Raw genomic sequence first — 57,024 nt, 5'->3', positions numbered from 1 at the left:
CCCAGGAGACCCAAGAAAAAAGCCTCATGACTGGGACTGTCACAAAAATAAAATTGATGTATATTAACAGTTGCTACAAGAGTAGATATTCATCTTGCAGTTGAAAAGCTTTATAGATTATACTTGGAAGTATGTAATTTTTTTTTTTTTTTTAGTTTATTTCTTTAGTAATCTCTATGCCCAACATGGGGCTTGAACTCATGATGAGATCAAGAGCTGCATGCTCTTCCAAAATGAGCCAGCCAGGTGCCCCAAGTATGTGATAATTCTTAGCTCCATCTTTCTATCTTATTTCTTAAATAATGAATTGAATATGGATTTTTTTTGAGGGAATGGGGAATAATTTTCCTGACAAAACTATCCAAGAACACTTCATGCCATCCTTCACTTTGATTTTTACAGAATTATAAAAGAGATCGCTTTGCAAACATTTAAGAGGGTTTTACCTATTTCCCTAGGACTTCTCTTAATTCTTTGAGAGTCAAGCTGTTATTTCTTGAGGCACCTATCATGTCAGCATCATGAATATTCTCCTCAGATGTCACCTGGTCTCACTCTGCCAGAGCCTCACTAGATGATAGCTCTGCATGAGGCTCCCCAACACCATCTTCATCAACTTCAGGAAATCTGGCAATACGTACAATTATTCCTTGTATTGGTCTTCTATGTGTGCTATACTTTCACATGTTTATAACATCCAACGGAGAGAATGGCCATTGGAGGCACTGACAAAGTTAGTGGAGGGAGAAAAGAGCTTTTGCTTTTTGTGCTATGCTGACTTGGCCTTCCCCAGCCACCTCCTAAGAGCAGGGACCTGGGGTAACAAACAAGATAATTGTCCAAAGCAGGAACAAGAAAGGTGAGTGGGGACAAGAGGGCAGCATGCTTTGACAGAACCAGAATCTTCTGCACTCTGCTTTTCTTGGCCACCTAGGGAAAGCGTAGGTGTGAAAGCTCTTTCACACCATGCCATGGCCCCCAACTGCCCATCCAGACTGCAAACCTGCCTCCCTCCATCCCAGGGAACCACAAGACAAAGTCTACTTGGTTAAGTGACACTTTAATAGGCTAGAAATAAAAAAATCTGTCTTTGGAGAATATCAAGAGCCACCTGTGGGCCAGAACAGAAAGCAGAGGCACAGCACTTAGGGCCTAGGGAGAAACAGCAGGCTGAGTGGGAGGTCAGCGATGGCTGAAGAATCCTTGAGGGTGGTTATATTTAAATGGCTTCATCCTGCTGGGACCCCTAGAGAAACAGGAGATGGGAGATCAGTTAACACCATACCCTCTGGGCTGAAAAAATAAATTATAATTCATCCACGCAAGGGAAAACTATGCAGCTGTTGGGGGGAAAAGGAACACTGTGAGAAACACAGACTGTAAAACATAAATGCTTGCAAATGCATGAACACAAACCTGGAAGGACCCACACTGACAACAGGCACAGGGCTTGAGTACCCTCACTTTTTAGTATTTTTACAGAACTACTTGTTATTGTCTGCATGTTTAACAAGAAACGTTATTTTATTTCTGTAATAAGAAAAATAAAGGAGAAAACCTTAAAATCCTCCTTTGCAAGGAGAGTCCCATGTAGGCAGGAGTCTGGGAGTGAAAAGAATCTGCACTAAGTGCCTGCAAAGAGCTATGTGCTTTATACTCACTACTCTCCGGTGCTGTTTCCACCATTTTATAGGTTTTACAGATGAAGAAACAGGCTCGGGAAGGTAAAATGCCTGAGATTTTATGGTTAGAAAGTACACAGCCCAAATTCAAAACCAGGTCTGACACCAAAGCCTACTGGCCAGAGGCCGACTGACAGCCATGGCCAAAGCCCCCAGTGCTACAAAGCTAAGGTGCTTCGGCTATAATCCTGGGCCCCCAGGCCAAACACACAGGGCCCCCAAGCTGCACAACTCCAGTGAGTGATGTCCAGCTACAGGGCCTCTTTTGTTTGTCTGCCTATGACTGACATTCACTGGTAACTAGAAAGGATCCCGGATCCCAGTCTGAAGGAGGGGTGTGTGTCTATGTGATGGTAGAGATGAGGAGAAAGAAGATTTTTATTCCAACACTAATGCAACCACTTATTTACGTGAGGGCTTACTCTGCGTACATCATATTCGGCATTTTACAAGCTACATCTGGTTTAATTTCATCCTCCCAACAATACCTGAGGTTGGTATCTCAATCATCAATCAGGTATCATCAATACCTGAGATGCTGTTTTACCGATGAGGAACCTGAAGCTCACGGGGCTACATGTAGACCTCCCCGCACAGGAAGGAGCTGCTACTTGAACCTACATCTTTCTGGCCCTGAAGCCCTTGCTCATAACCACAATGACAGATACCTCCCAACACCAGAGGGGCACAGAGTCACCTGGATGAGTCTAGGCATGTGGCTAATGGAGAACCCACAGGCTGAAAGTAGCCAGCCACAGGCAGGACCAGACCTCGGGCCCCTGCTGCCAGGCCAGCGCTTTGCAGCCCAGCCCCTTGGCCTGATCCCAGTGGTCAGCTGGACTCTAGGCCAAGAAACTCACATCTCACCAATCATGGAGTTAATTGGATCTGAGTAGCCAAAGGAATACCTTCCCAGCATGCCCTGACAGAAGAGCTCAGCCTGGGTGACACAAAAGCACTTCAGGAAACAGATCCTTTGGGAACCATTAGATAATAGAAAATAAACACTGACCGTGTGAGAGCTTCCACCCTGAAAATGTGTTACAGCAGACTGAGAAGGTGGGAAGAACTGAGTTCTCACACAGACCCACCAGGGAGAGCAAGTCCTAGAAGCCACCAACACCTAGTCACTGCTCTGCCTCCCAGCAGCCACTTGGGGGCTGGAACTGGTTATTACCAGGTAACATGAAGAACCAGGCCAGGTGGAAGTGCCAGATGGAGGCGGGAGGATGCTGGCACAGCTTCCAGGGGCTGGCACTGGCTATCTGAGAGAAGGTGACAGGCAGTTAAGGCACCTTTAGACCGACAGGGAATAGGGGGGATGTGCCCTTCCCCTCTCCCAGACACCATTTCTCCCCAGCTGCTTGCTCAAAAGGGAGAGGATACCTGAATAGTGTGGACTCTGGAGTTTTGAAACTGACTCTTTTAAGAACAAGAACATGAGTTAGGGGGATGGAAGGGAGAGAAAGGACCTGACAAAAGTGAAATGGAACATTGGCTAGAAGTGCCATGAGCACAGACAGGCTAAACACCAAGATGTCAGGACCTAACAGCATTTTGTGAGCCCCCGTCTGTGCCAGGAATCATTCTCATAGCTGACATAATTTATCTCTAATTCCTCATGAGCCAGACTGTATACTTCTACTTCAGCCTTTAGGAAATAGGCCCAGAGCTAAAGTGACTCTGCCAAGGTCACACAGCTGGTGAGGAACAAAGCAGAGATTTGCACTTATGTTTATGGTATTTCAGAGCTGGTTCCTTCCACGATGCCCGACTGCCTAAAGCTGTGGTTGTGGCAGACTTGTGAGCACCCCAGGAAGAGTAGGGCATACCCTGGGACTGCTGGGGCTATATGTAGTTTAAAAAGCTTATTTGGACAGAGAAAAGCGAACCCTGTTGTTTTCCAGAAAAAGCACAGGAAGTTCAGCTACATCTTCTTGGTCTGTGGTCTGGTGCTGCTCACTTAGTGGGTGGCCCACCTTCAGGGGGTGCTCGTGAAGAACAACTGGGCCAGGATGGTAGAAGTGGGCTGCAGGGAAAGTTTCAGGAAGGAGGGAGCAAGCTCTCTCCAGAAAATCCAGCTATGGAATTTTAATTTCCACTGTGAACACAGACAAGCACACCTGGGAACACACACACCCTCCATGCCAGGCTTTGATCTCTGCCCCAAATCCCTGAGAGAGGCAGGGCTGAAGGCACCCAGAGCCCCAGCGCTCCCACCCCTCCCCTCACCTGAAAAGCCGCAGACACATCTTCTCCTGGGGAAATTCCTTGGGCCCCTCCACGCTGTCGTCGTGGCTCTCCGTCTCCAGGTAGACGTCCAGCAGCACACATAGGCGCTGCAGCTGGTTGGTCAAGAGCTGATGGCTGGGTCGGGGGCCACAGAGCTCCTTGTAGCACACGTTGACCTCGCTCTCCATGGCCTAAGGAGTGGGAGAGCCAGGAACCTAGCACTACCTTCAGACTGAGTGGGTCTGGCAGCTCCACAACAACCACAGCCGGGCCTCTGCAGGAGCTGGGTCACACCATCTCAGGCAAGACGGGCTTGTCCTCAGGACAACAGGGTCTTCCTGATTCTGACCCATAACTTTTCCTGCCCAATACTTGCACAGCCAAAAAGATGGAGGCATGTAAAGAAGAAATCTCAAGATAAGATCTAAGTCAGAAAGTATTAGGGTTAAAAGCATGATCCACGGCCAGAAGACCACTACAGCATCAAATCAACAGAATAAATTAATAATTAATAGCTGCAATGATCTTATACACCATCTCATCCCACCACATCTGTGCTCCCGAGTTTGTTCACAATTCTACAGAAGCCCAAGACAACTACTTTTCAAAGCAAGTATTTATATTATCTCCATTTTAAAATGGGGTGACCCCAAACTAGGTAAGTTGTTAAGATGGATGGGGCGCCTGGGTGGCGCAGTCGGTTAAGCGTCCAACTTCAGCCAGGTCACGATCTCGCGGTCTGGGAGTTCGAGCCCCACGTCAGGCTCTGGGCTGATGGCTCGGAGCCTGGAGCCAGTTTCCGATTCTGTGTCTCCCTCTCTCTCTGCCCCTCCCCCGTTCATGCTCTGTCTCTCTCTGTCCCAAAAATAAATAAACGTTGAAAAAAAAAAATTAAAAAAAAAAAAAAAAAAAAAGATGGGTCTAGGCTTTTTCTTCTACTATACCACACAGACTCCAGCAAATTCTACAAATCCTGGCAGGTCCCTCTGTCCCTAGGATCACGCCAGTGGGCAAGCTTTCAGCTGCAGTAGGTTCTGCCACCTCCCATCTCACCAAGGAGGCTCTCCCCACTCCTCCCGTTACCCCCCATCAGAGCCTTACCCGAATGTTGTCATCGTTGCTATTGGTTTTCTCTCCTTTCCAGTTCAGACACAGCTGGAAAATGGGTGGGATGGAGGAGTAGCCAGGATTCAGCACCACGGCAGCTTGGAGTTTGGCTGGGAAGGGAGGGGGAAGGAGGAAAAATCAGTTCTGAGACCCAGCTTGCCAGCCACGGACCCTCCCCATTGGATCTTTGTCTTACATTAATCCGAGTACTGCACAGAACATTCTGGTCTTTTGTTTTTGTTCTATAATCTCTGAAGTAGAATTGCCAGGCTGCAGAATGTGAAGTCCTGTGACTCTGGTCCCTCTAAGGATGCAGAGGTGCGTGGACTCTCCAGGATCTGGTCCACACTGGGTCTGCCCAAGTGTTATATTTGCTCCTTTGACAGAAGTTTAACTGGCATTTCTTTCTTTGCCCACAAGTTAAGGATTTTCCCACATGAAGGCTTACTGTTTTTTTCTAACAATATTGTGTATTAGCTGTTACATCAACATATTTTCTCTATTGTTTTCTTTTTGTGTATTTCGTTATGTGAAACTTTTTAATACCCAACATTTACGGAGTACTTACTGTATTCCAAGTACTGTGCTAAGCCCTTTATATACATTTTACTTCAGGTTTATTTCAACCTACCAATGACTGTAGGAGATGGATACCATTATTATCATCTCCATTTTACCTATAAAGAAACTGAGGCTCTCATAGACACTTCTTTAAGATCAAACAGTTGCAAAGCAGCAGTGCTGAGCTCAACTACAACTGTCTGATATCAAAGCTGTGTTCATAGTCCTTACAGGAAACAGTTGTATTTTTTAACATATTCATTTTTTCTCTGGCGGCAGCCTTTGCTTTTCTCCATAGGATGACATTCACTTTTACCACGAATGCGCTAGATATGCTATTCCTTTCTCATTATTTATGGGGGGGGGAAAAGAACTATGACACACCAGTAATTCAAATAACAGAGGACAAGAGAGTGGAGGTTCAGACAATTCTTCCCTGACAGCTGCGACCACATTTATTAAAAAGTGAGTCCTTTCTCTGTTGTATTGCTTCTGTCCTAACAGTTGGCATATATTTCTGGATTTATCTCTATTCAGTTAAGTTTTGTTTTTAACCCATACTATGTAAAATTTTCAAACTGATCTGTTGTAAAATAAAGGATTATTCATGTGTCTCTGTGTGTATGTGTATATGCATATACGTGAGTGTGTATGTGTATACGTATGTATATGTATACGTATACATACACACACACACACACACACACACACACACACACACACACATATACACAGTGCATTGGTGGTAAAAGTGAACGTCATCCTATGGAGAAAATATTTTTCTATAACTGCTGTGCACTTATTTAAATTTCACTCTTAAATTTTCAAATTCTGCAATGCATCTTATGAAAATTTTAGTTATCACATTCACTCTGTTATGGATCTAGAACACTTACTACCTACATAAGCTTTCACCTGGTCAACCAGGAAGCAGAGTGATGTCTTCTAGTGACTTCCCCCTCTTGGGGCTTTATAAATTTCTTGGACTACATATTTGTGCCTTTTCAAAACAGTATTCTGTGTTATTTAGGGATGAGACAAAAGTGATTTTTGAAAGTGAAAAGGATGGGAAGCAAATGTACAAATTCCAAATAGGAGTCACCAATTGTTGAGGGAGAGAATGAAAGCATGAAGTGCCCTGGGGACCTCAATAGTATCTAAAATATTTAATTTACTCAGGATATTTTTAAAACATACAAAAGGCAAGAAACCAAGGTAGAGAAACTCTAATATCACAGAGTGCAACCTTTCCTTGTATTTCTCGCACTTAGACCCACAGACAACCAACCCTGAGCTCTGCAGCTACAGCACCGAGCCCCAGGGGTCAGATTCCGTGGGCAGCGGCAGGTTTGCCGAGGCAGGAGCTAGAAAACAGCTCCACAGGCAGCACCCAGGTGGCTCCACAGAAAGCTGTGGCCAATTAGACTCCAGGACAGCCGTGAGGAATCACAGCTTTTGATGCCTCCAAAGTGAGTACAGAACAGCAGACAGGGAAGAAGGTCCTACTACCCTGCACTTCACAAACTGAGAGTGGTTTGTTGGCCCTTCTGTGAAGAGGAGGAAGAACAGGTATCTGCTTTTAGAGAACAGTAAAGCAAAGGGCTAAGTGCTCAGGCTCAGATCGCATTTGTGACAAAGCCTCAATTTCCTCACCTATAAAATGGGAATACGGGTTTCCCCTGCTATCCAAAAGTACAGTGTTCCTATGAAACCTTCCGTAAGTCAAAATGGCATAAGGAGAGGAGCATCGCCCACTTAACTTTTCGAGCATTAATGCCACTTTACTTTTACACAAGACCTATATTAGTACAGTAATGGTTTTTCTTGCAAAGGTGAACATCCTCCTTTCTTTCAGTTAGCGAAAACAGCACTAATGTAGGGTTTGTGCAAAAGCAAAGTGGTGGAATGCAAATTTTAGGAAAGCAGGGGGTACTTGCATTACCACTCCCAGTCATGAGGATTAAATGAGATAAAACATGTATGTGGCTGTGTTATAGAACAAGTCCTCACTGAATGGTGGCTCTTACAATCATTACTACTATTTGCTAAGTCACCCCAGCAAGATTCTAGGATCTTTTGCTTTCTTTGGGCAACCTTCAGGAATGTTTTATTCTTATTAGCTCCCCGGCCTACCACTGTGATCAGAAGAGCAATTACCTGTGCCCCTTTCCACGAGTGCCAGGTAGTAAAGATTGGTGTCCTCAGCCAGTCCCGCCTCCACAATGTCCTTGGTGAAATGCAGCTCCTAGAAGTCACCACAGAGGAGGGAATTCCTGGATCCTCCAGTCAAATCCCTTGCCCTTCTAGGGGAAGGGCAGGAGCTAAAAGATGATATGGGTCTTTGGGACAGCAAGGGTGACGTGTCACTCCTCCACTTACCATGTAATCCTCATGGGCAATTGTCACCCACTTTACCAGGCGGGAGACAACCTTTGCAGGAAAGAGGTACTGGCAATCACTGGTAACTGGTACAATGCCATGTTCTAAAAGACAGCAAGTCAGGTGGTATTACAGGTAGAAATCAGATGCCACAGCTGGGTAACTAGGATCATCTGGAGGGCTCAGGTGGCCCTGCCAGCTCTCCAGATACATGAAGCATTCAGTAGGTGCCCTGGTCAACAACATGTGCTAGGAATCCAGGCACACCAACCTGACCTTCACCCCTGCTATGTGCTTGTGGCTGGACCTAGCACCAGCATTCATGGTGCTTTATCTTTAATGCACATGATGGCCAGCAAAACAAAACCCCCCTGGCAGCCAGAACCAGTGATGGTGCCTCTGCAGCAGTGACTGTTAATTAGATCAAATAGCCAAGAGGGCTGTTTTCCCACAGCTGACCTTGATGGAGAAAATGACTGAAGAGTTCTGTGTCAGTTTCTCTAAGGGAGAAGAGTTAGAGAACTGCTCCAGGGCAAATTCCTGCTGGTGTTTCAATCCACAAATATGCCAACACAGTAAATGCTGTCTAGGATGACAATCATCCAACCTTGGGACAAAACAACTTTAGCAATGGTGATGGGGAAGAAACCCACAAACAATGCTGCCCTGCAGGGATCAGGGTCCATGTGGAATACAAGAACTGCCCCAGATGGGTAAGGACTCCAGATGGGTCCTGGAAACCTAATGCCTTTCCTGAGAGTGATTCTTTTCAGTCAGAAAGATCTCAATCCTCACTTCCCCTCAAGTGCCTTATACATGGTAAGTCCTCAACAAGTATTTACTGAATGAGTAAACGAAAAGGAACACCGATATGGCCACCACCTTGGTCAATGGCTCGTTAGCTCAATGGCTCAGAATCACCTGGGAGCTTATGAATAACACTGGGGTTCATCCTCACCCTGGAGGATGTTAGCTCAGTCAGTCTCAAGGGAGGTATGAGGGGGTGGATCCCTGGATAGCTGTATCAAATAAGCTAAATGTAAGCTCTACAAAGCATGAATGGATTTCTACTAAATATCTGTTGGAATGTACACCCAAATCTGACATGCGCTAACCTACAGTAAGTTGTTCCTGACCAGTCCACTAACCTGGACCACCCAGGAGGCTTTGGGTCTCTTTTGTGAGCTGGGACAGCCCTGATAGTCCTGAGGGGAGTTAAGATCCCTGCCTGGATGGACCTGTAGCTCTCCTCAGAGGTCCTGCCAACACCTCTGCTCAGCAAGAGCCAGGCAGTGTCATCAGGATTTAAGACACCTGAGTGAAGGACTAAGTCATCTTTGTCCCTGTGTTGTCCAAATAGGCCTTAAGCCACAGCCACACATCAGCTTACCCAGGGATGCAAACTGTTTGTGGAGGGCCAGGCGGGATTGAACCCTGGTCTTCAGCAGTTTCATGGTGGTCTCCATGTGGCTGGCGCTCAGCGAGTGGTCAGCAATCACCGTGTGCTGTAGACGACAGCGAGAAGCACCCTGAGTGCCCCCTGTCCTTGTTGTCTCCAGGCATTGCCTCTCCTAGGCCCTCCTTGCCAATGGCAGCCAGGACCACACACACCCTGAGGTGGGCACCTTATGGGAATGGCAGGGTTCACCTGCTGTGACAGGCCAGATGCTGAGTTCCAGTAGGAATATAGGATGCTGGAATCTCAAGAGGCCTGGCCAGCTCCTGAGAAAGGAAGGCTTCTGCTAAGGTGCCAGATGCCAGATCCCTTGGGGTTCTGGTGATGCCTCATTTTTGGCACCTTTGTACACCAGACTGAGGGGCGGTGGAGCCTGGAGTCATGTAGCACCCAGAGCAAGGACTCAAGTTACTTTCATCTCGAGGGCTACCAGGCTCAGGGAGAACCAAAGGTACCTACACATTTGTGGGCCTCAGACATTTTTAGTATCCTGAGTGGAGGGAGGACAGACCATAGCCCCAAGGAAAAGCATTCTGATACTTCAAAGCCCTCAAAGGCCATCCAAAGCCTTTCTGGAGTCTGTCTGGGGGGTGAGGAAGTAGAGATCCTTAGCCAAGGAGACTGGATCCACAGTGTACACACCTGGGGCTGCTCTTTGGGGAAGTGGAGGCCACCTAGCTTCTGTACCCACAAATAGGGGTGACCTAGGTCAAGTACGTAGTCTCTCAAAGTCAGGATGCTGCAGAAAAGAACACAGCATAAAATGATTTTATAAGTCCTTTCTGCAGTGGTCCCAGGATACAGCCTTCCTCCCATGCCCCTGAAATGGAGGGTCTCACAGGCTAGGCCACACTCACAGCTCGGCTGCCAGCAAAGTCTCTAAACTTCATCACCTTCCTACTGTGAATTTCACCTCTCCCATGTTCCCTTTTCTCTTCCCCCCAGCTCATAAGCAAGTCTCAAGTCTCAATATAAAGTCAATGCCTTTGATTTCTTCACCAGTCCACCAATTTATAAAATATTTTTCAGGTTTTTAATCCTCAGAGAATTGAATGTTAAACCATGTTATCCTCTCATGTGTTCTTATCATGTCCTCCAAGTTTGATCCTTCCACCCTTCCTCACTATTCCATGACCTTCATTTGCCCCTTGTGTTCCCTTTTTTTGACATAGCACTCCCTCAAGCTCCAGGGTCTCCCTTGCCCCCTGATAGGCCTCTGACCCTAACAGGTCTTTAATGCTGGGCTTGAGCTGCCAGAGAAACTCCAAAGCAAAGAGACTGGGAAAGGAGGAAACACTGCTGACTCACCCAACTTTATCAAACTGATACTGATTGGCTGGATTCGGAGTCTTCTTTCCATGATCCCCTGGATACAAACAGCTCAGGACTGAGTCAGGAGACAGCAAGTCACTGGAAAAGGGATAAGACCGCAGTGAAAACACTAGCCAATGCCTTGCCTTGAGGCAGACTTGGGCATCTGGGGATAGTTTTGCCACCTATCACTAATGATCATGCTACCATTTACTGAATGCTTCCTGTGGGCCAGGACAGTGGAGGGAGGACAGACCATAACTCTTTATACTTGAGGTCACCAGATCTCACACTCTATGAGGTATGACCATTTCCATTTTACAGAGAAGAAATTCAGGCTTTGAAAGATATGGCTTGTCTAAGATCACACTACTAATAAGTGCTAGAGTAGGGATTTGCACTGTCTGATCAAAGACAGTAGTACTCCTACACACTAAATTTTTTGAAAACCCTATCCCTTTAAGAGAGGTATATGGTGACCAAGGCCTTACCTTCAGGGGAGCAAAGCTCTGTGACACTGGAGATAAAATAATCACAATTTTCATAACAGCAGAAGAGATTCCTTTCTACCCCCAAAGAGCAAGTAAACAGCTTTAATGGTGTGTCTATCTCACTTTGACCAAATCTCATGCCACTCACAGAAAAGGTCCCCTTTATGTTCCGAGGAAAAGACATTATCACATGCGCTGGACACAAGGTGACCCAGGGCTATAAGCAGAGAGACAGCATCACCGCCACCCATCTGGAATGGTTAGGGCACAGCCTGTAATTAAACGCTGACAAGTGGAGAAGGGATGGAGAGGGGAGGGGAGAGGAAGAGGATAATGGAGTAATCTGATCACAAAGGACAAGGCTCAGTCTTTCTCTCAACCAGCAGGGGTTCTCCTTCATCTTTCCAGGTCTGGCATCAGGAGCAACTCAGGCAGAATGGGCTAATCTTACTGCTCAGAGCCCAGGCATGACTTTAAGAATTTAGCAGCGGGGCGGTGGCAGCTTTGACTCTTCCTGGTTTCCTGTCTCTCCCAGAGTCTCTCTGCCCCACCTCACTGCTTTTCATGGAGAACTGGCTAGAAATAAGAATTGTCAGTCATTTGGCCAATATTATTTAGTGACTATTACTAATAAATAGAATGAATCAGGAGTCAACAAAAATAAACAGAACAGCTAAAACTCCACAATAACGGTTTCTAATTAACAAAACCTAATGAAAGAATCAAATCTTGAAAAATTTGCATCGGTAATATGTGGTTCAGGACAACCGAATTTGGTGAAGATAATGGACATAAAAGGAGAGATTATATACAGTCATAAAAACACAACACCAAAACAAAAAACTACTCAGTCAAATCTTTGTTGTAAAATAGTAATAGCTAAAAAGGGATTAAGAATTTGGTAAGTAAAAGTGGAAAATCATTAAAAATAGTTTAATGACTTAATGAAAAACTGATTAGTAGTGACTCAAAATGTCCTAATGGAGATCATTCTGTAAAATAATTTCTTGAAGAAAATTCAGCATGGCTGGTTAAATGTTAAAATGTTTGTATGAAGAACATCAATTTCCTAACGAATTAAGAGATCCTGGCAACAGTCATCAGTGCTGCTAACGCCACAAAAATAGAGACAGCCTGTGCCTCCTGATGGAAGCACTCAACATTTATACCATCCTGCTCCCTCATCCCTCCTGCAAAAAAATCAAAGTGGAATCTCACCAAGCCTCTAAACCTAACTATAATTAACATGAAATACCCAGGAAGGTAGTAACTCACTAAATTCTAATGCAAGGATGCAATCATCAAAATCCAGACTGGGGAAACCTACAAACAACCCATTCTCTTTGACAAACAGATGGCAGGGACATTCAGATGAAAAGATGCTTGAGAGAAGCTTCACCCAATTGCAACATGTGGACCTTATAAAGATCCAGATTCAAAACCCAAACTATAAAAACAACTAACAAAAAACACTAAGAGAAAATCAGTGAAATTTGAACTCTGAATGGATATTGAATGATATTAAGGAATTAGTGTGAGACTGTGATTATATCAGGGAGAAAAAAAAGTATCCTTGTATTATAGTAGATGAATAAATAGAACCATACACCAGGCTGGTATCTCCAGGGGCCAAAGCAGCCTGTACTTAAGCAAAGGCCTCTGAGCTGGCAGTTTGGAACTCTAGGCCCAGAGCTTCCACAACTGGTCAGATGCCTCCTGGACCTCAGTTTCTCCATCTGAAAAACAGGGGGATGAGCTAGACAACACCTGAAGGCCCATAAATATACAATCCTGGTTTCAGGGTGGTGCTTCCTTTTGCATCCCCTCCCTCTTTTGGGGCCACGGACCATCTATCGATGATAGTCGTAGTTTCCTCCCCTTGTAAAGTTATTGTGAAGAGTTAAGCAAATTCATGATGACAAACACATTACCAAGTGTGACATTACCAGCTGTCATTGCCAAGTGCTTCACCTATGCTAAGCACTAGACCTGATCCTTCATAAACACCCTGGAAGTGTGTTACAATTCATGACCAGAGTGAGGAACCAGCCTCAGAAGCCAGGAAACTTGGCTAAAGGTACACACACAGGTATAAGTGGCAGACCCGGGAAACACTGGAGCTCTGAGCCCAGCTGGTATCCACTCAGCAGTACTGTCCCCAGTACTTGCATGTGCAAAGCTTAGGGAGAAGCTGGAGTTAAGTATGCACTGAGGCCAGCTGGCAGCCCTCTTCTTAGTAGGTTTGACATCTGAGAGGTGAGCAGGCAGAATGCTGGTAACAAGAACTCCACCATGGCCAGGCCCCACAAGCTGCTAGACTGAGAGCTCTGGCCAGGCAGTGTAACCGGGCACTCTGAAGAAGCAAGTCCTGGGCTCCCTCTGCTGGGGTCAGGTGAGAATAGGGTCAATTTCATCCAGAGTGCCCTAGCGTGATCAAATAACTCTTGAGTCCAGGGACCAAGGCTGTGGCCTGAAGGGGGCATGGACTGTAAGTGTAGGGTAGAGAACACAGGGACACCAGGCAGCCATGGGAAGAGCCCCACCCCACCAGGCACCAGACTTGTGTGTCTCCCTCAGTGGTCTCTGTATAGCCAACCCAAAGACTCAAGTGTGCAGGAGTACCAGGCCAGGGTAGTGCTCCTGTGAGGCTATTTCAGGCCCTCTTGGCCCTTTTCCTTTCTTCCCACTCCTAGCTGTGGAACAAGACTGCCACAGCCAGGCGCTTCCTGGGGATGCCGAACCTGTAGCCATCATTACCGTGCCTCCACTCACCCTCCTCAAAACCTCTTCCTGCTGCCAGGTAAGGACAACCTGGGATTGAGCTGGGCTATGAAGCAAAAGTCCCAGCACCTTGGGAAAGAGTAAATGAAGGCCTAAATTTGTCAACCTCATCATGTCTGCCAAATTCCATTTCTACATTCACACCTTTCCACTTGTCAGAACAAGCTGCTGCTCTTCCCTGCCTACTCAATTTTCCATACATTGTAGTCATTTTATCATCTGCTGTGTAGTAAGAGGACCAACTTAAGTCAGCAAGTGCTTTCTAAATACCAGTGAGGTGCCAGGACTTCCAGACGTGGACATGACAACAGAAGTCAACGGAGCAGTGCACCTCCTCAGAGCCAGTGTGCGCGAGGAACCAAAAGCAGCCTGCAGAGAGGCTCTCCTCACCCCCACCCCCATGCCCCACTCTCCACAGCGCCTGCCCAGTACCCTGCACTGATGGGGGTGATCAGCTCCGTGGCAGTTGTCACTTTGGCCTTTACCGTCATGATGTTGAGATTCATGAGGTAGTAGAAGGTCAGGTGAAGCACACTGTCATCTGGAGGGGGAGGATGAAAAGAAGACCATGTACAAGTTGAACATGAGGGCAGAGTCTACAGTATTATGGGACTATAAAAGCGAGGCTTTTAAGAGCTTTTACTGTAAAAACAGAAACTCAATGGCAATTTTATATTGAATAAAAAATGTGTACAAATTCTTTGCAACTCCTCTCTCCAAGAGGGGGAGATTCATTTCCCTCCCCTTGAGTGTGGGCTGGACTTAGCTGTTTCTAAAAAGTAAAATATCGAAAGGGAGCAATCAAGTGATCACCAAGTGGATCCAGGTTAGTACCAGTGACACCATGTACCCCTGATATGATGGGATGATGAACCCATGTCTATGGTATTCCTCCCTCAAACCCATAAGCTCAGTCTGATAAGGAGAAAACACAGACAAAGCCAAATTGAGTTTTTCCACATAGTAAATAAACCTGGTCTTCAAAGATGTCAAGGTCATGAAAGACAAGCGAAGACTGAGGAGGAGAAGACTGTCCTGGCTGCAGGAGACTAAGAGGCATGGCAACTAAATGTCATGTGAGATCCTGGACTGGATCCTAAAATGGACGACATTAGTGGAAAAAACAAGGAAATCTGCATAAATTCTGTGGTTTAGTTAATTGTACCAATAAAATTAACATTGGTTTTGATCACTGTACTATGCTTAAGTAAGACGCTGACATTATGGGAAGTTGAGTGAAGAGCATGAGAAGTCTATTATTACGGCAACTCTTCTGAGTCTAAAATTATCTCAAAATAACAAGTTTTAAAAAAAAGGTGAAGTGTGTAGAGTATGTTTCCATTTGTGTAAAAACTAAAAGGAGAAGGGGATAAATATACACTTGCATAAAAGCTTCTAAATACATAGAATAGTTCTAGAAAATACGTAAGAAATCTGTCACCAAGAGGTAAGACCTTGGAGGTAAGACCGAGGACTGGAGTCTCAGGTGAGAGGGAAACTTACATGTGACAGTTAGCTCTTATACTGTGTATATTGCTTTATCCATACAAAACCAGTTTCAAATCATTCTCTGCAGAACACAAACTTCTACTTATGTGTATGAAATTAAGCACACTGGTCATAGTACTCGAATCCTGCACACTCTTGTGACTTGTTCTGTGTATCTGACTTAGTCAATTCAGAAATTGGTATAATTTTATCAAGCATCCCTTATGTGTCTAGTTTCGTCTCTGTTGTTATGCTTATGACTTAGAGAAAAAAAATCAAACTCCATGCAAAACAATGATGAAAAACAAAGAAATATGAAACCAGAATCTTTTCTTGGTCAAACAGGACTTTGCCTTGCTGAACCTTGTGCACCTGCAGCTAGCAAAAGCCTCAAATGCTATGGATCCTCCAGAACTAAGGGAGCCAGACCTTTGCACTTCAGGTCCAGCATGACAGATAGTGGGTGCCTCTTCAGCATCTCCTTGCGCTTGTCATCCAACTGAACTCCCAGTGTGGGTCGCCGGCGTTTCTGGACAAAGGAAACATCAAATCAGATGAGCACTGGTCATACGAATTTGCCCCTTCCTTCTCCCTACTGGCCAGGGCCTCAGCCCCGCTGGCTGGAACCTGCTGCTTCAGCTATCCAGCTGCCAGACCCCAGCAGCTCTTTCTTTCCCACCTCTTTCTTCTGCTTCTAGGGAAGATGGCACCTGCCAACTAGCAGGCCCCAGTGTAGCTGCTTGACACACTCAGGAGGGCAAACGGCTCTCACCGTGGTCTGCTCCTCTTCAGCATCGGAGTCGCTCTCATCATCTGCAACCACAGAGAGAAAGCATCTGGAGGTAAGGAGCTTCCCAATGCTCCTAAAGTGCCTCAACCCATGGGGCTTAAAGGGGCTGAGACTCTGTCATTTGTAAACGGGTTTCTTTAGAATACACGATAAACTAATTTGCTGCTGCTGATTCAGTATAGAAAACATGGTGATGCGAGAAAAAAAGGAGGAATGCCTCATAATCCAACTGCCTCTATTTTTGAAGGTGCTTTTTAATGCAATCCTATGGACCACAAGCCCCACCCCCGTTGTTGGTAGTGGTGGTAGAAACAGTAATATAAATAGCAACAGCAGTAGCAGTTCATACAACTTGAGGGGTTGCTATGTGCCAAGAATGATGCTAAGAACTTTGCATGTATGACCTCATTTAATCGACACAATAATTTTACATGAGGTATTACTATCCTGTTTTGACAAGTAAGTAAACTGAGGCTCAGAAAGGCTAAAGAGGGGGCTCCTGGGTGGCTCAGTTGGTTAAGTGTCTGACTTCGGCTCAGGTCATGATCTCACAGTTCATGGGTTCGGGCCCCATGTCGGGCTCTGTGCTGATAGCTCAGAGCCTGGAGCCTGCTTCAGATTGTGTGTCTCCCTCTCTCTGCCCCTCCCCTGCTCGTGCTCTGTCTCTGTCTCAAAAATAAATGAACATTAAAAAAAAAAAAAAAAAGAAAGAAATGTTAAAGAACTCTCCCAGGATCAGTGAGCTAGTGAGTGGCAGGACCAAAATCCACAACCAATGCTTTACCCTGTCTACCCTTGAGCATTAAGACATTAAAGTCAAGCTCCCTGCTACTCAGAACGAGTACAGATAATTTCCAAAGGACCAGCACTGTCCTGAGGTGTTGACCTGGTGCCCCTGGACCCAGCTATGGAAGACGCGGGGAAGGATCCCGACCACATTACCTTGGGAGTCTTCAGGAGGCTTAAATAGAGCCTTGGCTTCATCCACACTGCCTTCGATCGCGACAGACAACGTCTTATCTGTGAGCAAGAAAAAACTTTGTAGGACAGCTGCTGAGGGAAGGAGCTAAGCTACACAACAGGCTAACTCTGGGGCTGCATTTCTTCTGCCTTTGTCACAACTCCTAACTGACTGGGGGTGGAAAGGCAAAAGCCCTTTCTCCACATGAGGAGGAACAAGGTGGGAAACTTAAAGCTTTTTTCCATCATTTACTGAAAACAAAGAATCCAAAGTGCAAATTTTAGACAAGCACCACCTGACACTATGGTGAACGCTTCCCTTTTCAGGCTTACACCAACGCGTAATCCCACCCTAGCGCCTAAAGCCACGGAATACTCCTCTGCCAGCTGTCTTAAAGGTTCTCATCCAGACGCCCTAACTGTTCACATCTCAGAAACGGTTCTCATCTCAGTGCTTGCTTACTCTCTATTCTGTACTACACTAAGCAGCTGGCTGGTACTGTCACATTTAACTGGGAGGCAGGACAGTGCACAGGAGCTTGGACCCTGCAGTTTAGTCCCAGATCTGAGTCCCTGCCCCACTAATTCCTAAACACCTAGAAAGTTATTTCACTGCTCTGAGCCCCACTTTCTGCATCTATGAAAAGAAATCCTGTCTTGACAAATGGTAACTGCCTGGTTGGGTGGCAAAGACCAAATGAGCTGATGCTTGTAATTGTACTTATAACATTATGTTTTTCAAATTAATGTTTAACCTTCACAACAACTCTATGAGAACCATACTATTACTATAGCCACGAGATGAGAAAATCAAGGCTCAGAGAAGTTAGACACATTAGCCAGGAAGTAGCTAAGCTAGGATTCAAGACTAGGTCTATTCAACTTGAGCTTGGTGTCTTAAACAGGAAGATAAGAGGGCTGACACTTGCACCAGGACTGACACTTTCCCCAGGTGACACCTGGCCTGCCTTTGTGGAACTTTGTAGGTCTACTGGGAGGTCAGACAGGCCACCACCTCTCTTGCTCCATTCAAAACGGTATAAGGGGGACACCTGGGTGGCTCAGTTGGTTGAGTGTCCAACTTTGGCTCAGGTCATGATCTCACTGTCCGTGAGTTCGAGCCCCGCATTGGGCTCTGTGCTGATAGCTCAGAGCCTGGAGCCTGTTTCAGATTCTGTGTCTCCCTCTCTCTCTGTCCCTCCCCAACTCATGCGCCTGGGCACTCTGTCAAAAATAAACAAACATTAAAAAAAAAAAACCAAAACGGTATACGGGTCACAGATAGTCATAGGAGACTGAAATGGCTTGCCCAACTGCACCAAAGAGGAATGACAAACTTCCTCTACCTGGCAAGGCCGCTGAGATAATACTTCCAGGTGATCGGCCACTGCTCTCTGACAGCCCTGCATGAACCAACATACCTCACCCAAACAAGCTAGATGCCCCCATCAACCACTGGCAAATGCCAAACTGTTCTTTTGGGTAGCTTAATTCTGAAATTCTATAGTAAAATGGGAAAGGAAACAGGTTGGGTTTAAACACAAAAGAAAAGAAAATTACTCACCCTGTCTAGGGGGCTGGGAGGATTTCATATGAGCTGATGATGGAAACAAGAAGGAGAACAAAAGGGAAGGAGAGGACCAGGAGGACCAGGAAGACACAAGAAGAGAGACAGTAATGTGTCGGTGCCCATGGCTGGGAGGATAGGCATGCACTGATGCTGTACAGGTCTGTTTGATGCGGTGGGATGAAGAAGAAAAGTTTAGGTGCTGGGTGAAAGCTGCAGTAGGGCAAAAGGTAAGGTCTCCAAAACCTTTTCAAAACTCTATGGAGTAAAGGGTCGCCCATAAGCTTAAAGCAGACACATCTTCCCACTTGGTAATTCACTTTAACGACATGCAGCCTGTTTGGGCGTCATGAAAGTCTGGGAAAGCTGCCTGGGACCTGTGTTCACCAAGTCCTCTCTCTGAAGCGGAAGAAGAAGTGCTGATCCACCTGCCAAGCATGCCTTGATGGGGTGAGTGTCTGGGAGCCCAGGCAGGCAGGCTGCCAGGGCACTACACCCACTAGCCGACCAGCCAGGCTCATTGAAGATTCAAAGCCATCCATTCTGAAATGCCCACCAGGTTAGTCTAGCCTCAGGCCAGCTGGTCAGAGCAGCCATGCTGGGCGGTGCAGAGGGGAGGCAGCGTCTGTCACCTGGGAACTTCTGAGCAGGACCAGGGAGCTTTCCTCAGCAGGCAGGGCTTCCAAATGACTCAATCGGCCACGGCTGTTGCTCCCACAGCCCCTCTTCCTCACCCAGTCCCCATACTCACCACAGGCCTGCCCATATGCAGTGGCCTGGACAAAGAGGACATAGAGAGGCGGTGGCAGATGTCTAGCTGTCTCATACTGCTTGTGAGCCTGGTCGAACGGCATGAATAGGTACTCTTGCACTGGGAGGGAAGCCTGCATGCAACAAAAGAAGGATTTTTATTTTCCCTTTGTAGGCAGTCCACATGTGAAGAGGTGGCTGCTGAGTTACTATGATAGTTTTTTTATCTGTTAAAAATACATGATAAGTTAACAGAATAGGTAGATAAGAGGTCAATACAAAAAAATCAATTTACACAAGCAACAAACAGTATGAAAATGAAAAAAAAAAAAAAAAAAAAAAGAAGCATTTCCAAGAGCATCAAGAAGACTTAAACTACCTAAGAATAAGTAAGTAAAAGGTGTGTAAGCCTCTACACAAAGGCTTGAGAAATGAAAGGCCACGTTAATGGCCTGGAAGACTCAAGACTGCCCTGAAATCAGTTCACTCCAAACTGATCTCCAGATTCAATGCAACCCCAGTCTATATCCCAGCAGGTGAAAATAGACTAGCTGATTCTAAAATTTACATGTTAAATGCAAAGGGCCAAGAACAACCAAGACAATCCTGAAAAATTAAGCTAGAGCACACACTACTGGGCATCAGACTTCTCTTAAACTATTTTTTTTCTTAATAAGTTCTTTTAACATTTATTTTTGAAGGACAGAGACAGAGCATGAGTGGGGGAGGGGCAGAGAAAGAGAGGGAGACACAGAATGCAAAGCAAGCTCCAGGCTCTGAGTTGTCAGCACAAAGCCCGATGAGGGACTTGAACCCACAAATTGTGAGATCATGACCTGAGCCAAAGTCGGTTGCTTAACTGACTGAGCCACCCAGGCGCCCCTGGACATCAAGGCTTCTGACAAAGCTACCGTAAATAAGCCAGTGTGATACTGGTGCATAGAAAGACAAATAGAGGACACACAAACCTACATGGACATTTGATTTATGACAAAAGTGGCACTGGAGAACAGTGGGGAAAGCATGGCCTTTTCAATAAATGACCCAGCTGAATACCTACATGAAAAAAAAATGAAACTGACCCTATATCACACTATGTACAATGTTCCCTTCCAGGTATCCTAGATTCTAAGTGTGAAAGATAAACAATAGAGCTTCTATAAGAAAATGCGAGAATATCTCCATGACCCTGGGACAGAGAGAGAGAGATTTTTAAACAGGACATCCTAACCACAGAGAAAAATACTGATTAGATCATATAAAATTTAAGAACATCTGCTCATTAAAAGATACCATTATGAGAGTGAAAAAGAAAGTCATAAAATGGGGAAAATATATGCAAAAGACTCATCTCCAGAATATATAAAGAAGTCCAAGCAATCCAATAGAAAAATGAACAGGAGACTAGAATAAGCCTTTTGCAAATGAGGTAATCCAAAAGCAAAGAAGTATAAAAAGGGGTTGTGCTCAACATCACTGGTCCCCAGAGAAAGGCAATACCCTTCAGAATGGCTAAAATCAAGAAGGCTGACAATACCAAGCACTGGTGAGGATGTGGAGCAGTTAGAACTTTCACATGGTGCTGGGGGGAATTTTGTACATCAGTGCAATCACATTAGAAAACTGTTTCAGTGTCTGCCAAGCTAAATATATGCCTAGCATACTCTACGACCCAGCAATGTCATTCCTGGGTATATATTCAACAGAAATATGTACATACGACACCAAACGACAAAGAATGCTTATAACACTATTATTCATAATAGCCCCAAACTGGAAGTACCCACAATCAAATACTAAGTATTAATGAAAATAAATGAACTCCTGGTGCTCACAACAGTACAGATGAATCTCACAAACATAATGTTAAGCAAAAGAAGTCAGACACAAGAGTATATATATAATTCTGTTTGTATAAACTCAAAAACAGGCCAAACTAACCTATGACATTAGGTATCAAGATAATAGTTACTGAAGGGTGAGAGGAGATAGTAACTGAGAGGGGGAATAAAATATCTTTTGGAAAATTGGTAATGTTCTTTTTCTTGATTTGCGTGCAGGTTACATAGATGTGTTCACTAGAGAATATTCACTGAGCTATACACTTAGGAACTGTATGCTTTTCTTTTGTAAAAATTGTGTTTAAAAAAAATTTTTTTTTTTTTACATTTATTTATTTTTGAGAGACAGAGACAGAGCATGAGCAGGGGAGGGGCAGAGAGAGAGGGAGACACAAAATCAAAAGCAGGCTCCGGGCTCTGAGCTGTCAGCACAGAGCCCGATGTAGGACTCAAACTCACAAACTGTGAGATCATGACCTGAGCCGAAGTCGGACGCTTAACCGACTGAGCCACCCAGGCGCCCCGTAAAAATTATGTTTTTAAATGTAATATATGTACACTGTTTTAAACAGTTGTGTTTTAGGGGCGCTGGGGTGGCTCAGTTGGTTAAGCATCTGACTTCAGCTGAGGTCACGATCTCACAGTTAGTGGGTCTGAGCCCCACACTGGACTCTGTGCTAACAGCTCAGAGCCTGGAGCCTGCTTTGGATTCTGTGTCTCCCTCTCTTTCTGCTCCTTCCCTACTTGTGCTCTCTCAAAAAATAAACATTAAAAAAAAATTTTTTTTTAAACAGTCGTGTTTTAGTTTATAAAGCAAAAACTCCCAGGGGCACCTGACTGACTCAGTTGTAGAGCATGAAACTCTTAATCTTGGGGTTGTGAATTCAAGCCCCACGTTGGGCAGAGTTTACTTAAAAAAGAGTTAAGAAAAAAAGAGTTAAAAAAAACTATAAGGATTTAGAGCAATCTGCTTCACAGATCAAACTAAAATCAGGTCACCTATATAGAAAGACATTACAGGGGCGTCTGGGCAGCTCTGTCAGTTAAGCATCCAACTTCGGCTCAGGTCATGATCTCATGGCTCGTGAGTTCGAGCCCCGCGTTGGGCTCTGTGCTGACAGCTCAGAGCCTGGAGCCTGCTTTTGATACTGTGTCTCCCTCTCTCTCTGCTCCTCTCCCACTGTGCTCTCTCTCAAAAATAAATAACATTTAAAAAAAAAAAAAAAAAAAGAAAGACATTACATTTTACATTACAATCTAAAGTGGGGACTTATCCTCCTAAGGTACCTGATGGCTTTCAAATAGGAGTAAAGTTCTTTTCAGAGAGAGTACCTCTGCTAAACATCTACCCCCAAGGTGCAGTCAGGGAGTCTAACAGACATCCACATCTAAGCATGCCTGGAAACTGTGAGGCTGATGGAAACTATTCTGGGGTAAATTAAACCTAGAGTTTGCAAAAGTATTTTACCTGGAGGAAGCTCTGGGTGAAAAGAAAACATCTCACATAAATGTGCGTACATGTTCCTAAGCTCACCTGGCAGCATCTCTTCCACCCAGGACACAACCTTACTGCACTGGTTGGGTAGAAACTAGAGACAAGACCATCCTTGCAATAGGCTCTGACATCTGTTAGGATAACAGACCTGGCAAAACCCAAAGGGAGATGTGGCTGCTGGAGGCCTCAGGTCAGCAAGGTCTTGCTGGGTGCTGAAGGCAAAGCAAAAGGCCAAGGTAGGGGAGTATGTGGGGGAGAGCCTCACCTGCATAATGCTATTGAGACGAGGCTGGAGGCTGCTCAGGTATTCCTTCTTCACCTCAATCTCCTTGAGGATCTTCTCCTTGTTGGACAGGCACTCTCGGTACTTCTCTGCCAGCCTATGGGGAGAGGACAGACCACTGTCACTTGAAGCTGCTCAAAGATCTCCCGATACATCTACTCACTGTCACAAGCCACCTAATGACAGCAGTCATGATTAACTAATGTTTACCTAGTACTTACTATGTGCCAGGCACTTGGAGAACTATAAGCATTATTGCATTTAATCTTATAAAAATCCTGGAAGATAGGGACTCTTCTCTTCCCCAAAGAAGGAAACAAAGGCTCAAGGAGGTAGGGAATTTATCCAAGGTCACTCAGCTAAGAGTAAGTACAAAGCTGGGCTTTGAATCCATGCCTGTCTGGCTCCAGAGGCTCTGCCCATTAACCACTAGGGGATATCCCTGTGTCATTTCCTGCTCCATTTCTTGCCTCTAGGGTCTAGACCCCAAACTTTCACAAACATGTGGATCTAGCAACTATAGGACCCAAATGAGGTCCACAGACTGGACTGAATGGGGCAGGGTAGGGATGGATTATGGACCACAGGAATACAACACTCATGGTTTAACCTATGCCCAAGGCAAGCAGTGTACTGGACAGAGGAGTGATGGGCCAGCCCGATCTGCTAAAATCTGGCACCAATTCCATAAGAGTCAAACTTAGTGCTTACTAAATTCATTAACATAGACTGAATACATTCTATAACAGAAAAGAAAAAAAAAAGGAAATAAAACACCTACTTCTCTAATGGAAAACAGAGCTGTGTCAACCAAACGCCCTAGAATTCTTGTACAAATACAGAGGAAGAAAGTCACCATAATGAAAAGGATGCAGCCACGAAAAATCCAGTATGAAAAAAAAAATGCTATATTCTTAAAAATACCTAGATTAAGTTACACAGTAGAAATGTTCTTTTTAATAAGTAAAAGACCTTTATTAGTATGGGACATTTTTATGTGTAAAGAAAGGGGTTCCTGAAAGCATAATTTATGATAGCAAAAAATGATAAAAGTCTAACCCAATAAAGAAAAAACTATATAAATTATAATTTGTCTACATACAAGATATTGTATAACCTTCTAAAATAATGTTTGCACAATTTTAAAGTACCATAGGGGTAGTCTTAGAGGCAGGAGGAACAAGCAAAAAACAAAATTGGACTTAACAGTACAAAAGATATTTAGGTCTCAGGTATTAAAATTTTAAAGAAAATGGTACTCCAATTTTCTATTAACAGCCTTAATTAATTCCAACCCCACCTATGATGCAGTTGGTCAAGTCTGAATTATCAGATGTGAATGAATCACAAAATGAGATTTGGTCTTAAGAAATCATTCTGCTGGTTCCACAGAACTGCACTGTCTGACTGTAGGTCATGACAAAGCGTTGTCCCCATGGGTAAAGGTCTGTGTTGCACAGGTTAACAAGGTCAGGAAGGGAGAAACACAACCTTTTTCGCTGCTCCAGCTCCCAGTCCAGACGTGCTAGGGTTTGCTGGTGAGGGTCTCCCATGGTGACTTCAGCCTTGCTAATATCTGGAGGAGCCTCCTTATAAAACTCCTCTAAACTGACCAGATCAATTTCTTCATGCTTCGACCTGCAGGCAAATACTAGATGTTAAGTTGCTGTTCTCAAGACTCCAAACCATGGAATAAGCAAGCCCACAGTTTCCTCCATAGATGCCCATTTAGCCCTGGTCTACAACTACCCAGGAACCTGGAATCCATCAAGTCTTCTCAGCAAATGCTCGTTAGTAAATATCTCACTTTGAAGAGAAGTAGATGATTACATACCACAGGATCCTTATCCATGGTGCTCAACCTTTTTATCCATGAATTAAAGACTTGGAAGGGATGCTTATCAAATTTACAGATTATCTCCAAGCTTAGCAAGACAGCTAAGAGCTGAAAAAGTCAATAAAAACACTACAGTCTAGGCCTACATTGACAGGTTGAAACCAATAAATTACGTTTAACAGAAAAAAACCTAAGGGTCTGCACTTAAGTTTAAAACATTAATCACATAAACAAGGGATGGGGAAGATTCAGGATGGCATAACCAGGTGTGAAAACGATCTAGAGGCTTCAATTGTTATGTTTAGTGATTCACATATACTAAAGAAATCCCATACTCTTTCCTGCATTAACATAGTGCACAGGTCATGGACAGATGATGGTAATAATGGCAGCTACCAGGTATTAAACACCCACTGTATGACAGCCTCACCTAATTCTCAGGACATCTCTATCAAATGGGGATTTCTATCTCCATGTTTCAAATGAGATGGAGACTCCTACAGATGAGCAGCTTGCCTAAAGTCACACAGCTAGTGAGTGGCAGAGCTGGGATTTGAACGCAGGCTTATCTGACCAGGGCCAATGGTAGTCACCTGCCTCTCCAGAGACTAGAGTTCTATTGTATTCTGAATTTGTCAGCTTTCATCTGAGTGACAGTTACAGCTTGGGGCATCCCATTCTTCTGTTTTTAGTATCTTTTTTTTTTTAAATTTTTTTCTTTCAACGTTTATTTATTTTTTTTGGGACAGAGAGAGACAGAGCATGAACGGGGGAGGGGCAGAGAGAGAGGGAGACACAGAATCGGAAACAGGCTCCCGGCTCTGAGCCATCAGCCCAGAGCCTGACGCGGGGCTCGAACTCACGGACCGCGAGATCGTGACCTGGCTGAAGTCGGACGCTTAACCGACTGCGCCACCCAGGCGCCCCTGTTTTTAGTATCTTTTATTTGTAAGCAGTTTAAGATACATAAGAAGTTTCAAAAACAGCACTGAGAGTTTACCTTCCCCTGGTTCCCCCAATAATATCTGATCTATGCATAGTACATAGTCAAAACTGACAATGACTCAATACTATTAACTCAGAGAAAAACCTGATGTGAATTTTGCCTCTATTAGTATTTAACTATCATTACATGATGAATGTATAAAGCAAATAAATATGTCTCTCAAAAATCAGTGTAATTATTGGGGTGCCTGGGTGGCTCAGCAGGTTAAGTGTCCAACTCTTGGTCTCAGCTCAGGTCATGATCTCATGGTTTGTGAGTTCGAGCTCCATGTTGGGCTCTGCACTGACAGCACAGAGCCTGCTTGGGATTCTGTCTCTCCCTCTCTCTGCCTCTCCCCTGCTCGCTTGTGAGCTCTCTCTCCTTAAAAATAACTTTAAAAAATTAGCATAACTATCAGAAATACACCAGACCCAATGACTGATGTGCCCCTCTCATCACAAGTTTATTACAATAAAACCTGCCTCTTTTCAGTTTGCACAAATAGGTCTGACCAAACAAGAATACGTTCTCTTTTCTTCCTCTGTCTACTCTTTCCTCCTTCTCATCTCTCAACTTGGATTTTCCAAGAGGCATTACCTTTTAAAATGAACACTGACAAACTATAGTTTGTTTACCTGAGAGCAAATAAGTGGCAAGAAGTTCAGGTTCCAAAGAATAAAATCCAGTTGCAAAAATGAATGGCTGGAACTTTAGAGAGGAAAAGTGGGCCAAAAGGTTAAAAGGATTTGACTGGAAGGGAGTTGCTCCCCTGCAAGGTGCCCAGGAATCAAACTGGTAACATAAAGGCCGCTGCTGGAGATAGACAACTGGTTTTAGCCAGGTACAGAGCTCAAAACTTGAAAAAGTCAGACAAGCTTCTAAGGGTCTTTGTGCAGCTTGAAAACACTGCTTTCCAATTCTCCCAAAGTGATCTATTCACTTTTGTCCCAGATCCTGCAGTCTCTAAGTTCATCTGATTTCTTTTTAAGGAGACTAGCTAACCCTGAGCTATACAGGAGAAAGTAGTTACCAGTAGGCAATTTTGACAAAGTTTGTTCTCCAAAACTCACTTAAACTCCAGACATTTGGTGATCTCTTTCTGCAGGTGCATCACCTCATACAACAGGTTCTGGAGCTGCAGGTGATAGGCATCTACTTTCTGCTTGGCCTGAAAGGAGGACAAGGTCAGAGGTAAGTGGGGCAAGTCAGGTCAAACAGAGCAGCAGCAAACTCAGGGAAGAGGTAAAGGGGATTAAGAAGTGGATGGGGAAGAGGGAGGAGGAGGATTAAACCTCTCAATTCCTACCTCATGGGTCTGATCTCTTCCTTTCTTCAACCTGATATGGGCTAATCGATTAAGCTTCTTTAGAGTCATGAAATGCACACAGCTCTGGATCCTCCGATCTTCTATCTCAACTGCCTGCAGGCAAAGAAAACTGGTGAAGACCTTGACAACAGGTGATGGCTCAGCTTCCTTCAGCCCCTCACTGCTGACCCATCCCCACCCAGGGCCAAAAACAGATACTGGAAGGAGCTCAGAATGATGAGAACTGTCGATGGAAAATGGAGCAAGTATAGCCAATGCACAATTAATATCTGTCCCAGGGCACCTGGGTGGCTTAGTCAGTTAAGTGTCTCCTGATCTTGGCTCAGATCATGATCTCACGCCCCATGTTGGGCTCTTTGCTGACAGAGTACAGCCTGCTTGGGATTCTCTCTCTCCCTGTCACTCTTTGCCCTCCCCACTCTCTCTCTCAAAATAAATAAACTTTAATAAACATTAAAAAATAAAACCAATTAATATCTGTTCCTACATATTGTCTACAGAGATCCTAACAATAGCAACATCCCGCCATACAATTTGATCTCTATGAATAACCTTACAGAATAACTTAAATGAACATACCAGAATTATAGCTATAAAGCTTGGCAACAGTAAAATATGATGTAATAATCATAACAATATTGGGCCAGGATAAGCACAAATAAGTGAGATTCTTGGCAATACACGGGTTTTGTTTTTAGTTACGCTGTTTAGTTTCTTTGCCTCAAAGTCTGGTTCATTCATTTAATACTAACAATTTCATTTTTGGTCTCTATAACATACCTGTACCTATCCATCCTTACAACAGCAAAGGAATTTACACATATCATCATTTCCCAACACCTACAAAATGCCTGACATGTAATAAGTATTAATTGGATGAACTGTCAAATTACACTTAGGAGAAAAATTAATTATCCTGTACTTTTGTTACTCTAATTGATGATTGGGGAGCGATGAAATGTTTCAATAAATTAATAAGCACCATCTCTGGAGCCTGCAGACTCCAACTACCTGATCATGGTTAGGCCAGAAGACCAAGATCAGGAAGGGCTCTGGTGGGTGCAAAACAAGTCCATCCGTGCAAACCCACCATGTTCATGCCTGCCCCAAACCACTGCTACTCCTTACCACATCCTTGCCTCCTCGGCTCTTCAGGTCCTGGATCTCAGCCATGAGCCTCTGCAACTCCTGGCACGTGTACTTGTACAGCTCATAGTCTCTGCCAGGGTCCCGCAGGTCCACCTCAGCCTCCTCGCTGTAGTATTTACCTTCCTGTGGAAGCACGGATACATGCCTTGGGTGGGGAATAAAAGTCTCCCTGTTGGGACCAGGGACACTTGGCTGAAATCAGTAACAATGAAACCCCAAATCATGTCTCTAAAAAAATCTGGTCCTCAAGGTGCGCCTGGCTGGCTCAGTTGGTAGAGCATGCGACCCTTGATATCACAGTTGTGAGTTCGAGCCCCCATGTTGGGTGTGGAGATTACTTAAAAATAAAATCTTAAGAAAAAAAAATTTGGTCCTCAAATCAAATGTTTTCCTTCTACTCAAAATGGAAAAGAATCCCTCTTTTTTTCTAATTATAAAGTAATGCATCCTTGGTGTCAGAGACTCAGAATATAGTGAGCAGTATCAAAAACAAAATGAAAAGTTGCCTGTAATCTCACCTCCAAACTGAAACAACTATTTTTAATACTGTGGATAAACACAAATTTTATTTTTAAACAAAATGGAATCACACTGTCCATGCTATTTAGTGCAGTTTCCCATCCCAATAAATTAAATATCCATCAAAATGGCTGTGTGAGAATCCACTGTATAGATGAACCAGAATGCATTTAACCAAATTCCTACTGATGGGTGTTTAGATGGTCAAATCAAGCTTTAGCAGAGACTAAAATATCGTAATTGGTCACCCAGCCTTTGGAGTAAATGGAACACATCTCTTGAAGAGAGTTAGCTAATGATACTATATTGCATATTTGAAAGTTGCTAAGACAATAGGTCTTAAAAGTTACCACAAGAAAAAAAAAACTGTAACTACATATGGTTAACTAGACTTTTGTAGTGATCATTTTACAACATACACAGATTTCAAATCATTCTACACTTTAAATTAATGTTATATGTCAATTACATCTCAATAAAAAAGAATTAATGCCTACACAATGGATAAGGTTTTTTCTTACTCTAGATTTCCTAAATCTGAGAAAAAGATCGTTTTCTACTTAAATTCAAGCTCCTATGCTTCTCTAATCCAGTTAAAAAAAAAAAAAAAAAGTAACCAACCAATCAAAACAATTAGGTCACAAATTAGCTTGACAGGAGCACCCGGGTGGCTCAGTCAGTTAAGCATCTGACTCTTGATTTCGGCTCAGGTCGTGATCTCTTGGTTCATGGGATTGAGCCCCAAGCTAACAGTGCAAAGCCTGCTTGGGATTTTCTCTCCTACCCCTCTCTCTCTGCCTCTCCCCCACTCGCACACGTGGGCATGTGCTCTCCCTCTCTCAAGATAAATAAATAATCTTTAAGAAAAATTAGCTTGAGAGATTTAAAGACAGGGAAATAATAAAAGGAAGAACCTGCTGACAGCATGAGCTCTTAGGCCACAGAAGAGATTCTGTGGAGATGTTGTTCTGGTACTTTCTCAGTAGCTGACCAGGAATGCCACATCTCCAGTTTCTGGTGGAATGCTGCAGATACTGGCTTCTTCTGACTCTGGAAACTTGGGAGACACACACCATACTAGAATGCATTGTCTGTTCAGGCACTATTCATGTCTGATATAGGCTGGTTGGTTCTTGGAATGCTGCTGCTAAACCAAATGTGAATACTCAGGTTTTGTAGAACCAGGGGAATTCCAGGCACCTGGTCAAGCAGAGGCCACCTGGGAAGCCATCACTGTGACCCTCAGCTGCTGCAAACCCACAGCCAGGTGATTCGCCACAAGCTGTAATTTCTCAGCAGCATGGCAGCACTGGCTGATCTCACCTGTTCTGTGTCAGAACGGTTACGCTTGCCTTCAGATGGAGCTCCATCACTTCGGATCACTTTGGGCTTCCGTTTCTTGCTTGATTCTGATGACATGGTTGTTTGGTAAGGTCAAGAGGAGATAGAGACCTGTTAAAAGGAGAAAACTTTTGCAATTTTCCAGAGTTGGAATTGGAGATTTTCCTGGAGTCAGAATACTTAAGTCTAACTAGTAGTGCTGGCCACTAACAACCTTGGTAACTCAAAAAAAGGGTCACTCAACCCTCCAAAGCTTCAATTTAATCCTGTGTAAAAAGGGGAATCGGTCCTCAGCCTATCCAAAATGAATTCATCTTCACCTCCTTTAAAGGCGCCATAACTGGGGCGCCTGGGTGGCTCAGTCGGTTGAACATCCGACTTCGGCTCAGGTCACGATCTCACGGTCTGTGAGTTCGAGCCCCGCATCGGGCTCTGTGCTGACTGCTCAGAGCCTGAAGCCTGTTTCACATTCTGTGTCTCCCTCTCTCTCTGACCCTCCCCCATTCATGCTCTGTCTCTCTGTGTCTCAAAAATAAATAAACGTTAAAAAAAAAAATTAAAGGCGCCATAACCACATCACTGACTAAACTCCGAAGCTTAGCATATATACTGTTCCCAATACTATCGATTGATCACCGTGTGCTGGACCTGATCTAAGCACTTTACAGATAAATACTCATTTGATCCTTATAGCAAACTTTTCAGGTAAGAACAAGTACCATTTTATAGATGAGAACACCGAGGCTCGGAAAGCCGAATGAGCTGCCCAAGGTTACACGGCTAGTTTGCTAAAGTTGGTTCCATCTGACGCCACATCAGTGCTCTTAACTACATTCTTGTAACACCAATGTGTCTCGCTACCATCTCAGCTGGCAATGCCATCAACTCTTTGGTTGATCCTAAAATTTAAAAGAATAGAACCTACATTTCGTGGGGTAGCATCCTCCCCCTCTGCTACCTCTCCTGGTTGTCACCACAGCCCCTTGAGATGGGCAGCACCATCTCCCTTGGCCCCAAAAATCTGCCACCAGCATTTACTGAAGGAGCCAATGGCTGATGGTAGTGAGTCAGAGAAGCCCTGAGTTGGAGTCTCCACTCTATTTAACGGCTAGGAGTCCTGAGACAAGTCACTTCACTGTTCTCTGGGCCTGTTACCTCAGAGGAAATGAGAATAACAGTCCCTACCTCAGGGGTTGTTGTGGACATTGACACAGGAGGCATTCCTCTGGGGAAGGTGATGAAGATGACCTAGCAGTGGGACTGTAAATGGCACATGGATGATCTGAAATAATGCTGAACATCTAAGGAGGTCAATCCCTTTTCAATTCTTTTTAGAAACTTCCGATTGCTTCAAGGAGAACATCTCATTTTCCTAATTTGTCTTTAGCATCTGTGAACATCAATGTTCCTTTCTTAGCAAAAGGATTCTGTCTCAGAGCTTTAGACAATGCAATCTAGCCAGAATTAGTGTGTTTTCATGTTAATTAATATTAATTTTTATCATTACTTTCTGCATACTGCCAAGTCTCCGTTTATGGGAGACCATCGAAATTTTCTCCTAAAACCAATTCACCTTTGCGAAGTAAAAACTGACTCGATTAAAAACCTTAGCAAACAGTCTTAAAGGTAAATTGGGCAAAACCCAAAAAGGTGGGACGCGAAAGGCTGAAATGTGAGAAATCCTGACTTGGCTACACAGTAAAGAGACCCAGGCACACGTAAGCACCCAATAAATGTGAGTTGTTATCACCACCACCATAGACATCGACAACGTCGTCGTCACCTAGAGCTGCATAGTGGGGCCCGAAGCTGCTGCTGCCAACATTTTCACCTGAAGAGACTGAGCGCGCGGCGCCGAGCGGCGGGGGACCCCGAAGAGTGAGCACGGAGAACTCAGGTCGGACTCCAGCCTGGGGACGCCCTCCGGGAAGTCCGCACCTCGGTCCCGGAGCGCCCTGCCCCGCCCCTCCGATCGGCCCCTCTGTCCCGCTCCAGTCCTCACCGCGTGCAGCCCCGAACCTGTCGCGGCCAGTGAGCCACTTCCGGCGGCGGAGAGAGGGCTTCCCAGGCACCATAGAGAAACGGAAGGAAAGAGCGGTCTGCCGGAAGCGAGGCGCGGAGGCCGGAAGCGAAGCGCTGAGGCCCCGGCCGGCCGCCGGCTCCCGGCGGACGTAGTTCCTGGGCTGCGCGCAAGCAAGCGGCCTTGAGACCGGTGTTTGTTAGGAAGGGTCACCAACACCCTCACGCTGTCCTCCAAAACCGGGAAACTGATGCTGCAAGGGCAGAGTCTTAAGTGCCCTGTTTACTCTTTGCCCAGAGCCTAAAGCAACGGCCCCAACTAGTGCGCGCTCTGCTTCCGACTAGTTGAGTGAATGAGTTCGTCGTAGGTCCAAGATAACGCGAAAGCGTGGTAGTGCCAAGATTTGAAACTGCGGATATGCCTTCATGACCTGGATTCTTAACCACTGTCACATTCACCCAAACATCCCATACTAGTGAGGGCTGCAAGCCAGGGACGGCATTCATTCTCTGACACTTTTTTCCCCAAGGATGCATCAGTAGTTTCCTCATTTTAGGCCTGGTTTGTCTAGGGCAGTCACAACTCTCATGCAGCATTTGACAGTATCAAGTGTTTTCTGCCCCTGGTATGAATTCTAAGGACAGGGTTAAGGGCTTTTGGTGTAAATCCTACTCATCCAGAGGTAGAAACACTAATGTCCTGAGTGCCTGGTTATGAAGGGCTGTCCCTTCTGCCATGGGGGTTTGGGAGGGTGTAGAGGCCCTTCCTGAGTATAGCTCAGGTAACAGAGTTGGGGGGGGGGGGCGCATAAATCAGCCAGATGGAACTAGGAAACTGGCCCTGCCCCTAGCACCTGCCAAAGTTCCTTGCAGATGAAACACACACACACACACACACACACACACACACACACACACACACACACACACACACCACGGTTTATAGTAAATTTTTAATTGGTTCCATCAGTGACTCCAGCATAAGTTTTCCTGAAAGGGAGACAGAATCAAGCTACCTAGAGGTTGATGAGGTGTGGGGATCACTGAAGTCCCTGACCCCACTCCACATACCCAGTGGCCCAGTAGAATGAGGGTTGGGCTAATAGAATATGAAGAGAGAAAAGGAATTGCAGGGTGAGGGAAATACAGGCCCTGGCCCTCTCCTTAGCCTGCAGGAGTGAAAAAGGGGAGGAGACTCTCCCTACACAGCAGTGCTGGAGCTACACAGTCAAGTTCTCCATCTCATTATGTAGGAAGAAAGAGATGAGCCTCTTTCTGTCTTGTACTGGGAACCCCTTCCCAGGTGGTCTTCTGTAACCTCTGTTCTATCTTCCCGATTCTGTATTCCAAATTCTGCAGTTCAAATCCAAGGTCTGAATTCTATGTTCTACCTTCTAAGTTCATGTTCCATTCTGTGACCCAGATCTTTCCCAGCTCCATCCCTTTTCCCAGCCTTTCTCAATGGAATATGTAGGATCTCACGCTGAATTTGCTAACTTTAGGGTTTTCCCCTGTACTTCTTGAGGCAGTTTTAGGCTTTTCCCTGACAAGAGGGACTTGGCTCAGACTATCCAGCAAGTGGGTGGCCCAGTGGAGACCAGGGAATTCCAGACAACGAGGCCTGGTCTGACTTCCTTCCTCCCCACCCCACTCTAACCACTGGACACACTACCTTTTGTGTAAGTAAAGCTAAACTGAGGGCTTCCATGGTGATAACTAGGGACTGGTGGCCTTGAGATGAGGAATCTTAGGGGGCAATGTGAGAATACATAAAAGGTTGCTGTTTTTCATCAGAGAAACTAAAAACTGCTTCCAGCACAGGGGAAGGGGTGGGCAGGGAAGGTGGGAAGGGCCTGGGCAGAGCTGCAAGTCCTCAGAACCCTGTCATCCTTCAGCTTCCCCTTTGTCTGAGCTGAGCACGAACCCCCAGAGTCATCCCACATCCGAAAGAAAACCAAGACAGCAGGACTGTGATCTCCTCTGTCCATTGGCTGCCCTGAGGGAGAAGGGGAAGGAGGCAGAGGCAGCGGCAGCATCACTGGAGAGGCGAGATCTTCAAAGGGATCATGATCCGAGACTCCATGTGTCGCACCAGTGGGACTGTGGAGAGAGAAACAGAGGTCACAGAGGGGGCAGAGGCAAACCAACCCCCAAAACTGGACTTTGAAGGAGGAGGAGGGGGCGCCTGGGTGGTTCAGTTGGTTAGGCGTCCGACTTCAGCTCAGGTCACGATCTCACAGTCCGAGGGTTTGAGCCCCTTGTCGGGCTCTGTGCTGACAGCTCAGAGCCTGGAGCCTGCTTCGGATTCTGTGTCTCCCTCTCTCTCTGCTCCTCCCCTGCTCATGCTCTGTCTCTCTCTGTCTCTCAAATAAATAAAAACATTAAAAAAATTAAAAAATAAATTAAATTTAAAAAAAAAGGAGGAGGTGGCTTAGGATGCTGAGACAGGGAAAGCCCCACTGCCTTCCTAGAACAGAGAGCACCCAATTGTGGGATAAGAGGGGACTTGGGTGGTGGTGAGATGCAACATTCTTAAAGTTTCATAATTATATATTTATGTTCCTGTATAGGTGAGAGAATAAGCAAAAAGTGATTTTGCAGATATTGCTTAGAACAAAAGCTAGGTGTAGAAGTAGGGGGATTTAAAGAAAAATATCAAGGGCACCTGGGTGGCTCAGTCAGTTAAGCGCCTGACTTCAGCTCAGGTCTTGATCTCATGGTTTGTGGGTTCGAGTCCCACGTCAGGCTCTGTGCTGTGCTGACAGCTCAGAGCCTGGAGCCTGTATCTCCCTCTCTCTCTCTGCCCCTTCCCTGCTCATGCTCTGTGTTTCTCTCTCTCAGAAATAAATAAACATTAAAAAAAATTTTTTTTTCATTATCAAGAAAATAATTATTGCCATAGTATACAAGGAGGATAAAAGCTATGAGGGTGTCCTCAAGTGGCTAACGTTTGCAAAACACTGATTTGGTTCAACAGATTCATTTTATAGATGGGGAGGCTGCAGTCCATAGGTCAGCACAAGGTCACCCAGGAGGTTAGACTCCTCTTGCTCAGAGTTGTTCAAACTTTACCAATTACCTCCAGTTCTTGTTAAAGTGCAGATTCTGATTCAGCAGCTGGGGGTGGGGGTTGAGATTTGGCATTTTTAACAAGCTTCCAGGAGATACTGATACTGTCATTCAGCACCACACTTTCAAGACTGATGCTCCTGCTAATTACTTCAGGAGATGCATTTCCCCCCACACCAGCTGGTAAGTGTGGATCCTTAACTGTAAGCTCAAGGGGGGGGAACAGGCTTCTTCTGTTCATTCTGTGTCCCCCAGCCAGCCACCCACTGCAGTCCCTGGCACACAATCAACACTTGCTGACTTCACGTGGTTCTCTGGGGTCCCCGCAAGGTAGCAAACATGGAGAATAAAAAATTTGCTCAAAAAATTTGCACTTCCTCTGTGCCAGTCTGGAAGCACTTTCCAGAAATTAGCTCCTAGAATCTTCCATCCAGCCCTCCAAGGGAGGCACCATCACCATCTTAGAGATGAGCCCTCAGTATGAAGAACCATGTCTGAGGCCACAGTGCATTGGGACCACCTGTGTTTTCGTCCCCTGAGGCACTCACCTAGACCCACTGCCTAAATCACATGGAGTGTGCCACCAAGATCGAAACCTACTCACTGTCTTAAAAGCTTCCTAGCACTAGAGGTAATCAAGTGAGGCTCGATTTCCTTGCAGAGGGGATTCTATCCTCAGATTGGACTCTTGGCAGATGACCTCCAAGGGCTAGGCTGATGCCCCAGCAGAAGCACTCACCTGTGTAGTAGACATTTTGGTCCCAGCCCCTCTTCCTCCAGGCAGCATTTCGAGTCTCCTCCCGAGACTGTAGGTCTTTATAGGCTGTAGGAAAGGCATTGGCTCATTCCGTGGGCATAGAGGATCTGGTTCTATACCTAGCACAGAGCCCTCTTCCCATTGCCCCAAACCCTGTCCTGCTGTCTCTCCCCAGTGCCTCAGACTGTTACCACACACTGTCTGCTCTGACGATCTCATCCAATTGTACATTTGTTGACAACATCCACCTTTCTATTTCCAGCCCAGAACTCTCCCTTGGGCTCCAGAGCCATATATCTGGTGTCCACTTGTGTCTCCACTTGGATGTGACAGCACTTTAAAGGCAACATTTCCAAGGGCCAAGATTACACTCTTGACTCCCTCAACCTGCCTTCCCAGGGTCTCAGTAAGAGACACATAGCTAGCTGCTGAAGCAGGAATCTGGAGTTCTCTCCCTGCCTCACCCCACACAGACAATTCATCCACAAAGCCCACTGGCCTCACTTCCAGACTAATGAATCTGTGGCCTTTTCAGCATCCTCGCTGCCACCACATTAGGCCAGGCCACCATCCTCCTGAACCCATCCGCCTGAACGAGTATAACCATCTCCTGATGCCCCACTGCCTTTCTTGTTCCCCTACAAACTCTCTCCAGCAAAGCACATGGCAACCAGAGCAATCATAGTGGAATACAAATCAGGTCATGTGCTTAAAATGCTGCAGCAGCCTCCCACTGCATTTAGAATAAATCCCACTTGTCTCCACAACCTGCAAGGCCCAGCCTGATCTAGTCTGTCCCCATCTCCTCACACCCATCCCTATCTCCACACTGGCCTCCTCTGCACTCTTCAAAACCCTGAAGGCGTTTTCTCCACCACAGGGCCTTTGCACATGTTGTTCCCTCTACTTAGAATGCCTTTCCCTGGCAATTCACAAGCTGGCTCCTTCTCATCCTTTAGCAGAGCTAACATTTTACCTCCTCAGAGAGGCCTTCTTTGTCTATCCAAGTCATTCCCGTTTGTTTCATCATTTTCCCCTGCGTCTTCATTATTTGTGATAACCCAAAATGATGTTTTTGTGTTAGTTTATGTTTGAGGTGGTGTCCCCCTCTGCTGGAACATAAGCTCAAAAGGGCACTAATATATTTGCGTTGTCTATATAGAGTGACAATGGAGAAACGGGACAAGCAGAGGGCCCCTGGAGGGTTCCCAGCCTACCCCAGAGATGGTGCACAACGTAGAGCTCGCCTATCTGCGAGAAGAAGCCGCCCACTGCCTCCTGGTTCTCTTGCCGGTACTTGATGGCCCGCGCCCTAGGGACAGCAGAAGAGTGTGGAGCAGGGGCCAGGGCGAGTGCAAAGGGCCCTATGAGGTGTCACCAGGCTGATTTCTTAGCTACACCTCAAGGGAGGAGCCTGAGGTAGGACCCCCCAGTTCTCAGAGATGATCAGGGAAGGGGGTGACAGAGGTACAGCCGTGGGCTGGGTATTCTGCTAGAAGAGGGTTCACATCCTGGTTGGATCCTTCTCCTGGATCCACAAGGAGCAGAGGATGCCGGGTTCCCTGACATATGGCCCTGGGAAAGGTGGGATGCCAGGGAACTAAGCAGGATAGGAAGGCAAGGTCCCCCCAACCCCAGGCACTGCCACTCACCAGTTGTTCCCCCACTCAATCATGGTTCCTGGCTGAAAGAGAACCAGGGGAAAGAGTGGAAATGAGCCCCATCTCAGATTCCAAATGTCACGGCTGGGTAGAGGGGGGAAACTGTTATGTCTCCCCAACCCCAGGGGCCACTTGGCCTCATTCAAGGGTCCTGACTTGCACCTGGGTGTGCATGTGTGCACACGTGTGTACATACCTCTATTCTGAACCCATAGGGAGGGAGAGGCCAGAAGCCCCAGTCTGGGTGCTGGGGCACAGGACCCACCCACGTTGGTGTATCTGTAAAGCACCACCACAGCAGGGAAGGTGGGAGGCAGGCAGGGATCTGGTTGGGAGGAGGCACCTTGAGTTTGTATGTCCTCAGCTCATAGATGTTGGGGCCTGCTCTGGGCTGTGGCTCATTCCAGAAGCTGAATTCAAGGAGCATCTGGTTTCTCCTGGACAGCAGCATCTGGCTCCGCTCCTTTCGGAACTCCAGGTACTCCTGTGGGTGTGGCAGTCTGGGCATGGCAGCCACGAAGAGCCCCCCACCCTGGCGGTGTATCTCATGGGGTAGTGGTAGCAGCCCCCAGCACAGGGCTGAGCCAGAGCCAATATTCCAGAGAGGTTTGTGGAACAGATGCCGACATACCTTGTTGTTTTTGAGTTTGTTCATGCAGTCCATGAGGGCTGGGTAGCCACCTGAGAATCGCCACAGGTGTACTGTTGGGGGGTGAGGAAAATAGGAGGTACAGGTCAGGGGGCTGCTGGGACCCTGCCCTGCTTACCCTAAGGCTGGCTAAGTGTGTATGAGATGGGGCAGTCTCCAGCTGAGTTCCCTTTGCCCTAGTAAGAGACAGTGCTAGACAGGGGATTTTCCCAGACACAAGCCCAGGAGGCCTAGGTTTGAACTCCAGGTCTGCCAGGTGGCCTTTGACCCCGCCCCCCCAGCCCTTGACATCCTCATCTTGAAAATGGGAATAATGTTTCCACCCAATCTTCCTTAAATAGCACAAGAGGATCAGGTGTGTCCTTGTACCCAAGGTGCAACAGCACACCAGGCCTGTGAGGGACAGGATGGACAAAAAGGGAGAGTAGGCCTAATGGGCTGAGATGGAACATTCTTAGTGAATTAAAAAAAAAAAAGAAAGAAAGAAACCAAGGAACAGAACAGCATGCACAGTATGCTAGCACATGTGTTTAGGGGTGGGGAGACATATCCAGAGATGCTGGTCTTTATACCATCTCTCATTGGAGACCCAAGAGATTGTGACAGAAGATGCCCCTGAGGCAGAGAATTGAGGCCCGGGTATTGTGGGCAGGAGGGAGGCTTGCTTTTTATTGAAAACTCTTGTGTACTGTTTGAATTTTCTATCATAGCCCCTCCGCTGGGTCAAATAGTATTCCCCTGCCCCTTATGTTTATGCCTACCCAGAACCTCAGAATAGGACCTTATTTGGAAATAGGGTCTTTGTAGATATAATCAAGCTAAGATGCTGTCATATTGGTGGGACCTAAATTCAAAGACTGGTGTCCTCATATGAAGAGGGAGACTTGGACACAGACACAAAAAGGGCACCATGTGAAGACGGAGGTACACAGGGAGAATGCTATGTGGTAACGGAGGCAGAGACTGGGGTGATGCATCTACAAGCCAAGGAAAGCCAAGGATTTCCAGCAAAAACCAGAAGGTGGAAAAGGCAAGAAAAGCCTTTAAAGAGAGCGTGGCCCTGCCAACACCTAGATTTCAGACCTCTGGGCTCCAGAACTTGAGAGAATAAATTTGTTGTCTTAAGCCACCTAGTAGTTGGCACTTTGTTATGGCAGCCGTAGGAAACTACTACACCTTCCAATAATAAAGGTGGAAGAGAAAAAAGGAAACAGTCTTGTCACCCTTGGGAGCATGGCTGAGGTCGAGAGAGGAAGGTCTCCAAAGGGAGACTAGAGCTGAGGGCAGTTGGCTGACCAGTGGTTTGGAAACAGACTTTTGTTCCTTCCCATCCCCAGCCTATCCCTTACCTGCCTTCTGACCCCATCTGTATACCTTGATTCTCCTATCTGCAAAATGGTCTGACCTGAGAGTTTAAAGGCCTCTTTCCCAAGGGAAACAGCAAAAATACTATATGGATGGAAGTCTACCAAGCTCAGGAATGCTGCCAGTAGAAGCGGGATAAACATCATACTGGGGACCAATAGGGAAAAGTTACAGGAAAGGAATCCTAGGCCCACGAAAAGACAGTTTTCTAACAATTGCAGTGCTCCCTCTAGGAGATAGATCAACGGTTCTTCTACGTCCATTAAAATGTAGATTCTTGAGCCCTACTTCTAGGGGATGGCTTGGGGTGGGGTGGGGGTCTCTGCTCCCTAGCTGATTCTACACAAGGGACGACACCTCAAGATACACAGAATTTAGGACATGCTTTAAAAGTTCAGGAACCCATCCCTCAAAGTTCATTTCCCAACTAGCAAATAATTAAGAGAATCCAAGGACTATAGCTAGAGCTGATTAAGTTGTCCCTAATATGGGAAAATGGTAGGGGCTAAAGCTCAAGACAGTTTGCTCTTCTCTTATCCACCTAGCAATGTGTCAATGTCTGTTACAGAAACAGAATACATGATCAAGGGAATCTGTCTGTAAGACACTGATTTTTTTTTTTTAGACACATACAATTATCAGGGCTGTGGAAGGATGAGATAGGTTTGCTTATTACGGAGTGAGTTCCCCATTACTAGGAGTGTTCAAGGAACACTTAGAAGACCCTTTATCAGGACTGTTGCAGAAGAGCTCCCTGTGCTATACAGAGTCTAAATCAGCATATCCAAAGGACTTTTTGCTACAATAGAAATGTCTTATGGGTGTGCTAACACAGTAGCCACGAGCCACACGGGTCTATCAGTGGACACTTGAAAGGTGGTTAGTGTGACTGAGGAACTGAATTTTTCCTTTTCTTTAATTTTAACTAATTAAAAAAAATTTAATGTTTATTCATTTTTGAGAGACAAAGAGACACAAAAAGGGCACCATGTGAAGACGGAGGTACACAGGGAGAATGCTATGTGGTAACGGAGGCAGAGACTGGGGTGATGCATCTACAAGCCAAGGAAGGGGCACAAGTGAGGGAGGGGCAGAGAGAGACGGAGACACAGACACAGAATCTAAAGCAGGCTCCAGGGTCTGAGCTGTCAGCACAGAGTCTGACATGAACCCACGAACTGCGAGATCATGACCCGAGCTGAAGTCAGATACTTAACCAACTGAGCTGCCCAGGTGCCCCTAATTTTAACTAATTTAAATTTAAATAGCTACATGTGGTTAGTGGCTACTGCCCTGACAGTGCAGTCTAAATACCAGGGACCCTTTGAGTGAATGAGATACTGTGAGTCAAATTTATGTGTGCCAGCCTAGCAGCTGGTGCCAAGGGCAGGGTGGGTCTCTGGGGGAGGGATAGTGCATGCTACGGGGACCTCTGGGAGGCTATAAGGAACCAGCTCAGACAAGAGCCTCTGTGAATTCCATAAGTATGTGCTACATATAGGGGATTCGGTAGTAAAGACAGACAGGGACCCCTCCATCCCAGAACTCACCACCTATATGGGGAAACAAGCAAGCACAATATGGGGTGCACGATTGGGGCTGTGAAGAGGGAAGTCAGGGGAGGTGCCTGACCCCGCTTAGGTGGAGAGGATCAGGGAAGGCTTCTAGGAGGAGGTGAGGTCTACACCAAAACAAAGGTTGAGCAGAGGGGTGAGCCAGGTAAAGCGGGCAAGGGAAAAAGGATGTTTCCAGCAGAAGAAACAGCAGGAACAAGAGTCTGGAAGTGGAGGGTGAAATGGTCAATCTGGAGAACTGCAAGAAGTCCTGAGTGGGAGAGCACAGGAAGCAAGCAAAGAGGATGTGGCAGAGAAGGGCTCACAGAGCCTCGTGGGCCACCCTGAGGGCAGACAGGGGCCACAACAGGTGTCTAAGCAGTAGAGTAAGCTGAGGAGGACTGCATTATGAAAGATCCCTCTGGGTGCCACTGTGGAGGGTGTGGAAGGTAGCTAGGCATGACAGGTGTCAGAGATCCGGGCTGGGCGAGAGTAGCACTGGGGAGGTGGGCACCTCACCTGCCTGGTCCTGCTCCCCGTACCATGTGTTCCAGTTGCCCACGAGTGAGCAGGGGTAGTCCTCATCCAGGTGCAGCTTGGGCAGCACAGCTTCCCTGGGGTGGAGGGGAGGGGGACAGAGAGAGGGAGGAGGGCTCACATCAGCCACCAGGGTCCCTGAGATAAGGGTTCCAACTCAGGCCCTCAGGGCTGAGCCTGAGTGTCCCCATCTCTAAGATGCAGAGGCTGGACAATACATTTTTAGGACTTCTGGCTCTGACATCTACATCTCCTAGATGTCTGCAGGGAGAATGGGGCTGGGATGGAGTCTCCAACCCAAGCAGGGAGGGATGAGCAGATGGAGGAGGATGCTCACGTCAGGCTGTTGTAGGCATCCAGACACTCAGGCTTCACATTGTGAACTGCAACAGAGGACAGAAAATGGAAGGTGAAGCAGGGTGTGTGTGTGTCTGTGGGGAACTGGGGTGGGGGGACGTCCCACAGGGCCAGGGCTCCCAGGATAGCTCAGGATGTCCCAGCCCCTCTCCTGTCCCAGCTGAAGCCTTGTGGGCCCCCAGAGGCCCCAGGAGGGCTGGCGGGCTGGCTCAGCAGCCACTCACACTGGATCTTGTAGAGATTGCTTGTTTCCTTCTTGGACAGCAGGGTGGAGTGGGCATCCTTCCGGGGATCCACCTTGTGCACAAAGAGGGAGCGGAACCAGCTACCTTCATTGTCCTTGGAATAGAAGCTGCAGGACAGAGGAGTTCAGGGGGACAAGCGGGGGGGGGGGGGAGCCCTGGCTTTTCCATCGGCTCCGATATCCTGTTCCCCCATCCCTCAGATGTCCTGAGGAACCCATATTTCTAGGAATGGAGCCAAAGAATCCAGTGGCAGACCCAGAGTTTAAAATGTCACTGGAGTCAGCTGAGCAGACCTGGTCCCTTTTACAGAGGTCATGGCTACCCACTTTGCTTCTTAAAGTTTTGCAAGGCCTCAGGAGGCCAGGGGAAGAGCCCCACCTCCCACCTCTCTCCTCCCTCCCTCCACTTTTCCCTTTCCAAGAGGTTCCTTGGGGCACACATCTGCAGCCTCTTGCCAAGAAGATCAACCCTAAAGCCACCTTGCCTGATGTCCAAAACCTGACAGTGCAATGTATCTTACCAGCCTTCCTTGCTGTCCCCTCCCTCCAACCTGTGTACTCCACCCAGATGTGCTCCTCCCTGAACATACCAGGCTCTTTTACTCAGTGCTTTCTTGGCAATTTCTGTCCCCTCTGACAGAAGGTTACACTCATTGTGCTCCCCAGTGCCCACACTACACTTGGCCTGTGCCTCTTCCCAGTCCCCATAAATGGAGAGCCAAAGAAAAATAAGCTTTGTCCTTGAAGAAGTCACAGTCCACTGGAAAAAACAGGCTTTGGAACATAATTATAGCCAGAGGTATCTGGGAGAGCCTAGGTGAGCAAGCCTCTGGAAGTCTGGGCAAACTCTCCAGAGGAGGTGATCTGACCAATCTCTGAATCTCCAGGGCTGATTTGGCAGATAACAGCAGATAGGGTAAAAAGGCATTGCAAGGCAAGACTCATTCATTCATCCAGGCAACATTTAATTGACATTATCCACCCAGTGTGCTTGGCTAAGGTGCCCTGAAAAATGAACAAAGGAATGAAGTACTCTGTTCAGAGCAGGGGACCTGCCACCTGGTCCTGCCATACCCTAACTATACTTCCCACACAAGGTCCCAGCAGGGGCGGGCTTTTTTTTTTTTTTTTTTTTAGGTGGCCAGAGGCTATAAATCTTTTTGCTTAATAGCAGTGGTACAACTTGTACCACTGATCTGTGGAAAGCAATTTCCACAGGCCTGAAAAGCAATTCTCATGTTGGATGATTTCTAGCCAGAGAGCCTGGCCCTTAAGTGCCAGCAAGTGTACTTTTTCGATCTTTTTCTGTGGCTAGAATAAATGTCTTGGCAAATCAAAGTATTATTTTTTTCCAAAATATGGAGCAGCCACTGAGACTGATGAAGTTAAAAAAGCATCTTAAAGTAGTAAACCATTTATATGAACACAGAAAAAGATGAATGAGGATTTGTCCCAAACCAAATACTGCTTACCTGGGAGAGGGGAGAAGATGCTTAAATTTTTCTTTACTCACTAAAGCTTTTTGGAAAGCTAAAAAAATAAAATTGTTTAAAGTGTTTCTGAATTCACAGGCTTTCTGTCATTGTGCATGTATTTGTTTCATTAACAAAGAACAAAAAAGATGATTATCATCGGGGTGCCTGGGTAGCTCAGTTGGTTGAGTGCCCAACTCTTGATTTCAGCTCAGGTCATGATCTCATCTCATGGTTGTGAGATGGAGCCACATGTCCAGTTCTGCGCTGAGAGCGGAGCCTGATTCAGATCTCTCTCCCTCTCTCTGTGACCCACCCCCCCGCTTGTGCGTGCACTCTCAAAATAAATAAACATTTAAAAAAAAAGGCAATTATCATCAGATGGGCAGTGTGGTTCTATGAAATTTGGGGACCAGAATATAGCTTCGCTATAGATACTTTAGCTGAGGACATCATCTGTGTCAGGGATCTGTGATCAACTTGTCAGAAGCATGATCCTGCTGCATCTACGTAATGTTGACATAGGGTTGATACTATTAGGGTCCCCATTTTTGAGATGTGAAAATAGTCAGGGGGTTAAGGAACTTGCCCAAGGTCATATGGTAAATCAGGGGCAGAGCTGAGGCAAGAAGAAACCCAGAACTCTTTCCTCCAAAGTTGGCTCCCACCTCCAGTTTGAGCACTGACTTGGGGAGCATCAGGCAGATACTGTGAAGAACCAGGTGTTTCAACAAAGCCACTGGCAGAGAGATCCGACCTTTGATTTGAATATAGAGGGGATGCTTCCCTTGGAAGGGGTGGTGGCAGGGAAAACAATGGCTCCTACTCACTGTCAACCAAGACCTTTGCTCCAGGACTGGGCTTTGAGTAATTTATTAACATCAGTACTGACCAAGATAAACAGCCAGGAGGTCAGCCCTTGGAGACAGAGCCTGGGGGCTAGAATGCTCTTCACTCCAGGGGAGTGGCAGGGGAATCCAGGAGCTCTGATGGGCTCCCATCTCTTCCCACAACTCTCTCATCTTTTATGCCTATGGACCTCAGTTTCCCCGTGTGTCAAATGAGCAGGCTAAAGCAACCTATCTCTAAAGATCTTTTCTCAGGCAAAACCCAAGATGGGACCTGTCCAAGATCCCAGGACAGGGTCTGAACTCCAAGCCAGTGTCCATAGGTTCACATTTTCAAGAATTCAAATTTCATTTTCTCAGTGAAATCGTAACATTCTCCTGCCCCTGAACTCCCTGACCCCTCTCACCCTGCTCTCTGTTTCTGTAGCTCCTTCTATCACATTATACTTTTTTCCCCCTTATTATATGCCTTGTTTGTTGTCTGCTCCAGTAGAAGCAGCCCCAGATGGACAGGGATCTTATCTGTCCCTTGTATTCCCACTGCCTGGAATGGTGCTGGGCACCTGACACGTGCTCAGTCTGTGTCTGGGAAACAAATGAAGGAGTGAGGGGACACTAAGACAGAGCCGCTTGAAGATGATGAAAGTTGGAAGGAAATAAATTAAAGGAAGGGTGGTTCAGAGTGTGGACGCAGGGCTCAGGGTCCCTTTCCCTCCCCACCACCACCAGCAGAATTAGTGCTTAAGAGCACAGGTTCTGGATGAATCCAGGTTCTAATCTCAGCTCAGCTTCATCTCTTCGAGCTTTATATTCCTCATCTGTAAAATAGGGGCGTTAGGATGGATCTTTTAGAGAAAGGGCCTGACAAGATAGTGCAACTAACATCACTGTTCCTACCAAACTTCCTAACTCATCTCCCAGCTCCCACTCTTTCCCCACTTTTCCTAATCTGCCCATCCATCTTTGTAAAGCACCATTTGGATGATGCTATTGCTCTGCTCTAAAGTCTTCTGTGGCTCCCCACTGTGTACAAAACAAAGGCTGGATGTCTCCACTTGGAATTCTAGCTCTCATGTACTTTGCCAAGCTTTCCACAGATCCAAGATTCCCTATCCCAGTGGTTCTGAAACCCACCACTAATAATGTCATCTGAGAGATTCTCAGGGCCCATCCTAGACATACAGCAGCAAAAACTCTGGGGGTGGGCCTAGCAATCTGGGTTTTAACAAGCCCACCAGGGGACTGCTCAACTTTAAGGATCAGTGCTCTAGAACAGTCCTAATTTCTTTCCCTCCCCCTCCGCCCCCCCGCCAATGTAATCTCAGAAATGCCAAAGATTTTGGTATCTAAACTATATTAAGAATGCCTCTTAGGCCTAGAAAAACACAACACAGCTTTGTATACTCTGCAGGAAAGATCTGTCCGGATGGACCAGTTTTAGCCCCTTCCATAAAGACACCTCTCTTATTTCTCCCTGGGCCCTTTCATCCTTTTCATAGAAGTATGTCTTATCTCCCCAGCCACACTGGAAGCCACTAATGTCCTCCCATCCCCCCCAGGGTACAAAGCACAGTGCTTTTGGCTTGGGAGTTGCTCAACAAATATTTGTCTCAGGTGAGAACTTTTCGGTAGATGTCACATTTGCACTCTCCATAGTGATCAACAATCCGAGACCCTGCAAAATGAAATTGCTCCAGAATGTTCTCAGCTCTATACACACTCTGAAACACTCTTGTGTTTTGAGTTGGCTGATTTTATGTATTTATGTATTTATTTATTTGATTTATTAATGTTTATTTTTGAGAGAGAGAGAGAGTGAGAGAGAGCGCACATGCAAGCAGGGGAGGGACAGAAAGACACACACAGAATCCGAGGCAGGCTCTAGGCTCTGAGCTGTCAGCACGAAGCCTGACGCATGGCTCGAACTCCAGAACCACAAGATCATGACCTGAGCCGAAGTTGGACACTCAACTGCCTGAGCCACCCAGGCACCCCTGAGTTGGCTGACTTTAGAAAGGACCATGTATCTGCTTGATTATTCCAGAGGTGTATGTTTAGAAGACATACATAAGAGCTAAAAGAACTGAAGTTCTGGGGGTGCCTGGGTGACTTAGTCAGTTAAGCGGCCAACTTCAGCTTAGGTCACGATCTCACGGTTTGTGAGACCGAGCCTCATGTAAGGCTCTCTGCTGTCAGCGCAGAGCCTGATTCAGATCCTCTGTCTCCCACTCTCTCTGCCTCTGCCCCACTTGCGTGCACATGCTCTCTCTCTCAAAAATAAATAAACATTAGATAAATAAATAAATAAATAAATAAATAAAAGAACTGAAGTTCTGGAGCACCTGGCTGGCTCAGTCAGTAGAGCATGTGACTCTTGATCTTGGGATAGTGAGTTCAAGTGCCCCATATTGAGTGTAGAGCTTACTTAAATAAAGCATAATAATAACAGTAATAAAAATAAGAGAACTAAAGTTCCGTTAACAGGATTACTGGTACAGCAGTAGTAACAACTGCTGTTTATTGAGCAATTACTATGTGCTAATTTGCATGACACATATTTGAGAAAAATGAAGCTCAAGGATGGTTAATGGCCGAGAGGATTCCAACCCACATCCATCTGACTTTAAAGCCCACACTCTTATCTCCATCCCAGCAGTCCCCAAACCTCGGAGGTCAGAAAGGCTGCTACCTGTCCCTCTAGTGACTCCAGAGAGATATGGGGTGGCCTAAAGGTCAACAGGAGGGGATGTTCCCAGGTATCTAAAAGGCATAAGTAACTGTAAAGCAGTCCCTGAGCGACGTGGGAAGCATTAGTCCAAGAGCCTTCACAGCAAGCCTGCAAAAACGCCCAGCAGATCATCATCACCACTTTACAGAGAAGGAAACCGAGGTTCACAGAGGTTCTAGTGCCCAAGTCAAGTGAGTAAGTGAGGAGCAGCAGGCTGCCTTATGTCCCACGCTCCTTTTGTGGTCTCTGGATATTTGCCACACAAATGGCTCTACCACCTACCGATTCTGGTACCCTGGGGAAGTGAGGTCCCAATCCCAGCCTCGATTTCCTCATCTGGAAAACAAGGAGCTCACAGAAGATGATCTCCCCAAGGCCATTTCAGCCCTGATACTATGGGGAGTTCGTGCAGAAACTGTTAGAACAAGGGCAATATCTGTTGCATGTTTACCAGGGGCTAGAAGCCTCACATACATGGCCTTTTTCACCCTCAACAGCTCTATGAGATACAGACTATTTTATCATCCCTTTTGCAGATGAGGAATCTGAGACTTCAAGAGGACAAACGACTCACCCCACTAAGAAAGGCTGAGTTAGATATGCTGGCGCTAAACTCCAGGCTCTTTCCATGATACCGGCTTTCTCCCCAATTATTGGGCAGACAGGGTGGGGGGAACACACTCAGCTCCTCTTTCCCAACGACCCATGAGCCACAGTGCACAGTGCTCTAAGATCTCATGGCAAGGTCTCACAGAACTCTGAAGCTTCAAGCCTAGGCTGCTGGAGAGGAGGGCCCCCTGCTTCTTTTCCGCACACAGGTGGGGAGACAGGTGTCTTCACTTCTGTAGCAATATGTTCTTGAGCACACACTGTCCTGAACCCTGTGCTAGGGGCTGGATTAACAGAAAAATGACATGACAGGCTAGTCGGGCAGACAAGCAAGTGTGTATAGAGGGTGATGAGGGGATGGGGAAAGTACAGGCCGCTGGAGACGCAGGAGGGAGGGGCCGCCCAGGGCTGTTCAAGGAGGCCAAGCCCTGCCTCAGTCCAGAGCAGGGCCCAAACAAAAGCCCAGGCTGAGAGAACTGCCTCTCCCAGGAGGCCACCAGTTGTGGTGCAAAGAGCACTGTCAGGAGACCTGGGTCCGGACCCAATGCCACCTCCGGACACCAGAGGGAGTGACCTTGGGCAACTCCCATCCCTTCCCAGGCCTCCTTTGCCCCACCTGTACTGTTCAGGATAGGGGAGCAAAGGGTCTGTGTAGCCATGGCCTTTGGGGGTCCCCTATTGCTATCCGTATCTCTTCCCCCCAGAACTTCCGAGGGAGGAGCTGCCTCTGCTAGAAGGCCCCAGTAGGTGTTATTTCACAATCATCTCAAAGGCCTAGAAAAGAAGCCACTCCTGCCCTCTGCCCGGCTCCCACTCTCCAGGGCCCAGGGCATGTCCCTCTCATTCACCCCATCTTTCATCCTGCGCCCAGAGCCAGGTATCCATTAGGACAAAGACCCTGCGCCTACCTTTACCATTTCCCCCATTCTTTGCTGAGAGCTCTTCCCTAGGCCTAGATCTTGCTCCCGCCTCTAACCCATATAGATTCCAAGCCGGAGTCTGTCCATTCCTCTGACCAAGACCCTGGTCCCCTCCCCAGCACTCCCCGCGCGCGCGAAGCGCTCCCCCATCCCTGCCCCGGCTCTCACCGCGCGGCAGCCGCAAGGTCCCCTGCTCGGGGCTTCGGGCGCCCCATCAACCGTCGTGTCGCCGCAGAGATGCTGCACAGCCGCGGAGCCATGTTGGAGCGGCGCAGGTTGAAGGAAGCCCCCGCCCCGAAACCGGCGACGGGGCGGGGCGTGAGTAAGCCCCGCCCCACCGCGTAGACCGCTTCCTTCTGCAAGCAACCAGGTGGGCGTTCCCGCCGGGCGTCCCCCAACTCCACAGAGTTAGAGCTGAAGTCAGACTTTTGTTTTCAGAACTCCTGCAGCTCTGGTAGTGACTTGCTCTGTGACCTTGACCAAGGCCTTTGCCCACTCTGGGCCTCAGTGTCCACCTCGGTAAAATGGGAGCATGGAACAATGGCACTAGGGATTCTTGGTTTTGTTTTTTTTTTTAATTTATATTCAAGTTAGTTATCACATAGTGCAACAATGATTTCAGTAGATTCCTTAATGCCCCTTACCCATTTAGCCCATCCCCCATCTCACAACCCCTTTGGCAACCCTCTGTTTGTTCTCCATATTTAAGAGTCTCTTGGGGTGCCTGGGTGGCTCAGTCGGTTGGGCGGCCGACTCCGGCTCAGGTTATGATCTTGCAGTCTGTGAGTTCGAGCCCCGCATCAGGCTCCGTGCTGACAGCTTGGAGCCTGGAGCCTGCTTCGAATTCTGTGTCTCCCTCTCTCTCTGCCCCTTCAGCATTCGCACTCTCTCTCTGTCTTACAAAAATGAATAAACGTTAAAAAAAAAAAAAGTCTCTTATGTTTTGTCCCCCTCCCTGTTTTTATATTATTTTTGCTTCCCTTCCCTTATGTTCGTCTGTTTTGTATCTTAAAGTCCTCGTATGAATGAAGTCATATGATATTTTTCTTTCTCCTACTAATTTTGCTTAGCATAATACCCTCTAGTTCCATCCACATAGCAGCAAATGGCAAATTTCATTCTTTTTGATTGCTGAGTAATACTCCATTGTATATGTATACCACATCTTCTTTATCCACTCATCTGTTGATGGACATTTGGGCTCTTTCCATACTTTGGCTATTGTTGATAGTGCTGCTATAAACATTGGGGTGCATGTGTCCCTTCGAAACAGCATACCTGTATCCCTTGGATAAATACCTAGTATGCAATTGCTGCATTGTAGGATAGTTCTATTTTTAATTTTTTTAGGAACTTCCATACTGTTTTCCAGAGTGGCTGCACCAGCTTGCATTCCCACCAACAGTGCAAAAGAGATCCCCTTTCTCCACATCCTCGCCAACATCTGTTGTTGCCTGAGTCGTTAAGGTTAGCAATTCTGACAGGTGTGAGGTGGTATCTCATTGTGGTTTTGATTTGTATTTCCCTGATGCTGAGTGATGTTGAGCATTTTTTCATGTGTCAGTAGGCCATCTGGATGTCTTCTTTGGAGAAGTGTCTATTCATGTCTTTTGCCCATTTCTTCACTAGATTATTTGTTTTTTGGGTGTGGAGTTTGATAAGTTCTTTATAGATTTTGGATACTAACCCTTTATCTGATATGTTATTTGCAAATATCTTCTCCCATTCTGTAGGTTGCCTTTTAGTTTTGCTGATTGTTTTCTTCACTGTGCAGAAGCTTTTTATTTTGACGAGGTCCCAATAGTTCATTTTTGCTTTTGTTTCCCTTGCCTCTGGAGACATATTGAGTAAGAAGAGGTTGAGTAAGAAGATCGAAGAGGTTTTTGCCTGCTTTTCTCCTCGAGGATTTTGATGGTTTCCTGTCTTACATTTAGGTCTTTAATCCATTTTGAGTTTATTTTTGTGTATGCTGTAAGAAAGTGGTCCAGGTTCATTTTTCTGCACGCTGCTGTCCAGTTTTCCTAGCACCACTTGCTGGAGAGACTGTCTTTATTCCATTGGATATTCTTTCCTGCTTTGTCAAAGATTAGTTAGTCATCCATTTGTGAGTCCATTTCTGGGTTTTCTATTCTGTTCCATTGATCTGAATGTCTGTTTTTGTGCCAGTTCTGCACTGTCTTGATGATTACAACTTTGTAATACAGCTTGAAGTCCTGGATTGTGATGCCTCCTGCTTTGATTTTCTTTTTCAAGATTGCTTTGGCTATTTGGGGTCTTTTCTGGTTCCATACAAATTTTAGGATTGTTTGTTCTAGCTCTGTGAAGAATGGTGGTGTTATTTTGATAGGTGTTGCATTGAATATGTAGATTGCTTTGGGTAGTATTGACATTTTAACAATATTTGTTCTTCCTATCCAGGAGCATGGAATCTTTTTCTGATACTAGGGATTCTTAATTGGGCACTCAAGGACTAGTGGCAGAGGGTCAGTAGGCCCCCTGAAATTGTGCGTTTTTCTGGGGAGGAGGGATCCACAGGCTGTATTTAGCACATTTATCAAAGGAGCAAACCCCAACAATTGCAGACAGTTGGAAAAGGCTCTAGGACATAGGTATATTTTCTCTCCATCTCCTTTTCTATTTTCATCCCATTTTACCATCTCTGCCTAGACATTCTGGGGCCCCATGCCCTCTTCTGGCCCTGCCCAGCTCTTTTGCCTGCTTTCCAAACTAATTAATCCCTTCTCGGTCCACAATCCCCCAGGTCACAGACCTCAGCAGGAGGGGAGAGCCTGCAGACCCCACGAGGGGTCCAGGGGCCAAAAGGGACATGGATGTTTGCATGTACACCTCCTCAAAGAATATCCACCCACTGGCTGCAGACCAGTGTCTCCCTCCTGGTGTTCTTGGCAAGGGGGAGTGGAGGGCACGCATTAATTTTGTTAATCATTCAGCAAATACTACGTCTACCTGGCTATTGGCTGTGCTAAGCTCTGAAACACTAAAGGTAGACAGGACAACAAGCCCCCAGCCCTTTTGGGACCTGAGATCTGGCAGGAGAGACAAAATCAAATCAGCACTGACTTTGAGCCCCTTTACGGCAGATGCCTTAAGCTTCTCTCCTCTCATTTCTCTTGCATGATACATTAAATATTTACTGAATAAGTGAAAAATACACACAAAAGTATTTTTGTCAATTGCAATACAGACTATGAAGAAGTACAAGGAGCTGTAAGGACTTACAATGTGTGGGGAAGAGAAAAAGGGAGGTCCCATATAGACTTGAGGGTCAGTAATGACTTCTATAAGAAAATGAGTCTTGCACTATGATTTTTTCCCCCTGTGTTTTCTAACTTAACATGTATTATATGTGTAGCTTATTTTAAAAAGGAAACGATAGGGGCACCTGGGTGGCTCAGTTGGTTGAACATCTGACTCTTGATTTTGGCTCAGGTCATGATCCCAGTATGATTGAGCCCTTCGGCAGGCTCTGCACTGAGTGTGGAGCCTGCTTAAGATTCTCTCTCTCTCTTCCTCTGCTCCTCTCCCCCACTTGTACGTGCTCTCTCTCTCTAAAATATAGATGGATAGATAGATAGATAGATAGATAGATAGATAGATAGATAAAAGGAAGCCATATCCTCATGATAAATGGAAAACCTGGATCAATTGTTCATAAACAGGCAGAATCATCCAAATAAATACAGTGGAAATAATACTGCAGCCACTGCCTTGTAGCTAAGGCAGAACACTGTGAGCCTGAGGCCTGCTCTTAGTGTTAACAAAGAAGAACAAAGAGAGGTGTTGGAGACACATCTGGGCCCAGTGGCTCCTTGGGGTTATCAGAGGGACTAACAGGGAATAAGCTCCCCCTTCTGGAAGTTGGTGTGATCAGAGGCTCCCCAGTCACAGCCACTCAGGACAAGCCCAGATGGGTAGATGGAGATGTCACTGGTGTCATGCCATAGAGCTGCCCTTCCCTTAGACTCTGAGTGTGGCAGACCTGGAGAGGCGGAAGCGACTGGCTCCATCGGACCTCCCAGGAGGCCTGACTTTGGACCTAAGCTTGAAACAATACGCAGAGAGGGTTTGCCAGGAGAAGGGAGCAGGGCAAAGGGAACCTGAGGCAGAGAAAGCAATGTTGCATAGTATGTGAAAAGGCTGCCATGAAGAAACAGGTTAGAAATTTTAGCACATGGGGTGCCTGGGTGGCTCATTCAGTTGAGCAATTGACTCTTGATTTCGGCTCAGGTCGTGATCTTGTGATCATGAAATTGAGCCTTGCATCAGGCTCCTCGCTAAGCGTGGATCCTGCTTGAGATTCTCTCCCTCTCCCTCTGCCCCTCTCCCCTCTCTAAAATTAAAAAAAAAAAAAGCAAGCAGAATCAAATACAATCAAAGAGTGGGGGTTATTTGGTAGCAGCTCCTCAGTCAGTACAAGGAAATACCTCTCTAACAATGGAGCAGGCAGCCTTGGTGACCAGTCACTGATTTTTTTTTTGGCTGTGTGGTAGAAGGCATTTGGTAATGAAACCACAGGAATCCAGGACCCATGGACAGAAAGGGGCTGGCCCTCCTGGTCTAGGGTGAGAATCTTCACCAAATTCTAGATGTTTCTGGCCCCCTCTGCTGAGGAGAAGAAGGGAGGGCTGACCTGCAGCCTCCTTACACTGGTCTGACACTTGTAAGAGGGTTTTCCCATCTCCCTCCACGTAAGTGGGGCAAGAGGATGAAACCAGGCAGCTCCAGAAGCAAGCTCCCACCCCTGACCATCTCTCCTGGTCAGACAGATCTCCCTTCCCATGTCATATGAACCACAGTGTGGCAGCTTACTGGAAGTGCAGCTTTGAAACCCTAACCCCATCCCAACCCCAGCTAGGGTGACCAACTCATTTCAGCTTCCCCTAGACTTTCCCAGTTTTAGCACCGAAAATCCTCCATTCAGAAAACCCCTCTGTCCCAGGGAAACCAGAAGATTTGATCATCCTAATTGTGGCCCTATCCCTCTCCTCACAATACATACCTACTCCATCCCAGAACCTTCTCCTTGCTTAACTAACTCCATTTACCCTGCTTGAATAAGTAAGGCACAGGGGTTCTCTTTGTGACACTCAGTAACATGCAATGCTGGTTAACTGAGCACCTGTCATGAATGGGTCCCTGTCCCATGACTGTGCATTCTGAGCGGCAAACCAGAGAGATGCTGAATGACAGTTCTACAAATAAGGAATTAGACCATTTCCAATTACTGTGGAATAAATTACCCTCAAAATCTAGCAACTTGGAACAATAAACAATTATCATCCCACATGTCCAAACAGGTCAGAAATTCATGAGTGAGTGGTCAGCTGGACTGGTTCTGGCTCAGGGTCTCCCACAATGCTGCAGTCAAAATGTCCGCTTTGGGGGGCTCCTGGCTGACTCAGTCACTAGAGCATGCAACTCTTGATCATGAGGTTATGAGTTCGAGCCCCATGTTGGCTGTAGAGATTAAATAAATAAACAAACAAATTAAAAATAAAAAAGATGTCAGCTTGGGCTGTGGTCATCTGAAGGCTTGACTGGGGCTGTTGAATCTACTTCCAAGGTAGATTGCTCACACGCCTGACAAGTGATTGCTCTGTGTTGGCTTGGGACCTCAGTTCCTTGCCCCATGGACTTTTCCAGGCACTTCTTGGGTGTCTTTACCACATAGCAGTGGGATTACCCCAGAGCAAGTGATCCAAGAGAGAGTAAAGTGGAATCTCCAAGGACTTTCATGACCTGGCCTTGGAAATCACACTTCATCATTTCTGCACGTCCCATTGGTTATATACGTTGGTCCTGATCAGTGTGGGAGGGGGCTTCACAAGGGTGTGAATACCAACATGAGTCACGGGGGCCACCTGGGAGGATGGCTACCACAATTAGGTTTTACACTAGGCCCAACTTAATTATTGGGGTTGGACCCAGCATTCCAAACCATCTTCTGTGAGCAGGCCTCCCTAGCATCATTGTCTTCTGCCCCAGGATCTCTCCCTCCCTTCCTCTCTCAGGTCCCTTCCCACTCACTACTGAGTCTGTGACATCTCTTTCTCCTGAACCTGTCCATCCATCCCTTCTCTCCAGGGAGCTGACCCATCTCTTCTCCCTCCCTCCCTTCCCAAAGCTGCCCTCACAGAATCCACCTTCATAACTCATGGCCAAGGCCTGCTGCCCAATCTGTGAAATGAAATGAGAGGAGCCAGGGACAAAGACAGATGGGCAGAGCCAGGAGGAGAGGAACAGGCAGGTTCATAAGTGTAAAATATGAACAAACCTGCCATCATCTATTCTCTGGGACAAATACATCATCACCAAATAGGCTGCAGAAGAGCAAAGAGACAAATTACCCAGCTGTGGCAGCGTCACCTGCTCCTTATTGATGGGCTTTTATGCTCAGGCCCAGCTGCTCTCTGAGAATTGCATCCCCTGGCTCCTACAGGACCCCAAACAGGAGTGACAGGGACAAGAAAGCTTTTATGTTTTGGCTAGGGCATGAGCCACACTGCCAAGTTCCAGTCTTTCTGTAGTATGCATTATATGCAGATATGACTTATGCGACTTTGATGTAGTGCCACAAAAATGTTAACAAACTGACACTCTGTGTATACACTGGAAATCACACAAACACCAGGAAAAGGAAACAATTCTACTTCTTAGGTATTGAACAACTTCAAAGCCACGGAGATGGAATGGATTAAAAAGTGTTTATGCTACTGCCACAAGGCGGCGCCACTGTAGCGGGGAAAACAAATGACCACCGGTGTCCTTGCTGAGCAAATCACACTGTCGTTTTTTTGTTTTTTGTTTTTAATTTTTTTAATATTTATTTGTTTTTGAGAGAAGACAGAGTGTGAGTGGGGTAGGAGCAGAGGGAGGGGGAGGCACACAACCAGAAACAGGCTCCAGGCTCTGAGCTGTCAGCACAGAGCCCGACATGAGGCTCGAACTCAAGAACCATGATATCATGACCCGAGCCAAAGTTGGATGCTTACCGACTGAGCCACCCAGGCACCCCAACAAATCACACTGTTGTTAACATCCTTTGGACTCTAGCAACAGCTTTCTGTGCCCATTAAGCTGTTATTTTGTCGTTCACTCTCATTACAAACCACTTAAAAAAGCTATAACAACATCATTCAAACATTTACAAAGTAGAGATGCGAGGGCTGAAAAACACACCCCCAAATCAATACCTTTGGAGTAAATACTGGATGTGATAAAACACCACGAAGAGGACTGAATCACCTCCTCAACAGGTAGTGCTGTCAATTTAGGAGAGTACCCGTGGGTAGAGATAATGCTGCAGAGATACAAAGCAGCACCAAAAGCAAAAATGGGGTAAGACAGTCATAGATTTATGAGCTGTGCGAGTGCATTTCATCACCTACTTTACATTCATTCCTAGGGGGAAAAACGAATCTTGGAATACAAAGTTTTGAATCATGCAAAGTTTACAGAAGGCATCCTTCCTGGAAAATGTGACTTTCCTGGACCTCCCCAGCTATACTGGCATAAATACAGCACCTGGAGTCTGCTCTTGGAAAGAGAATGCTATGAGCTGAATTGTGTCCTGTGAATTAATAGAAACTATATATTTCATCTATGCCCTCAGTTTCTGGCACAGCTCCTAGAACCCTTGTCATTTTTCAAGTGATAAGAGAGTGCTACCAGCACCTTTTGTTCAAATATTTGATCTTTGACCCTGGTTGCTGACACAGAGCTCCAAAAATCCCTTGGTATTTCCTGGGTGACAGGAACATCTTTTGTTCTGAGGAGGTAATGCCTGGTGAGATCCTGGAAGGGAGTGGGTGGGGTCATCAGAAAGATGAAACTTTAGAAGCTTGGAACTTTGAGCCCAAACCCCCTTCTTCCTGGAAGGGGAG

The 57,024-nt window shown here is 46.2% G+C and overlaps 2 protein-coding genes and 1 long non-coding RNA gene across 9 annotated transcripts; 1 reads left to right on the top strand and 2 right to left on the bottom strand.

The window, feature by feature from the left end:
- Positions 1 to 1,041: 1,041 nt before the first annotated feature.
- On the bottom strand, positions 1,042 to 32,419 carry THOC5 (THO complex subunit 5). 5 transcript variants are annotated; one of them, XM_047827834.1, is made up of 21 exons: positions 32,335 to 32,419; positions 30,315 to 30,443; positions 28,452 to 28,595; positions 27,303 to 27,416; positions 27,067 to 27,164; positions 24,666 to 24,812; positions 23,157 to 23,271; positions 19,557 to 19,689; positions 18,803 to 18,835; positions 17,221 to 17,298; positions 16,261 to 16,301; positions 15,918 to 16,017; positions 14,433 to 14,541; positions 10,726 to 10,827; positions 10,060 to 10,156; positions 9,352 to 9,466; positions 7,962 to 8,065; positions 7,740 to 7,827; positions 5,016 to 5,131; positions 3,915 to 4,105; positions 1,042 to 1,246 (listed from the first exon to the last, which is right to left on the bottom strand). In XM_047827834.1, exons 2-21 carry the CDS (start codon positions 30,408 to 30,410, stop codon positions 1,183 to 1,185), a joined length of 2,085 nt encoding a protein of 694 aa, XP_047683790.1. In that variant the 5' UTR covers positions 30,411 to 30,443; positions 32,335 to 32,419; the 3' UTR covers positions 1,042 to 1,182. The 5 variants fall into 5 exon arrangements, with proteins under 5 accessions (XP_047683790.1, XP_047683789.1, XP_047683788.1 ...); XM_047827833.1 differs by lacking the exon at positions 32,335 to 32,419 and adding an exon at positions 32,116 to 32,328; XM_047827832.1 differs by lacking the exon at positions 32,335 to 32,419 and adding an exon at positions 32,164 to 32,328.
- An 871-nt stretch (positions 32,420 to 33,290) lies between these two features.
- NIPSNAP1 (nipsnap homolog 1) lies at positions 33,291 to 49,474 on the bottom strand. Of its 3 annotated transcripts, XM_047828766.1 has the most exons (10): positions 49,289 to 49,474; positions 42,524 to 42,651; positions 42,280 to 42,325; positions 41,925 to 42,019; positions 38,470 to 38,540; positions 38,182 to 38,322; positions 37,830 to 37,861; positions 37,395 to 37,489; positions 36,160 to 36,243; positions 33,291 to 34,451 (listed from the first exon to the last, which is right to left on the bottom strand). In XM_047828766.1, exons 1-10 carry the CDS (start codon positions 49,378 to 49,380, stop codon positions 34,387 to 34,389), a joined length of 849 nt encoding a protein of 282 aa, XP_047684722.1. In that variant the 5' UTR covers positions 49,381 to 49,474; the 3' UTR covers positions 33,291 to 34,386. The 3 variants fall into 3 exon arrangements, with proteins under 3 accessions (XP_047684722.1, XP_047684723.1, XP_047684721.1); XM_047828765.1 differs by lacking the exon at positions 33,291 to 34,451 and having other exon boundaries at positions 35,166 to 36,243; XM_047828767.1 differs by lacking the exons at positions 37,395 to 37,489; positions 37,830 to 37,861.
- LOC125149629 (uncharacterized) lies at positions 49,409 to 56,707 on the top strand. Its single transcript, XR_007145987.1, has 3 exons — positions 49,409 to 49,490; positions 51,539 to 51,603; positions 56,547 to 56,707. It is a non-coding gene; the product is annotated as an uncharacterized LOC125149629 (long non-coding RNA).
- The last annotated feature ends 317 nt before the right edge of the window (positions 56,708 to 57,024 follow it).

Source organism: Prionailurus viverrinus, chromosome D3, assembly GCF_022837055.1.
Source record: "Prionailurus viverrinus isolate Anna chromosome D3, UM_Priviv_1.0, whole genome shotgun sequence".
NCBI lineage: Eukaryota > Metazoa > Chordata > Mammalia > Carnivora > Felidae > Prionailurus > Prionailurus viverrinus.
The sequence above is the reverse complement of the archived record's forward strand: the minus strand, read 5'-3'. Positions and strand labels throughout refer to the sequence as shown.

What these genes read in the sequence shown, in the direction of transcription:
- THOC5 (XM_047827834.1), bottom strand. Translation starts at nt 30,410, where the DNA reads ATGTCATCAGAATCAAGCAAGAAACGGAAGCCCAAAGTGATCCGAAGT. An exon ending in CTCCCAGCCCCCTAGACAGG is followed by an intron (nt 17,299 to 18,802) that starts GTGAGTAATTTT and finishes TCTTGCTCACAG; the next exon opens with ATAAGACGTTGTCTGTCGCG. An exon ending in GCTGGACCTGAAGTGCAAAG is followed by an intron (nt 14,542 to 15,917) that starts GTCTGGCTCCCT and finishes CTCCCCCTCCAG; the next exon opens with ATGACAGTGTGCTTCACCTG.
- NIPSNAP1 (XM_047828765.1), bottom strand. Translation starts at nt 49,380, where the DNA reads ATGGCTCCGCGGCTGTGCAGCATCTCTGCGGCGACACGACGGTTGATG. An exon ending in CGGGGAGCAGGACCAGGCAG is followed by an intron (nt 38,541 to 41,924) that starts GTGAGGTGCCCA and finishes ACCCCCCAACAG; the next exon opens with TACACCTGTGGCGATTCTCA. An exon ending in CGTTGTGCACCATCTCTGGG is followed by an intron (nt 36,244 to 37,394) that starts GTAGGCTGGGAA and finishes CCTTTCCTACAG; the next exon opens with CCTATAAAGACCTACAGTCT.